Source organism: Clinocottus analis, unplaced genomic scaffold, assembly GCF_023055335.1.
Source record: "Clinocottus analis isolate CAN_PGR_092001 unplaced genomic scaffold, fCliAna1.0.p SCAF_2, whole genome shotgun sequence".
In the NCBI taxonomy this organism is placed as follows: Eukaryota; Metazoa; Chordata; class Actinopteri; order Perciformes; family Cottidae; genus Clinocottus; species Clinocottus analis.
Window position 1 is genome coordinate 4,816,686 of NW_027175931.1, and position 71,200 is coordinate 4,887,885.

At 41.7% G+C, this 71,200-nt stretch overlaps 4 protein-coding genes across 6 annotated transcripts; 2 read left to right on the forward strand and 2 right to left on the reverse strand.

Annotated features, from left to right (window-relative positions):
- Positions 1-1,727: 1,727 nt before the first annotated feature.
- On the reverse strand, positions 1,728-5,505 carry mmp13b (matrix metallopeptidase 13b). Its single transcript, XM_068584857.1, has 11 exons — positions 5,134-5,505; positions 4,900-5,010; positions 4,528-4,655; positions 4,282-4,430; positions 4,018-4,143; positions 3,782-3,937; positions 3,553-3,673; positions 2,757-2,890; positions 2,515-2,674; positions 2,318-2,421; positions 1,728-2,219 (listed from the first exon to the last, which is right to left on the reverse strand). The coding sequence occupies exons 1-11, from the start codon at positions 5,254-5,256 to the stop codon at positions 2,119-2,121; spliced, it is 1,413 nt and encodes a 470-aa protein (XP_068440958.1). The 5' UTR covers positions 5,257-5,505; the 3' UTR covers positions 1,728-2,118.
- Positions 5,506-12,606: 7,101 nt separating this feature from the next.
- On the forward strand, positions 12,607-17,056 carry LOC137790411 (matrix metalloproteinase-20-like). The gene is made up of 10 exons (XM_068584632.1): positions 12,607-12,741; positions 13,419-13,657; positions 14,205-14,353; positions 14,578-14,703; positions 14,799-14,957; positions 15,037-15,208; positions 15,283-15,416; positions 15,509-15,665; positions 16,291-16,394; positions 16,929-17,056. Exons 1-10 carry the CDS (start codon positions 12,607-12,609, stop codon positions 17,027-17,029), a joined length of 1,476 nt encoding a protein of 491 aa, XP_068440733.1. The 3' UTR covers positions 17,030-17,056.
- A 567-nt stretch (positions 17,057-17,623) lies between these two features.
- Positions 17,624-35,629, forward strand: tbrg1 (transforming growth factor beta regulator 1). Of its 3 annotated transcripts, XM_068584629.1 has the most exons (33): positions 17,624-17,743; positions 18,663-18,913; positions 19,055-19,203; positions 19,309-19,434; positions 19,911-20,072; positions 20,166-20,277; positions 20,363-20,505; positions 20,749-20,905; positions 21,127-21,230; positions 23,366-23,415; positions 23,626-23,742; positions 24,318-24,445; positions 24,527-24,675; positions 24,775-24,900; positions 25,115-25,276; positions 25,730-25,928; positions 26,008-26,138; positions 26,253-26,418; positions 26,532-26,644; positions 27,419-27,440; positions 29,960-30,102; positions 30,618-30,667; positions 30,759-30,841; positions 30,997-31,033; positions 32,209-32,445; positions 32,596-32,666; positions 32,890-33,131; positions 33,231-33,367; positions 33,623-33,769; positions 33,959-34,056; positions 34,183-34,293; positions 34,784-34,929; positions 35,160-35,629. In XM_068584629.1, exons 1-33 carry the CDS (start codon positions 17,624-17,626, stop codon positions 35,246-35,248), a joined length of 4,278 nt encoding a protein of 1,425 aa, XP_068440730.1. In that variant the 3' UTR covers positions 35,249-35,629. The 3 variants fall into 3 exon arrangements, with proteins under 3 accessions (XP_068440730.1, XP_068440731.1, XP_068440732.1); XM_068584630.1 differs by lacking the exons at positions 17,624-17,743; positions 18,663-18,913; positions 19,055-19,203; ... (15 more) ...; positions 26,532-26,644; positions 27,419-27,440 and adding exons at positions 29,608-29,711; positions 31,421-31,483 and having other exon boundaries at positions 29,960-30,091; positions 30,610-30,667; XM_068584631.1 differs by lacking the exons at positions 17,624-17,743; positions 18,663-18,913; positions 19,055-19,203; ... (15 more) ...; positions 26,532-26,644; positions 27,419-27,440 and adding exons at positions 29,643-29,678; positions 31,421-31,483 and having other exon boundaries at positions 29,960-30,091; positions 30,610-30,667.
- A 305-nt stretch (positions 35,630-35,934) lies between these two features.
- On the reverse strand, positions 35,935-40,489 carry siae (sialic acid acetylesterase). The gene is made up of 10 exons (XM_068584633.1): positions 40,308-40,489; positions 39,954-40,115; positions 39,304-39,458; positions 38,889-39,027; positions 38,486-38,651; positions 38,329-38,411; positions 38,048-38,181; positions 37,196-37,350; positions 36,577-36,763; positions 35,935-36,444 (listed from the first exon to the last, which is right to left on the reverse strand). Exons 1-10 carry the CDS (start codon positions 40,360-40,362, stop codon positions 36,184-36,186), a joined length of 1,497 nt encoding a protein of 498 aa, XP_068440734.1. The 5' UTR covers positions 40,363-40,489; the 3' UTR covers positions 35,935-36,183.
- Between the last annotated feature and the right edge of the window lie 30,711 nt (positions 40,490-71,200).

Consider the following 71,200-nt stretch of genomic DNA (forward strand, 5'->3'; position numbering starts at 1 on the left):
CAAGGGGCTAAAAGGGGCTCGCTTCTTGACGCCTCTCTGTTGCACTGCTTTAAAAAAAGCCCCACATTTAAGTCGATACCAAGAGTCGCTCAATTCCTGCCAACCGCCAAGGAGCGAGAGCTTGTCACTAGCAAATATTTAGAGACAAGAGTGTCTTGTTCCCTTTCCACGAAGATTGAAAACGCCTCCAAGTACAGGTGAAAAAGTGATCCTCTCACTGGAGTAAACATACACTGAGAGAAAGCTTTAAATGTAAGCTCCGCTGTGTCTTAATGTGCATGGGCGCTTCTCCCAGCTCGGCAAAACTGGATCGTCTTTCTCTCTAAACATTACAAACATGGAGGTGAAGTTACAGGAAGAGGGAGGTTGTTAGTCCAATTTCAGCACGGGCCTGAAGACAGCTGCATCTTGCTGAGCCTCCCTCAGCTTCTGCTGTTTTCCCAACACAATAGAAGCTCTTGTTTGAATGTTTCCTTTGTCACGGCCCTCCCCTTGTTTTAAAATGCCCACTGAGAAAATCACTGAATCTCTATATTCAAAAAAAAACGCGTGAACTTTTTGGTGGCATTCGGGAGGGAAAAGTATCATTTCTGACACGTGCAAATGACATGCTAATCTTCCCTTTTGATTGAAAAGGAGCTTATGTAAAACAACTTTTGAGATAAACCATCTTAGAACGCTCAGAGCCGACGTCGGTGACAAACACGCAGGATTTGTTGAAGCCGCGACGCGGCCTGCGTCGCGCAATACCTCGGAAATGAGCAAATGAGGTGGCTGCTTCGCTGCACTGTAATTACATCCACATGATTGGGCCTGTGGATTACGCTGCTTGGCTCAGGCGTCACTCTTTCCTTCACTTTAACTAAAGACACTGACCTTGCCACACAAGTTCTTCGCTTCCATAAAACCTTCTCACATGTCCCTCAAATGGTCTGTTCGGATCATTTGGAGAATCGTTATAGTATCCTGGAGGATGGAGATACGGCGTGTAACGGCCCTTTGCTAAAACTGTTAGTCTGAATCTAGGCGTTTGGATCTAATGAGGCCGGAGCCGAAGATTTTCCCGAGCATTTGTTGTGCTAATGAAGCAGAAAGACATTGTTTTCTTTAGGAACGGGTTGAGGCGCTCGGTGGTGAAGAGACCTGTCGCCTCAGCAGTGGAATATTGTGTTGATGTTGCACATATCTTGTGTATTATTACATTTTCCTCTATCTCACTTAAGCTGTCCCAGAACTGTCAGGTTAAAGCGGGACCTTCACACACTCAAACTGTTGATAGGAGCGCCCTCTAGTGGAGGAGGTGGAGACCTACATGCACATGACCCAGTTTCTTGGCAGTGTCCCATGCTGGTACCACTGTGTCTGACTGAGATGAGGTGTACGTGGTATTATTTTAAATACCTTTTGAAAAGCTATTTATGAGCTCGAGTGGCAGCTGCTTGAAGATTATTGGTCAAATCTGACTTCACACACAAACATAACTTAGAGATGAGGAGTTCAAATATGTTGTAACAAACACAGACAGCTTTGTCCTGCTGTTGCTTTAGTTTCCTTAAATTTTTATTTCACACATTTCAACCATTTGTAAAAATATTTTGAAAATACTTGTCCCTCAAAATGTCACCAAATGTTACATCATCACTTAAGATTATCAACTCAAGTTAATTTCACTGCTTTTGTTGTAATTCACAAAACTTACAAAAAAAACTTACAAAAAAAGCCCAAAGAATATATTAAACCGCTAAACTCTTTGTTGAAATCTTAAAGTTAGTGAAACATGAACACTCGTCAAATACAGAGCTCAAAGCGACACTGACAAGAAACTTAACCTGCTAAGAATCATGCTGTTTGTAGTACAAATATAGAGATGCGAAATAAATATAAATAAAATAATTGAAAACCTTTCTGAGGAATTTTCCAACATTCTGTGTCTGACAAATTATTCTGTTTGACCTTCAGGTGTCCAGCACTAGTAAAAATAAACTTTAACGGGTCAACCCTGCACGGCTCCACTTCCTCGCTCATTCAATGAACTCAATGTCAAATTTTAAACATGCACGTTTGTTTGCATTTCGGTCATTGTTCATATTATATCGCTGAGGCTTGCAGACCGTGTCCTCAGCAGTTGAGAACAGAGTTGGTCCTCATGATGCGAATCACCTTCCTTGAGTTGTAACTGTACTCGTACTGGATGTGTTCGTGGTAGAAATTCAAGAACCCTGAAAAACAACAGAGTGAAATACCAGTTAGGAAAAAAAAAAACCAGTTACTTTTGCACGCTTTAACTAAACTGAAAAAGAGACGGATGAGGCTTCACCATAGTGATACGCAGCCGCGTCGACCTCGTCGTCCATCCCGGGAAAATCCACCTCAATGGACCGCGGGTAGCCGCTGTCCATCGTGCCTGTTGCTTCATCGAAGCTGCGGGCAAGACGATGTTGATGAAATGCAGATTGCATGATAGAAGATCGTGCGCTTGCTTGAAGACTTTAAACTTTACTCTCACTGACATACCTCCAATACTCCTCTTCGGTGAACAGCAGAGTTTTCCCGGTGTCTCCGATGTGCACAGCCGCGTCTATTTCCCTTACTGTCTTGGGAAGACCCAGTTTGTGTATGTACTTTGGGTATCCGGACACGAGGTTGTATCCATTCAAAGCCCACATTCGGATCCCTGTTGAAACACAGAGCTTTTGGTTCATATCTGGTATCTAATGACACAATGTGATGGCAATCAGTAAGTATGCACAACCCACCACTGAATATGATGACTTGGTCCTTCTCCGGGTACTCGTATGCTGCGTCCACCTTGTTGGGGAGGGTGGGCCACGTGGACTTGATCAGTGTCTGCTCAGGCTCCGGCATCTGAGGATGGAGGCGCCAGTAGAATCTGCAACAGAGGTGACAAAACATTGCATACAATACTGATCCACACGATGCGAATCTGCATCTGTAATCAACCCATCCTAACCTTTTTAACCTTCAAGCCGCAGACATTTTTTCTCAAAAACTTTGAATGGTTTTGCATATTCATACTAAATACGGAATATCTCAATAACCACAAGCTTTTTGACTAATTTCAAAAGGTATAATATACAGAAAACACTTGTGAGACTAGTTAAGAGGTTCATATAGCAATATATCTGTTACTGGTGTTACAGGAAAGAAAAAAGTAAAAGAAAAAGTTTTTTATTATGCATATCATCACTTTTTATACTATAAATAGCACTATGTGATAAGAGTATCTCTAAAAAGTCTTATTTTGTTTAAGTGAAGTTCAATATTTTTGGTAATTAATTTAGAGCACATTTCGTGTACCGTAGGTTTAGGTCCCTGAAAGCCAAAATGCCCTAACCTTCTTCCTGGACCTTGAATGCCTCTGGTTCCACAACAGAGGGGCTCTGGTTAAGCAGATGCACCAATACACACCAACCAAGCACCATTTAATCCATAAGTAAGTCATATTTCAGTTTTGTGGCTGTAATGTGGTCGATATCTTCATTTTTGCATGTGTTCAGGTTTTTGCATGACACATTACGGTTCCTACTGCACCTGTCTTTGAAGATGATGGTTTCCCCTCTGAGCTCTGTGACGGCATCAAAACTTAACATGGGGTCACACTTGTTGGGCGCGTCGGGCTTTGGCTTCACTTTCCTTGAGTTGGGGTTCGGGCCTGCGATTGAACATCTGGCGTTAATGCACAGTTTCACATCGTATATTCCAGTCGCGGGCTACAAAAAGCTGATTGATTTGACTCCTGATCTTGCATTATTTTCCCCACCGTAAAGAGCTTGGATGCCTTCGATGTCATCCTCAGCCAGCGGGAAGCCTGTCGTGTACGAGTAGACGGGGTACATCAGGGCGCCCGGGTCTGTGGAGTGGGCCATGCCGAGGGCGTGGCCCAACTCGTGGGTGGCCACTATGAACAGGTTGTAAGCTGAGGAGAAAAGGTATTCAGTTTAAATCATCAGGATACAGTTCAGGGACCTACGCTGCACATTTGAGCCCAGCTCCTACCGGATGAATCCTTGGTCCACTGCTCATCCTCGTCAAAGTGAGTGTCTCCTCCGAGGCCTTGGCCCGGTGGGTAGGCATGAGCAAGCAACCCATTAGGCCCATCGAAGGGGTTAAAGTCTCCATGCTCTACAGAACAAAGCATAGACAATTATTTACTTTTAAATATTTTCAGCAGTAAACATCACAGCATGTGATTAGCAATGTATACATACCCATGTATGTGTGTGTGTAAGTGGAGGAAATGCTACAGTACGTCACAATTACCTTTACTTCCAAAACTGATCATGATGTCAGCGTTGCCCTCGTGCAGCTTCTTGAAGGTCAGAGGGGTGACATCAGACCAAATGTTCAGGGCTTTGCGGATGGCTCTGTCTACATCAGACTTCTTTAGATCTGGTGTGTAATTCACGATCCTGCAACGTCAGGGGATTTAAGAGAAGGGAAAGAACTGAATAAACGACGTCTGAGCAGCTCAAATACTTCATTCTACTTCATGGTCGTAACGCATACCTGAATGTGATGTTGTTGTTTTGCCACCTGAGGTGTCGAGGGAAGTGGTTGTACTCGCCGACGTCAGGGACGCCGCATCTGGGCTGTTTCATCAGCTCCAAAGTGTTGGCGTCCAGATTCCCCGTCACCTTCAAGAGGCAGAAGAGGTGGAAAGAAAATACGTCACGAGAGTAAGTCAATGTAAACCAAAATCCACATTTACACAAGAGGAGCATGAAATGTTGGGCTCCTCAAGCTAACATCACATTAGAAATATATTTAAGGTGCACCAATAATGTGTTGAAGCTCAAAATATGACATTAAACAATCATAACTATTCACAAAGCAGCTGCTCATTGACTTTTCCCGTATAGGATGAATAATACCGCTCACCTCGATGTTGAAGAAGCTCTGCATCGCCCTGATCCGGGTCTCAAAGGCACCTGAGGACTTCTGTCTGCCTTGGAGACCAGCTGGGAGGTCATAGAACCGACGGAGGTACTTCTGTTTAAGGAAAGAGAACAGCATGTGATTACTTCATAATAACATTGGCAAAGAAGAAGAAAAGACACTTGAAACCAGCTCACGAGATTAAACAATGTCTAGATTAGAGAGCTCAGATCTTACCTCCGCTAAAAGCCAGCTGTCTTTGTCCCCGGACGGCAGAGGCAGAGCAAAGGAGTGGGCGACCAGCGCCAGCAGCAGAAAAGCTCTCATTGTTGTTGCCTTCGTGTCGTCCAAACCATTCATTGGGATGAAGAGGCTGTGAGCTGTATTTATAGTGTTTTGGGTCCACTATTTCAAAGGGTCCTGGTGATTCATGTAAAAGCACCTCGCCACTTCCTCTTTTCTGAAGAATGTGCTTGTATCTGTAAAACCTGAGGTTTGAACGCACTCCTTTGACCCCACCTAAAACGCCTTGATGAAGGGTTTTCACAGTTCTCAAGGGACCTCAAAATGGTCAAATGGAGTTTGCCCATGAATGAGGCAAAATGTTGACCTTTTACACTTTTTTCTTCTTCTTTAAAACAACAAGAATGACATGACCGTCTTTAGATTCAGCAGATACACACTGGGGCGTCTTTAGAATGTCACATTATTAGTTATCTGAACATCCTCTACAGTTGAAATAAAGACATTAAACAATGACCCGCTATCAAAAAGTAAAGGAAACTTTGGGAATTATTTCATGCTGGTCTCATGATAGTCAGCTGTCAGCCTGTATCTTGTTATTTTAAGTGAGGACGTTTTGGGATGCGTGACTAACAAACACACACATCAGAATAAAGAGCGAGAGACGATGAAAGCAGAATGTGTACATGTTCATGTTTCTTTTGGATATCATGGTTTACACGAGGACATTCGACATGATGTGAGCTCTCTCAACGAGACAAACTAATGATCTGCATAAGTTTCTGTCTGGTTTTAATTGAAATCAGATCTTCCCGATTTAGGTGTTTTCCAGTGTTGCTCTTTTACAGTAGTAACTGATTCATAGTCAACAGAATAACACAGAGCTTATGTGACACATTTATTACGTAATTGATCTCATATTTCTCAGTTATCGGTGACCATAGTCTGCAGGAAGCTTTACGGATGACAACCCCAGTCTACGATGAACAACTTATATCTTAACTATTAGACATATTGTCATGCACCTTTGTACAAACATTCATGGTGCCAACTAAGTAAGGTTCAGGGGAACCATCATAGGTGGGCTTAAAATTACGAAAACTCAGTAAAATAGGTGAACATATCCGAAACATAACGTCACGATAACCCAACAACGCTCTGAGACGTGGAAACAGGTCCCCTGGTTTTAAAGCTCAGTGTTTTTCCCTCCCATCGACCACACGTCGTCTTTCTCGCTGTGCACATTCACGTGGATGCATTCAATGTGTGTTTAACACATAGAAAGGATTGACTTTCCACGTAATGCGTTGTGCTAATATCACGTATTTCTGTGACATCAGGCCGGACTATTTAAATTGCATTATCTTCAGGTAAAATTGGTAATTTGTCTAATAAGTTGACTCATAACCAAATACCAGCGAAACTAACGACAATCCCGTCAGCCTCCGCTGTACTTTGCGTCAAGTGCAACGTAGCAATTGTTAGCATGCTAACATGGTGTGGCATGTTGGCGTTGCCATGTGAGCGTGTTAGCATGCAGCGAGCACTTCATACAGCTAGCAGGGCTCTAAACTTTTCTTTTCACTTCAAGTACACACTGCAACTGCCGTCACAAAGTACCTAATGTTGTATGTAGTATGCATAGTATTGAGTACTTTTTCATAACAAAATACCTTGAGTTGCTCGTATATCCGCTGTGCATGCTGGCTTGTGACCGGGGGCAGCAGGACATCCTGGTATTTCTTACCATATTGCAATTGACACAATTATTATTGGGACATACTAAATCTTTTTAAATCAGTAGTTTGGGGATTGGAATGCAAAGACGTCTCATAGGTGAGGCTGAAGGATAGGAAGTGTACACCTGGATGGATTTAGTAGAAGAAAATAACACAATGATTCTCTAAAAGACACATTATAACCATTTCAAGGAAAATATTTGTAAGAGTTTAAATCAGTCTTCTGTTTGCCATCACAGTCGTGATGATGTAAATACAAAAGAGGGCATTTGCCTCTAGAAGACCTTGACAGTATTGTTCCAGACAATAGGTAAACTGCAGTTATCTGCAGGTCTCGTGAGTCAAGGCAGGCAATGACACGCTGCCCATAAGTACGTCTACATCAGTGTCTGTTAAACAACAATGATATACAATTATTTGCTCCTGGCTCAACAATAGCATTCCTCAGCTTCTACATAGTAGATACACGTGAGTAATGGCCACTAGAATTGAACATTTTTCAAATCGTTTCCACTCTCCCAAATCAATCCACTTATTCAATAACATTGTCTGATATGTGAACAACACACGTGGATACTTTTTGTTTGTTTGTCGCAGAGTTCATTTAAATTGCTGCTCTGGCAACAATAAGGAGTTGCTAAACATCCGATAGAAGGATTCATCACCGTCTCAGCGCCAGATACTTTTTGTAAAATGTCTCATAAACCTCACACTGCATTCAAAACGCACACACGCAGCACCAGCGTACGATGCAGCCAACGCTCGTCTGCATCCATTAGTGACAGACAACATGTGTGGAGTGTAACAAACATTGTGTCTCTCTAAACACTAGACAAATATTTTTGGACTGGCATCATTGCTTAGACGGTGGTTAACAGAGGGCCCCTGACTCATGCCAGAGGAAGTGAGCAGCTGAGGGGATTTTTTTTATGTTATTTTGAAATTCATGCAAGAAACACACAAATGCACACACACATTTAAACAAACAACATGGATACACACAAACATCTGACCTGTGTTGTGGCCCACTGGTTGTATTCTAAAGAAACAGAAGTTGTGTTGTACGACTTGTATTGAAGTTTTTTGAGGTTTTTCTTTCAACGTTTTTACACCCGTGAAGCACAAATAACACACCGCATGACGCACTGAATAATATTCATGTTCCAGAAACAAGAAGAATCATCTCAGGTTTTGGAAGTAAACAGCATGTTCAGTCTGTCTGGGTTTTTTTTTTCATCCTCCTAATTATGAGGTCTTAAAAATATGCTGGCGGTCCCATGAGGCTTCAACGCTCGTAAAAGAAGCTGTATTAATTATTCTGAAAATTAATAAAGCAGCAAAAGCGCATGTTCTGAATCAAATGCTTTTGAACATTTCAGACTCGGCTTCACATTATCAGGCTAAACTCAACATCTATCAACCTCGCCAATTCTCAGAATGCATCCAATTACATTTTAATACCTAGAAAGGATGCATCTGATTTCTGCAGTTGTGCTGCCAGCTCCTGATTATTAAATCCATTTAATAACCGCCTACATCTACAAACCCAATGAGATGCTGTAGCTGCAAATAGATAGTGTTATGTTGGATATGCCAGATGAGTTTCTGTCTGTATTTGTAGTTTTACAGCAAGTTGCCGCCATGTCAAGTTGTTTTTTTTTCATGTTTGAGGCTGCTCTGGCAACCAGAAAGTTCAACTCACAGACAAAATGGACTTTGGCAGAAACACAGAAAAGTCCCCACAGGACTGTCAAATGAAGACATTTGCAAACAGAAAACTATTCAGACATAATCGCTGGAACTGCAGAGACAAACTGTCACAGACGAAAGGGAGCGCACAGGCTAAAAACACAAGGGATGATGGGTAATTAGTGACAGGTGGAACTGATTAGTGCGAGGCAAGTGGTCACAATGGCGGGAAACAAACGAGGGCCGGAAGGAGAGTGACAAAATAAAACAGGAAATAAGCCGTCCTCAAAAAACAAACGTAAACTGTATTGACAGCAGCCGTGAGAGAGGAATCCAGATATGAAGATTACAAGCTGCTCTTCCTCCCCAAGAGTTGTCTTACAGTCACCGTCTCTCACAGGCATTGGTGGTTTGTTGCTTTCGTTGCATTTTGAGCTCTTCTTCTGCACTTTGCCTGACGTCCAACCCAACGCATTGCCGTTTGCGTTGTTGTTGTTTGTGTTGTTCTTGACATGTCACTGCTGTTCTACTTGGTCATGATACTTTGGCGTGGAAGATGCAAAAGGCTTGATGACATCAACCTCTTCCCTGGTGCGAAGGAGGAACGCTGATGAACCATCAGTGGTGATTTGCACACTTAAAGTCAAGTGATCGGTTCCACGGTTTCATCGCACTAATCAGCTGATTATTATGACTGAATACTTTTTTTTGACTATTGTTAAAAAAAAACGTTTTGGGGGGAAAATTACAATGTTTTACAGTAAATGAAAAACAATGTCTTTTCAGCAGAAAATCTTTTTTTTTTTCGTCGCAGGAAGTGAATCAGTTGCCTCCACTTTGGTCAGAGAGCGAGTCATGGCGCTGTGTTTACGTTGAGCTGACGCTACATTTCTGTAAATATTAATTTAGTGACTAACTGAATGTTTGCTGTGTGGCTTTCATCCGACAAGCTTCAGATGAACAGCACCACTGCAAATGTACTTTGAAGATCTGTATGGGTATTTATTTATTTAGTCTTTTTCAACAACATTTAGTGATCTATTTCAATTCATTCATTGAAAAAAAAGGAGGGAGGCTTTGAAAGTAATTGTTTTACCTAAAACTGTTTCATGGTCAGAAAGTTTGGACATGAATCCTGTCACAATAAGTGTTGACATTTTAAACCTTTTTTCAAAGTAAAAGTCTCTTTGGACAAAAGCAATAACAAAGAGCATAGTCAGTGAGCCACAATATAAATCACCTGGTTTACAGTAAAGTGACGATTTAGATCACACAGATCCTGTATCGGGAATCATATTGAAACTGTAATTTAATCTCTGCAAGTCCACACATCAAGCCGCGAAAAAGGGCTTGAATCAAAGTGCTGAGCAACTGCAGTTGCTGAACCACCGCAGAGATTCAAACCACGGTGACTGCTGTGGCGTCAGGTCAGGCCCACTCATCTACTAACTGCAAGTGTTGGAGGGAAAGCACAGGAGGGCAGCAGAGGCTGTTCAGGAGCGAGAGCACGCAGACTCTGGTCTCCTGCGCGTCTCCCATCATGCACCAGTACCTCCATCGCAACCCTGAAACAAGCCACATGTATCACTACAAAATGCACCTGTTCTAGTTTTATCTGTTTGTTTTTTTTGTTATGTTTTGTAATGATGGCAAGCAAATATAGTTGTTTGCTCATTGCTTCATCAAACATTGTGCAGTGAGTTGTGCTCTTCGTGCCCGTTCTGGCTCACTCGGCCTGCAGCTGCAGAAAGTGAGAGCTTTTCGAGGAACTAAACTTTAATGTCCAACGAGTGTGTACTGCTCCATCCAACAGGTTGTTTATAGCCACTGGGAAGAGAACATATGTGTGATTATGTATTCTTTAGATTTATTCTTATAGGTTGTTTATTTTTGCCAAAAAACGTTTAGATATTGCTTTTACCCATCTCAATTACAGTTACATATACATAATACATCAGTTACATCTAAATTAATCATTTAATATTACAAAATATTCATTAAACTATATTATTTTTGATTACCATAAATAGTTTTTTTTTAATTTTCTCTGTCTTAATTTTTTAAAACTAAAATAGTTGTTGTATTAATACATCAAGTTTACACACATGGGTCATTTTTGAGCCATGTGTGTAAACCTGATGTAAAAATACAGAAAAAACCCGGAGCGATCTGATCCTTCCTCAACTATAAAGAACAGTGTGTAAAATGTAGGGGGATTTATTTCCACTAGTGTATAATAACCTGAAACTAAGAACTGTTGTTGTTACTTCACGTTCTTACTCTACCTGAAGGCCATTTGTCTCTGACTGGGTGAGCAGAAGGGTTGCAATCTGCAACCTCACCTCTAGATGTCACTAAATCGTACACACTGGTTCTTTAACGCAGACTTAGTTTCAGCAAGCTCAGCCAGAAACTTGTCATCTTTAGGCCCAAGTGGCTTTTTTTGTTATCCTTTGCTTCCTTTATGAAGGAGGCCTCATTTTCCTCTCATCGTGAAGGCACTCGTGAGATTTGTTTCACTAAGAGAGAGAACATGTATTTATCAAATGCTTGGAGTCTCTCAGGCTTCTTCCAGATCAGCTGTAGTCTGGGTAATCAGTTCAGCCTCGCCATTTTAACACAAAACTCTGTTTACATGTTTACAATCGAGATAATGATAATCTTCAGGAGACTATAACAGAAATTTAGAAACAATTTGGAGCGCTTTCAGAACATCTCTGGGGCAAGAAAAGCAGGAAAGAAGTCAAGGAGTTCTCAGGTTGGATGTCGGGAAGTGAAGGAAGGAAGCTTTGGGGTCTCCCAGGATAGGATAGTCACGATGATGACACTGGTTAAGCAAATAATCTTAGGGACTAGTCCTGATGTGGATCAGCTCTGGCCCCGTGCCAGTGTGAAACTGTATGTTTGGGCCAAAACAAAGATGTTTCTGCCGCTTTAATTATCACAGCGGTTTCTCGTGTCCTCTCAGCTCCAGAATCCACCCTCAGTCATCACTCCGGCTCAAAATGACTTCATTGCCTCGTCTGTACTCAGACCATAAAACCCGAGCGACACAAATTCACCAAGTCTTTTCTGTGAACTGGCCCGGCGTAGTCTGGAAAACTTGGCCCGCGTTGCCCCCGCACAGGACAGCTGTTGCACCCATAAAGCTCCACGAGGGCCAGCCGACCGTAATTGTAGCCTGAATGCACCGCGGCACCACCCTTGCCAGTCTTGGCGGCTTGGCTGGCGGCTATTTTTCTTTTTGGTCGGCTTTAAATTCACCCCTGCAATTTTAAGCTGCCGCTCAGCCAAGTCTCTCATTGAAACGTACAATTCTTAGCTGCTGAAGCGGCGACACAATTGGGCTTTGCTTGGGGCTCTCTCGGGAGCCCTTGTAAGATCCGTGGGCAGTACCACCCAGCTCATCGTGTTGCATCAGTCCGGAGATGATTAAGTTGAGGTTCCCCTCCAGGACTGAGGAAACCAATTACTCAATAATCACGCTTGTTTTTTGATGCTGGGAATATCAACATGTTCATGCCGAACATGGTCACAGTTTGAGCAATGAGCACATCGTGCAGAAACAATCTCTTTCTGTGCTGTGTGTTGCCTCACGTTGTAGGTTCACCACATGTTTGGGATTATCTGTCAGTCAACACGAAGCAATCTCAAACTCTGAGTCTAAATGTTGTGCCTTTTTAAAAAAAAAAAAATCAATTTAACCAGTATTGAAACAATGTCCGTCCTTAAATGTGCAATGAATATGAATGCGATGGTGAGATTGAAACCAATACGTTCTCCATTGACATCATCATTGGAGAAAACAAATCACGTGACCGAAAACTGTCCAAGTGTCACTTCTTTCCTCTCTCGTTTTGCTGCCCTTGACTCTCTGCAAACCCCTCCCTAATTCCATGGCACGGTCTGAGGCTTTCCTTGGTTTTGCAAGTGGTGTGAGTCACAATGCCCGTTTAAAAGGCTTTCTCATTAACCAGAACTTCCATCTCCATGTGTTTAAACTAGGCCACGACAATTCAAGTCTTACTAAGTCTGTGAAATGCCCGTCATGCTGCTTTCTTGCTGTTTCTTTGTCTTGCTTATGCCCGGTCGGTGTTTTACGGCGCCCACATTTATGCCGGCGGGACACATCTCTCCTTCCATTGAACCACAGGTTGACTTGAAGCTGGCCACAGTAAGTGCATAATTGCATGAGCTGTGTTACAAATGTTTGAGATTGGACTGCATGTGACTTAATGTCTTGTACGATGCCAAAAGCGTCCCAATTTGGAGGTATTTCTATCGGAGGAAGGACATAGCAAGGACCCGTTCTGGTGTGTGTGTGTGGGGACGTGGAGATACAACATTTTATTCTTTTGTTTTTGTGTGGGTGGAGGGCGGAGGTAAGCAACTGCACTGCCCTTGGAGTCTTTATAGTTTGTTGAATTGCATGCTTAAACAGATTTGTCTTTCGCTTCCTTATTTCCTTTCATATGTGTATCTTTGTTTCTCTCTGGGAGGAATTGTTGGGAAAGACAATCTGCATGGGGGTTGATTACCAATGTTTGCAAAGTCTTTATTCAGTTTATTGTTGTGAAGGATTATATTTGTAATTCGAGACGGGTAATTGACATTCAGTGCTCTAAATCTGATCACCGAAAGGTGCAAATTCATAGCAGATGTGATGAATATGCGTAATATGCAACGTGATGGATGCTACAAATTACGACAATAATGATTAGTCTACTCTACTTTAATACATGCTGCGAAAAAAAGGGTCCGCAAAGGGAATACAACCTTCTCCCTTTGGCATTAACTGAGTTGTGCAAGACCAGTTAATTAACCTGGCATCATGATATCTGATTTATATAGGGATACCTCCAACGGTACTACAACCTGCACGAAGAGCCTGCGGGGCGCATGAAGCGGAGCGGGGCCTCCTTCACCTCCAAGGTGAAAGACATGCAGATATTCTTTGGTCTCAATGTGTCAGGCGCGCTGGACTCAAACACACTGGAGGTGATGAGTAGCCCTCGATGTGGCAATCCAGATGTGGAGGAGTACAGCCACGTCCAGGGGACACGGTGGAACAAGAACGTCATCACCTACAGGTATCTATGTGGCCTTCAGGGGTTTCAGTGATGAAAATGTTGAATCAAAACCTGAAACATAGGTCTGTAAATTAATAATGTAGGCGTGTCCGACCCAGGCTGAACTTGCCAAAAGTACAACGGTCTCGCTGTCCCTAAAATGCGAACCTCGCCAACATTTTGAGGCAGCAGGCAATAAATCCGTTGGCAGAAATAGGGACTAGCAGCTGTCACAAACCATTGTGGTTAACACGTTTCTTTGGAGGGGTTTGGGATTCCTGCCTCTCAGGGTTATTATGGGCCCGTTATAGTGCTGAGTTCACCATACACGCTTGAACTTTACACTGTCTGGATCCATGTCTTTGTTAGTCCTGTCGGAGGCACGCCTGCTGGATCACAAACACAATAGATGCATAATTGCAGAGAGACTACGACAGGCAGCTTTCGTCGAAGTCTGTATAACTATTTAAATCACATAGTCCTATCGTCTATGTACTTTAGTTAGCGATTATGCTTTTATTGTATTGAGGGCACACTTTGTCTTGACATGTACTCTTTGCTGTTGCAGCATTGGCCGCTACACCAGAGACTTGCCTCGCAACACCGTGGACTCTCTGGTTGAGTCAGCTTTCAGCGTCTGGGCCCGGGCCAGCAGTCTGACGTTTGTCAGGTTGCGCGCCCGCAACGCTGATATCATGGTGGAGTTCGTGACCAACGGTGGGTTTGTCCTGGCTGCTGCACGCGCAGACGGCTTTTAGAAGTGCGTTGAGCTGCTTTGAGTCACAGAACGCAACCTGCACTTTTCCAGTGATATAACAAGCATCGTGTAAATCACGTTTTCAGACGAACAGAGACCCGTAATTTTCTTTTTGGCATGAAAGAAAAATTGTGTTCTCTGTGGGTTTCTATTCCATGTTTGGCCCGGATTATATGTGGTGAAGCGCACGGTGACTTGTATCCGTTCGACGGCCCCAGAGGGACACTGGCTCACGCTTTCGGGCCAGGGCTGGGCGTCGGAGGGGACACGCACTTTGACGACGATGAGCACTGGACAGCCGGAGAAACAGGTGCTGAACTCAGCAACAGTCGCTCCACCGTGACACTGAAAACTGTCACTCATTTGGATGCGTTTTTTTTTCTTCTTTTCTTTGCGCGATTGCAGGTTTTAATCTGTTTGTCGTGGCTGCACATGAATTTGGCCACGCTTTGGGCCTGAAGCACTCCAGAAACCCAGAGTCACTGATGTACCCGACCTACAAACCCTCCCGTTCAGCCAACCTATTATCCATAGAAGACGTCGTAAATATCAACGCACTTTACAGTAAATACGCTCTAAAACTATACATTTATTGTACTTGAATTACAGTGATATCTGGTGTTAATTCAAGTGCGTCTTTTAGGTCCAGGAAGAGGTCGTCCAAATTACTTTTCGAGGTTCGGCTGGAGCTCTCAGCCGAACCTCGGGCGGTCAGGATCTCTGTTTCCTCAACTCATGCAGAACAAATGTGCCTCGGACCTGACCTTCGACGCGGTGTCTACTCTTGGCGATGCCACCTTCTTTTTCAGAGAAAGGTGTGTTGGTGATTCTTCTTCCTTTCTATAATTCACAACAAAACAATCGAAAAATGTTGTTTTTTCCCCACAAGATACCTCTGGATTAAACATAATAAGCAATACGGCATCAAAGAAGGTCCCATCATCAACTTCATGCCCAAGATTGAAACCAGCATCGATGCGGCCTTCTGGGTGCCCCGCAGATCCACCGCTTACCTCATTCACGGTAACTGTTTTTTATCAACTCAGCACCTGAAAGTAAATCATTTCACCTCTCATTTATGAAAAGAAAAAAATGGTGCTTCTCCGTTCCAACAGAATCCATGTTCTGGACAGTGAAAGGCTCCCTTGTGAAGGGAAAGCCTCGCGCACTCAGCCACTTCGGTTTCCCAGCCTGGATCCAGGAAGTTGACGCGGCGGTGCACATCGTGAAAACAGGACGGACCCTTTTCTTCATGCATGATATTTACTGGAGGTAAGGCTTGTTATGCATCAGTTCTGGTGACGTTCCAGTCTTCTAAACGTGTGACCAGTGGCGGCCTCAGCGCACCAGATGCATGCAGCTGCAGCACCAGCACTTGGACCACTTTTCTTTGCATGCACTTACCTACAGAACATTTCATTTTTTTGATCGTTTGAGGTTATTTAATCAAACAGTATAAGCCGTGCACTGCAGGTCTGAGAATACTTAGCATTGTGAGATCTTCTTATTTCTGAAATAGTTTCCAACATGGTGCATTAGCGAAAGCCACATAACCAAGTCATGGATGCGTGCACTGCAGACTGGTAAAATAAACCTAATTATACAGTTGACCTACTTTTTTTTTTTTGCCTAAATTAAACTACTTCTTTGATATCATGTGATATTAAATAGAAGAGTTGTGGCAGAACTGAGACAAATGACAAAGCACTGGTAGGTATAGGGACTCACTGGAAAGATCTGTTCGTCATTTGGACCTCACACAGAGAGCAAAGGACTCAAATTGGGTTTTCATGAAGTGACCAAATAAACAAATGTTTTGTTGCCAGCTTTGGAAGAAGAACAGAGGATCACGAGACGTGACTTCTGATCAACGTTGTTTGTCTCGTGTCTTTTCCAGCTACAATGAAAACCGAAGGGTTATGGACTTTGGCTACCCGAAGTACATCAGCGAGCACTTTCCTGGAGTCAACACAACAATAAACGCCGCTGTTTATAAAGAGGGTGAGCCGGTGTAATTCTTATCACCCACTTTAAGGTATGTTTGAAATGTAAGTCAAGCTGTTTGTCCGCTTGAACGTTACGCAAATGTGCCAAACAAGTACAGTTGGTGATGTTCTTATTTGAAAGAGCGGTGACCTCGTCTCGGGTTAGGAGGTAGCACACTGCTGTCTGTCGCCCGAGGGGGCTTCAGCAAGTTGTATTGTTATTAGCAGCACGGGAATGCGTATTTACATTCAACATCAGCTGAGTGTAGAGGAGTTTTTACAGAGCGTGTGGTTCCCCTCTAAGATTTAATCTATATAATTTACCCACTTTATCACTCAGAGGCCTCCATTTGATATACTGTCATTCCAGCCGTGAGCAAAAGTGGATACTTAAGTTCAGAAAGACGCTCATCATCGTCATCCTCGTGATCACCAACAACAAACAGCGAAAAAACATTCCAGACAACACAACATGATGAAGGTTAACTGTGTGAGTCGGCTTGTTTGTTTTCTTGAACATTGGATTTTGTTTTACCCCCCCTGTCTGAAGGTTTCATCTACTTCTTTGTCGGGCCACAAGTCTACCAGTACGACTACGCCCAGAAACACGTCGTCGGGGTTGAGAACGCCAACTCCTGGCTGGGATGCTGAAATATTGTGAATCCGTGAACACGCAGAGAGGAAATGTCCTGGAAACCTTGATTTAAATTAAAGAATGAGAAGGAAGATAAAACACTGTGCTGCTTCACTTCCGAGTGGAGTTTTATTTATCGGTCAATGTGTGTCAAAATAAAAGAGTTACTATTCAAACCTGACAACACACGTGTGTGGTTTTTATATGCATCCCTCAGTAAAACGCTCCCGGCATCAGCTTGACACCTTTTTTTTTTTTAATGCTGAAGACATAAAGATATGATGAGGGTTTTTCTCTCACCTTTGCCTGCAGGTTTTGACTTGTGAGTAGAGCGTTGCAGAATTCACAAATAACACTTTCGGCATCGGGATTCTGCACAATAAAACACACTGTACGCCTTTGTCTTTCCCCGAAAGAGACAGAAAGCCTAGACGTTTTTATGGGGAGGTTTCATTGGAAGATTTTAACCGCAAAACTTCCAGAAAATTGGGGAAGGTACCGTCTGTAACGACTAGCATTCAGTGCTTTTGTGCCATTTAATTGCCCAACGACCCCCCAAGAATACTCCCATATATAAAAATGTGAAACCTGGTGGAATGTGCATTCAAATCATGGAGTTGCTCTGGCTGTGGATACCTGTTTTGGGCTCTCTGCTGTCAGCAGAAGTCTTGTGGACTCTACCCATCGATCGGGATCGCTGGACGAGGCCTGAGGATGTGGAGCTGGCTGAGGTTTGTAGGTGGAAATGTTGGCTCTTATCCATATTCACTTTTATTGAGGATTATGAATGTGACTTTAGTTGTACAGAACATTTTGCAAACTGCAACCAAGCAATGCTTTGTTGCTTTATTTTCTCATTACAATGCATGCATCTATTGGCATTTTCTTACTGTGCCACCATTCAAGTAAATGCACCAAAAACGCTTATTTTTAACTGTAAAGTTATACAGAATATATGTTTTTAAACTGCTTTGTGGAAGCCAGAGAGTTAATTGATCAACTGTGCAATGAATTATGTTTGGTTTCACCCACATGGAACCACAATATATACTTATATGTATCCTAATAATATGGCTTTATCTCAATGTGACCAGGTTGGACAGAGAAAAAACTAAATACGGGATATTCCTTTAGTTCTTGATTGCAAATCCACTTCTTAATCATGTCAAAACCCCTCATCTCCCTCTTTCAATTGATATTCTAAAAAAATAGCTTTAGCCTCACCCTAAATATAGACTACAACAGAGTTTTTCAGCCTTTTTTGAGCCGCTATACAATAAAAAAAATCCTGCAGCACACCAACAACCAAAGAAAAGTGACAAAATGTCCCATTGTAGCATAATAAAAAAGCTTTAATAGTAGTATTAGTGCCTGTTTGTTGGGACAATGGCGCTGTTTTCTGTAATTATTGCACGATACCTACTGCCACCCACTGACATGGAAGTATTTAATTACTGGGCCGGCCACTAAATTGTAGGCCCAGACGCTCAACGGCAAACTATTCACGGCAACAACATTTATTTTTGGGGGGGAAAAATTGGACATTTTCCCACGGCACACCTGCCGATCTCTCACGGCACAGTGCTGAAAATCACCGGACTACATCATATCCCGATGCTGTAACCTGGTGTGAACTCCTCTCAACCACAGGACTACCTCACAAGGTTTTACAACCTGAGTCCCAGTGGCAGAGCGTCGGGGAGGAGGATCAGGTCCACGTCGTCACCGCTGGAGCAGAAGATCAGAGAGATGCAAACCTTCTTTGGTCTGCGAGAGACCGGCGGTCTGGACCCCACCACCCTGGCTGTGATGAAGGAGCCCAGGTGTGGCGTCCCGGATGTGGAGAACTTCAGCTTTTACCCCGGAAAGCCTAAATGGAAGAACCACACCATCACGTACATGTGAGATGTTTTGGGTTTGACTGATCACACGTCATCGTGCCTTTCATTCAGCCACTTCAACGGATGATATGTTATGGTTGTGGAACCCCGTTGTTCCTGCTGTCTCACGTTTTTTTGTGCGTGCGTCTTTGGCCGCCGCAGGATTGCCAAATACACGGCGGACATGAAGAGAGAGGACGTGGAACAGGCCTTTCGTTCCGCCCTGAAGCTGTGGAGCGACGCCGCACCGCTGAGGTTCATCCAAGTCAAGCGCGGCAAAGCTGATATCGTCTTCTCCTTCGCCCGGAGAAGTAAATCTGAAAATCACTGCTGAAGATTAAGATTAAAGAAAACCTGAATATTGTTAGAGGCTCCTCTCTGGTTCATAGGGTGAAGAAGGGTCTTTTCTGTTGCAGCTCATGGGGATTTCTTCCCCTTTGATGGACCCCGGGGAGTGCTGGCGCACGCCTTTCAGCCCGGACCGGGGACAGGAGGAGACGTGCACTTTGATGAGGATGAGACGTGGACGGCGGGGAGGCAAGGTTGGTCAGAATGAAACGCGAAATCCTTGTCACTCATACGTAACATTCTCTGCACTCACACGTTGTGGCGTCATTTCCGCTGCTGGAAACGTAACACAAGCGGATGACAACGAGGCCGTTTTTGAGCCACACTGCGAAACCAAACTTACCAAATTCGGCTGGAGATTGAAGTGTAAGATCGGCAAATTTTCTCTTGAAGTAAAGAATCTGAGTACTTCTTTTCACGATTGTAATTCTCGATCCACGATTGGCTGCGTTTCCTTTTGTGAGTTGAAACTTTAAACACCACCTTCACAGCAGCGGTCGCTCGGCGTCAGCTGACAGAAAACACCTGACGTGACGTCATCGCTCGGGCGTGGTCAAAAGTGAAGCACGCGCGAACGTTTTCAACCCTCAGGCAGACGTTTTCTGCATAATTCTGTGTGTACTTGATCAGCTTAATGTACTAACAGGACCCGTCTGTTGCTGTATTTCAGGTTACAGCTTGTTCGCTGTGGCGGCTCACGAGCTCGGCCACTCACTGGGTTTGACCCACTCAAAAGACGCCTCAGCTATCATGTACCCCAACTACAGGTATCAAAGCACTGGACAGTACGCTCTAGCCCAAGATGACGTGCTTGGGATCCAAACACTGTATGGTGAGGACCAAATATAACACATGTGCAGCGACTGAGGAGTGGACCATTGTGTTCAATGTCGCATCTAATGCATTGTGTTCCAACGTTTCTTAGGGAAAGAAACAAGAAAAGTTGAAACACAACCGGCTCCCAAAAAGTGTGACCCCAACTTTTCTTTTGACGCAGCAGTTATGATTAATCATGAGATTGTTTTCTTCAAGAACAGGTACAACACATGCCTTTTTTGTGTATATAATGATTGCAAAAGACCTTTAAAGATGCAACTGAGTCAGTTTATTGTCTAAACCCAGGTACATGTGGATGAGAACAACGCGGACAACTTATTGGAATCGCCTGCGAGAGAGCCACAGCAGCACATATTTACCCAGCATCAGCTCCCACGTGGATGCCGCTTATGACATCCCTGCCAAAGGCGCGGCGTACATATTCACTGGTAAGAGTAATGGACACTCTGCAAAGCATCACTTTGTCAGCATGACATTGCTGGATTCACAGTTGGGAAGGAGAGGAGGGAGGAGTGGAGAGGGGACACACAAAATGCGGCCAAATTACAGCCTTGTGCAACTTAAGTGTTGCAGTCCATGCAAGAGGCTAATTGAGTTTGGCAGCGCTTGTGGTATGTTTCTGTTTTTCACGGTGTCCCAAAAAACGCGGTGACACGGCTGTGTTTTTCCAGGTCATAAGTACTGGGTGGTTCGAGAGCTTAAGACGAAAAGTCACGCTGGCTCCATCTACGAGTACGGCTTCCCCTCCCAAGTCCGGCGGGTCGACGCCGCCGTGCACATCAGTGAATCTGGGAAGACGGTCTTCTTCACAGGAGAGGTTTATTACAGGTAACGTGACCTAATGCTAAACACGAACAGGACAATTTACGTGTCGGCACCTACATCACCCATTCAAAGGCGGCAAATAACTTGCCATTTGATGAGAAGGATAAGAAATTGTAATCAACAAACAAGATTTCGCTGGATGAATGACCTTCATGCGTGACCGTACTAACATTCACACACTGAAAAAGACTCATATTCAATGTCGTCGAATAATCCAATCTCAGGTATGATGAGCGCAGGAGAAGGATGGACGCCGGCTTCCCCAGACTCATCCAAACAGACTGGCCTGGAGTCCCGAGACGGGTGGACGCTGCCTTTAAGTTAGACGGTAAAGAAAAAAAAGAGGAAAACTGTCACAGATTTCGTGCATGAACTTTGCGTCGCATGTAGACCCGAGCAGCTGCTGCGGGATACAAATAGAGCACAACAGAAATAGAAGTTATAATTTCTTGTTTTTACCGTGTTTAGGTGGTAGACGGGTGAGGTTTACCGCACTGGACACACTTTTATCCTGAAAAAACGCCATTCGACCCAGTTTTGGAACAATGTGTTCGTCAAGTAGAAATCCTGTGTTTACAGCTGAAGTTTTATTGTTCGTGTTTCAGCTCATTTGCTTTGAAACAACACCAGGAGATAACACGCTTTTTGATGATGTTCTGTTGACAGGGAGCATCTTCCTCTTCAGTGGGACAAAATCCTACCAGTATGACTTCAGACAAAACCGGGTGGTGAAAATGATTTCTGCAAATTCTTGGCTGGGATGTTGATCCAGTCCAAACTGAGCTGAGCAAGTTTCTGAGAATACATCTGTGAACTGCTATAGTTGTAAAAGTTAGATAATAAGTACGTATCATCATGTATTTGGCTGAATTGTCACGGTTTAGATTTTGGGTACAATGACGTGTACATGTTTTTATATTAAAGGGTTTAAAGTACTGAGAACTTATCATGTGAATATCAAATACAAAGTGTATAATTTCTTTTTCAAGTATAGTGTACTTTCTTTCCTGGATGTTTGTCCTTATGTAGATTAAATCAGTGCCATTTCATAACCTCATCATGTCGACGATGTTGTAAATTCAAATATGTATGAAGAGGATGAACCTTAGCGGACATTAAGATATCCTTTTGCCCATAAATATAAGATGCTTTTGTACAACACAGTTGTTTTATCTTTCATCTTTGATGAAGTCGTGGAAAACACAGATTCTTTAACAATGTAAAAAGACTCCATTAAGAGTTAAAGTCTTGCATTCCTAATTTAAGTAAAAAAAGTACATTATTAATAACAAAGTTTACTCTCGGAATAAAAGTGTTCAGTATGCAGAATGCAAAATGGCCTCTGTGCGTGTTGCATTATTATTTTATATAACATAACTATTTTCTAAGAAGCATTAGCATATGAGCATATATTTTGAACATTTGAATCTGCAAAGTAAACCACCAGCTGATGAATACATGTGGTGTAAAACGTGCAATATTTCACTCTGAAATGTAACAAAAGTATAAATCCACATAGAAAGGAAATACCAAAGTAGCTCAGAATGGTATTTCAGTATAAAGACAAAGGTAAAGCACCCATCGTCCATCACTGCACCAGCTACAAATGTTTTCTCTTTGCAAGCAATAATTGATTTGTTACTTCACATCATCGAAGTCGTCAGGAAGGTGCAAATGAGCCGTTTCTGTGCACGCAAACAGTCGCATCGTGAGCTTAAGTGTCCCTGTGACGTTGGAGTACGGGCACAGCAACTTTAGCAACATCGGCGTCCTGTGTGAATGTCCTGTGATGTGATTTGCACGCACTCGCTCACGTTGACCCACCACACTGGACTATGGTCACTGTAGATCAAAGGTTATCAAAAAGTACACAAGAACACTGAAAACAACAAAAGGGTTGCAAGTTTGTGTTCCTGTTTTGCCAGTGAACAACGATTAAAGATGGACGAACGAGCCAAATCAGTGTCATTTCATTGAGACGCTTGTTTGCAGCTCGGTGTTGGACTTTGCTCTTGTATTACTGTGTGTATACTGTATATTTATACTGCATATTACGCTTGACTGGTTGAGTGCACTGTGCGCGTGTGACAGAATAAACAAACGCATCAGAAGGTGAATCATAAAGAAGGGATGAAAAGAGGCGCATGGAGGCATCTCATTAGCAGAAAAGATGACAATAGAAGGAAACAATTAAACTGCTTCACAGATGTTTCATGAGTGAAGTTAAAGTGATTATTGTCTCCTCCTTCGTGTTATCAGAGGGGCCACTATTTACTCCCCCCCTTCTGGCACAGGGGCTTGTGTTAACACAGATTCAGCTCATATCAGAACAATATGCACCTCAGCCTGTCAAGGCTGCCTTCATGAGCGCAGAGCGGACGAAGAGAAGAAAACATTTCAATACTATGTCTCTTGCGGATCTTTGGATTGTGCTGCTGGCTTGTTTAGCCCTCAGTCATGCAGCACCTACCGTCGCTCCGACAGTTTCACCAGAGGACGAAAACCTGGCGGAGGTAAATGCAATAAATACCCTGCATAAATATTAGGAATGAGAAGTGTCTGGACTGAAGAGGCGATTGTAACGTCTTGCTGGTGAGGAGAGACACGAGACAGGTTGCAAGAAGTCTTTAGATTTGTGTGTTGACATGAAATGAGCTCTGCCGTCGTCGGATGAAATGAAACTATGAATTGCTTGCAACAAAATCCTCTCCTTCTGTTATCAGGGATACCTCTCTCAGTTCTACGCTGATGTCGGGGTGACAAACTCCACACTGAGAAGAATAGTGAAGAGCTCCCTCAGCCAGGATCTACAGACCATGCAGGCTTTCTTTGGCCTCGAGGTAGTTACAATAATACAAGTGTGGAAGTCTCGGTCTGCACTTTGTAATTAAATAAATTGTGTCAGTTTATGACAAATAATTTAGTAACCCTGTATATTAACTATATGTTATTTAGCGTTAGTAAAGCATGAGCAAACACTTAATTCATCCTTTATAAAGCATTGTTCTAACATTCATTACACTCATTAATAACTCATTGGTATGCAATTCATAAACACAGTTATAAATGTTTTATTCTTAATTAAATCAGTATTAAATTTACAAATGGGGAATGAATCATTTATAAAATATGAAAACCCAATTATGAAACGCTTAATAGGCAAGCTTATTAATTAAGAATAAAACATTTAACTTTGTATGAATTGCGTACTAATGAGTGTTCATGTTCAACAATGCTTTATTAATGATGAGTTAAGTGTTTACTCATACTTTACTAACACTAAATAGTGTGTAATTATTATAAAGTGCTACCCAGGATTGATTGTGTGGCAAACAACCAAATATTCCCTGTTTTTCAAACCTCACTTTCAAAATCTCTACGATTTTGCCCCCTCTTGTCATCTTCTGACTATCAGGTGACTGGTGTGTTGGATAATGAGACCGTGGAGGTGATGAAGGCCCCCAGGTGCGGCGTGTCAGACATCAGTCGATATGGACACTTCTACGGGAAACCCAGATGGGAGAAAAGGCTGATTACGTACAGGTAGCTGGTAGAGGGGCACGCTGTTATTGACTGCATATGATAACGATGAAAACAACATGCTGTATGATGTGATTTCACCAGGATCACTCAGTACACCCAAGATCTGACCCAGAGTCAGGTGGATGCCATCATTGCTCAGGCCTTCCAGCTCTACAGCGACGTCATCCCTCTGGACTTCAAACAGATCAACAGCGGCACTGCAGACATCATGATCCTCTTCAAGGGTGGATGTGAGTCGAGATCGAACGAGAGATTCTCACACAGCCGGCTGAAACCTTTTCTCCGAATGCGATACTCGAATTTCATGGTTCCTCTTTGTGCTGTTGCAGATCACGGGGACTTTTACCCTTTTGACGGGGCGGGGGGAGTCTTGGCTCATGCTAACTCTCCTGGGCAGGGTCAGGGAGGGGACACACACTTTGACGATGATGAAAGGTGGACTTTCAGCCAAAGAGGTAAAGTGTATGACCTTTGACGTTCTCATCTCTCTCTTTATAAATCACCACAAACTAGTTTAGATCTCTATAAACTGCTTGGTGTGCGAGAAATAACCTACATACTTAACATGATTTCATTAAAACTGGATTTTTACTTCCTTATAGAACAGAGATTAATAAGTAAATGTATACAAAATAAAACCTGTCTGACATTTGAGTCTGCTGTCTTGAGGTGTGAATCTTCTGCTGGTGGCGGCCCATGAGTTTGGCCACGCTTTGGGCCTGGATCACTCCAGGGACAGAAGTGCACTAATGTATCCCACTTATCGATATGTCAACACAAACGGATACAGGCTGCCAGACGATGATAAGCGTGGGGTTCAAGTCCTTTATGGTGAGCAAAAACATCATGTACCGCACAGTCTTTGACATTCGGATTACATTAAGATGAGGCAATCTGCCATTTACATATTTTTAGTCGGGATATTGCAAAATTAAGGTCAAGCTAAATGGCTTTTTTACTTTGGCTTTATCTAAACAACATTGCAAAATGTTCTATCCAACCAGTAAACAACAATGTCTTGTGCTTGAGTTTTGCAATTTAGCAATTTTCAACTTCCATTTCAAAGGAATGAACTGCATGAAAATGAAACTGGATCTATTTTCTATTCATTGTGGTTTATGTGCACGATTAGAGTCGGACGAGCTTTGAACATGAGTTTAAGGCCCAAGCATCTATACATGTTACTAAAAGTGCATCTTTTTGTTATTCACGTTGATAGTTGTGCTTTATGATGACTGAAGATTATAGATTAGACACTTCTGATGTTGCTAATCCATCTCTCAGGCAGCCGTACAACAGTGCCCACGACAGCACCAAAACCTAAACCACCTCCTGGTCCGGACCCTGAACCAGAACCAGAGGAGCCAACAGAGGATCCAAACCCAGACCCTCTGCCGAACCCACGAAATGAGCAGTGCAGCCGCGATCTGGTGTTTGACGCCGCTACCTCCATCAGGGGAGACCTGTTCTTCTTCAAAAACGGGTACATTTTGATTTTCATTATCTTGTTTGAGTGGGAAATATACATAATTACATATTTTCCCATTTAAAATCCTTACTAGATACTATTGGAGGAAGAGTACAATGGTCAGAGGAATCCGTTTCACAAAAGTCAACACAAAATGGTCACAAATCAACTATGTCGATGCCGCCTTTGAAGTCCCATCCAATGATGTGGTGTATCTTTTTGAAGGTAATCTTCTTAATTGTTTTGTTAAGTTTTAATATTGAATATACTCAATTTAATTTGGACTGTTAAGGTTGAGGTAACCACAGAATATAATAACCTCCAAATGTTTCTCTACAGGCGGTCAATACTGGGGCATAAGGGCTTATGCAAAAACAGTCATTTCAGGTTTTCCAAAGTCTCTCACCAACCTCGGCCTCCCCTCGTCCGTCAGTAAGGTGGATGCAGCCGTCTTTGTGCCAACTACCAGAAAAGCACTCATTTTTGTGAACAACCAGTATTATAGGTGAGTGTCACGATCAAGTCTTTCTTTTGTCGTTAACGTGGCATGTGCCCCATCGTGGAGATATTTATTGGGTACATACCTTCAAAGCGTTGTCTAATTTTTCTCTCTCGCAGCTACGATGTGGGCAGAAACCAAATGGACTTTGGATATCCACGATACATTACTCAGGATTTCCGTGGGATCGGCTCCAAAGTAGATGCAGCCTTTGAGAATCACGGTGAGAAATGTCATGAACGTACCTCATTCACCCCATTTCAGGATACATTAAACCATTATTATCATGTTCAGTATTGCTTTATAAGAAGAATAGTTTGACTGTGAGTTAGACATGAAAATTGTTACCACTCTCATGTGTCACGCATGATGTTTGTCCATTAGCTATGAAGCTACAGCCAGGAGGTTAGCTTAGCCTAGCGTAAAGACTCGAAGCAGGGGGAAGCAGCTATCCTGGTTCTGTATAAGTCATAAGGGAGTTTGAACTAGTCCTTTGCCGGATATCAAATTATTCCTTTAGCAATTTATCAAATAAAAAATGTGTCTGTAAACAGTCTTGCACATGACATTTGCACCACAGAGTATTTCCAAAGAGTTGATGGAGACCAAAACAGAGCTTATAGTTAAAAAGGGGTGAATTAAGGACTTGAATGAATGCTGATGTGACTCTGTATGTACTGAATGTGTTAATAAGTAGCTGTTTGCAAACTTGTTCACCATAATAACGTCAATACTTGCATATAACTTCAATCTTCCTTCCCACAGGATACCTATATTTCTCAGATGGCCCCAGACAGAGTGAATACTACCTGCCGTACAGGAGAGTACAGCGTGTACTGCTCAACTACGGCTGGCTCAACTGTTACTGAGAACTCACGGACACAACTACTCAACTGTCTCTGTCCTAGATAAAAAAAAAAGAATAAATAACTGTATTATTTATTGTTATGATGTAGGACAACAGTTCTTAGAGACAGCCGGACAAACCAAGGCAAAGGTCAGCCAGCGTTAACCCTTCAATCAATTCTGTAAATAATCCTTGACCTGCTTTAAAATGTTTCTGATTCATATTTTTCCATTGGGAATGCACCGATAATGGTTTATTTGCGTGAAGATGTTTACTCATTTCGGTAATGCTAAATTGCACAACTTTGGATCCAAACCAAATGGATTTAAAGTTACCTTTTGAACACAGCCAAGGGTTACAAATATAGGGCACCCCCTTCGATTCCACTGTACAAATTGCCATAACAGGGCCCAGCTTGCAGAGTTTATACATTTGGATACTACATTAGCAAACAATTTAAGCCATTAGTTGTTCTTGATCATGTCCTAACTGTATGTTGTGAAATACTCCTGCTTTTTGCCTGTCTGGTGCAATTTTAGAATTAGGACCACAAGGCTTTTTTGTGCAATTTTAGCCACATGAGGAGATCCAATTCAAAAGCTGAGTCACTCCTGTTTTCATGAACACGGATACAGTAAGGATTTTATAGTTTTGTATTGGGATCCTAGTTTCGTCACAACACCAACAAAACAATGACGTGATCAAGGGCAGGAGGTATCTTAATAATACAGGAGCTTTATTAAAGGGTTAGCCAAAATAAAAATATATAGGTTGTCTTTATCTCTATTATCCAGGCATAAAGATGTTTTAGGTTTTATTTTCCTAAGATTTGAGATATTTATCAGTGAACTTTCACCCCGATATAATGAACGAGATCCTTATTTGTGTTATCTTCACAGCAATGAACAGCAACATCTATATTATGAGTATCCAGTCGGGAGCAGTTGCAATGAAAACTGTCCACAGTGACAGACAAAGAGAAATGTTGCTGTTGAAGTTTTCTAATTTAATTTTACAACTATGTCACCTCATAGTAAATTACATTAATAATATCTTGTACTGTGGAAGAGGTGTACATCTCACAAGCATGTATAAAATCAGCAGAATGGCCATTTACAATGGGGTAAGTGAGAAAATGCTTTTGCTGTAATTTGGTTGAACCAGAAATTGTGCATTTTGATAGCCTGAAGAAAGGACTGATATGAGATATGTGATTAAAAATGATTCAAGACAAAGCTTACCCTTTTATTGTCTGCTACTATGCTAGAAAATAGGCAATAGTTTATTTTAGATTGGAAATGTTGATTTCTCAGAAGCGAATAAACTCAGTTTGTCCTCATTTAGTGCAGTCACCCGTGGATTTAAAGGACTTTTTTCTTCCTCTTGTTTGTAGGTGTGGTATGTTATGCTCTGCAAGATTTCCCTGTAATTGTGCTTTGTTCTCTGCACATAAAACAACCACACAAACATTTAGGTCTGGGCCATAGGATGAAGGATGAGGACAAATACAATTTTTAGCACTAAAGGTGTCAGAAAGAGGACAAAGTAAAAATTAAAAGAAAGATAATATATTTTGAGAATTATCTTGACCATAATGGGTGTTTTTCAGATCACAAAGATAGCAGATAATGGCTGCTGGAGCAGAAGTCAGTATTTGACTATTGATGTATATGGAGGTCAGATGTGTATGGAGGTCAGTTATGACAAGACCATTCAAAGGAAAAAAACCTGGATGGAGGAACATGATCCTTTAGTACTTCTATATCCTGTGACCTTGATGGAAATTTCAGAGAAAGGACTCTGATGCCAGGTATCTAAAGAAGAGGGACGATGACTGCTAAGCTAATGATGACTGGGTTAAGTTTCCACATGACGTGAGACAGACTGACCTAAAGGCCAAGTAGCATATTATTCAGTATTCAACACCTTTAAACGTGACCTTCTAAGTTGTTTTCACAAGTTTGAAAAAGTATATGCACCCACAAGCTATAAATATATAAATAATTGAATCTGTTAATTTTACTGTCAAAATTGTATTGACCCTCATTTGAGCCATGTTTTAACGTCCAAAGTGCCATTTACAAGTACTGCACAATTCCCATTTAAAATGTACAGTATAAATATGACTCCGTTCAGACCAAACTAAACCGGATATCCGGTACAAATGTCCCCACGAATACTGTCCGGTGTGAGCCACGCACTATTGTTCCGCTACATACTTTTTAATTTATATTTTAGAACCATATTACTAAGTACTTCTTCTGTATACGTCTAAATTTTGTAGTAGATTTATTATAACCACAGAAGCTGCTACTAAGTGGCGGAAGTTAGCTTTTAGCCTCCCTAAACACATGTAAACAATGCGAGGAAGGTTCCGGTTTACACGGAAACAAACAAACGGGAGCACGAACAGACAGAAGTGGGTTTGCTGGTTTGTTACAGTTTCACTGAGGTGTGTGCTCACTTCTCGCTCACGTTGACTCTTTTATTTAACGTTATTTTTTAATATTATATGAGCAACCGTTAGCTGTGAGCTAATCTTCGCTACACACGTCATATAGCTTGTTCTCTGTGTTTGTGTCCCCTTGCTTACAGTTGCTGTGTTGATGACGTCTATGTTATCCTCGCTGAATCAATGAGGTCTAGACAGAAAGAGATAACAAACGCATTGCTTGATGTTTCTCATCTGTAACGTGACAGGTCCCCGTCTCCTATGGATTCACTCAACACTTTTGAATCTGAGATGGAGGCTGACGGTCAGGGGAGCTACTCTCTGTTTCCTGCTCTGGACAGCATCGCAAGTCTATCTGGGACCGCTGAGGCTCTGGAGAGGTTGTTGAAAAATACTGTGATTTAAAACATGTCATTTCGGCGTGAGTTGTAGACTCATTGCTGCTTCTCGATGAAGAGATTACTGTCTGCAAGATTGGACAATCCATTTAGATTGCAGAGAGTGGGATTGCTGCAGAAAAGAGCATTGCTCCTCTGGAAGAGGGTGTTCACAGGGAAACGACTCTTGATACAAATCAGATTTGAGGTCATGATTTCTCTTACACAAAGTGCTTTGCTATTAGTATTTGAGTTCCTTTTCTCACACATCATTTGGTATCAAGTGATCCTGATCACACATGTTGTCCAGTTCAAATTATATATATACAAGCATCCCCCACGGGGTGTTTGCGGTCGCCACATGACCAGTTTAGTGATGCCGTTCTATTATTTCTTGAAATATGGATGTGAATGTGCTCTAAAATGTTGATATTTCACAAGTATTGATTTTCAGTGTGCCACAAAAATCAAATAGACATTTTACACTGGAAGATAGCAACGTTTTTTCTCTCCATTTGCAGCGAACCACCGAGTGAAATAGCAGAGAAGCCAAACCTCACATGGCTCGATGCTGCACAGGTATATTTCCACGTGGCGTCATCAGTAATATTTATCACAATCGAGACTGTGAGATTTTTTTTGTTCAGTGTTTCTCCTTTCTCTCATGTAGATTGTCTTGGAAGAAGCTGGTCGTCCCATGCACATAAAGGAGATTAAACAGAGAATCATCGACAGGGGACTTGTTCAATCAAAGTACAGCAATTCACTCAATTTACTACACATATTGTTGCCCTTGTTCTCTTGTGTTAAGCCACATCATAAGCCATTATTATCATTGAGTAGACCACCAACTTGTTTCTGTGTCTACATTGAGAGTCTGCTTATTTTTATTTTATTCTCGTTGGCAGTGCAAAATCAAGCCTGGAGGCTGTCATGTACCGTGAGGTGAGAAAGATGTTGAACACACAGTCTGACAGCAACCTCTGCTGTCGAGTATAACAACTTGCACCCCCACCTAACATCAGTGTTAGTGCAATTAAAACAGCACATGCATCATATGTATTTCTGTTACATTTGTTTTTCTTTCTCCATGTTTTTCCATCTTGCTTCTTTGACCTTATTTCACGACTTTAAAAAGAGGCAAACTTTTTCTGCGCTGTCATCAGAACAATTTGTGCTCTGTGCTCAGCGGGGGGTGTGGGGGGCAGAAGCCTTGAAAGCTGCTGTATCTCATGGTGGAACTAATCTAAATCTAAAGTGATTCAGCTTTTGGGAATCAAATTTGGCTTTTCCAGCCCCGTGCATTGGCCTCCGTCTCGCATTATGTTTCAGACACAAAAAGGCAGCAGGAGATTCAAGAGGATTGAGAACAGAAACGGAGTCTTTGCCCTGCTGGTGAGTTAAATGGGACACTAATGCCAACTTCACACAAAACCAAAGTACGTTTTTGGGATATTGAACATACAGTTGACCTTTAATGCCAGACTGTTGGTCATGGATAAATACTAAACTGTAGTTTAATGATGTAGAAATGTTTTTATAAAAAATCTGTTGGTGCAGGGTTTTTGCAGCGGAGATAACACTTTACACTTAGATGAACTGGTGTAATGTCAAAAGGGTCCTGTCGAATCTGCTTTTCATTTCCTTACCTTATAATCAGATTAAAAGACACAAAGGATAATGTAGCAGTATAATCCAAAAGTACATAATTTGTACCTAAAATTGCATTACGAACACACTCTTAATAATCCTTTAACTACCAAAGTGTTCGTTCTTACAACAGTGTTGAGAAGCGTTGGTCCAGTGATATATTTTGAGCGAGAGCGAAATCCTCCTGGAAAATATATTCTTGTAAAATATATTCAGAGTAGAAATAATATCTTTATTTAAATTAGTTTAGTTTCAAATATCTGGCACACACTTTTTTTTCTTCAGTGACTGTCATTGTTTGTCATACAGCGGTTTAAAGTTCAAGCCCCATCTGTGTTATTTTATCGTTTACATTTTATTCTGTGTTCATCCATCACGCTGAAGGCCACACGCGCAGTAACGTCAGGTGGTCGTGGTCCACGTGAAGATCAGATCTCTGTCTTGCTCTCTCCCCCTCTGTTCCCTCACAGACGGATGAGGAGAGGCAGCAGGCCCTGCAGACCTTCACCGCCCAGTCTTTCCTCGGCTCTCCGCAGCACAATACCGTCTCCAGTTCGGGCTCAGGTACCTCGGCGCACGCCTTCCCCTCCCCCACCAGTTCCTCGGAGCATAGGACCAAGATCAAGAGAGGCCCACGAAAAAAACAAAACGAAAAGTACCAACTCAAGTACCTCAGATTGAGGAAAGCTGCCCGTGCCATGATATTTGTGAGTAAACTACTGACTCTTGAAAAGCTGAGACTAGTTTTATTTATTGTTTCCGTTCACATCAGGCAACTACAATATGGTATACCTAATTAGAATTTTCTGATTTATCTAAACTTAATTGTTGGTGTTGTTATACGGTTTTACCTGCAGGAGAATGCAGCTCTCTGTGATGAAGTTGCCCACTTAGAAGAGAAGTTTCTGAGAGCAAAGGAGGAGCGGAGGTGAGTGGGCACGTTTCAAATGGTCACATGTTCTTTCACGGTGTTCTTAAACTTGGTGCTTTTAGCAAGAACCTTTAATATTCGTCTCACTTCATCCTGTTTTCCACTCTTGTACATAATTGATGGGCTGTAGTGATTTTAAAAATAGTCACGTGTCATCATTTTTTTGCACCAAAAAAAAAAAAAAAGATTTCTTCACCTTCAGATTATTTCCCTTCTCCAGGTTTTTACTGAAGTCCTTGTTGCAGTACCAGTCGTTTTCAGAGGGGGAGATGCTGCCAAGTGCTAGCTCAAGCTCTCATCCACCTGGACCGCCTGCAGCAATGACCTCAGGTGCTGCAGCGGCCTCAGGCTTGTCCGGGGGGCATAACCTGGCGTCAGTGGTGTCGACAGGGGAAGAGGTACCTCTTAAAAAACCCAAGAAAGAAAGGAAAGAGCGAGGCAGGGAAAATGGAAAGGACGAATGTGAGTGCCGCGGTCAAGTAATAGTGCAGATTTGGTGGATTCACGTTCCTCTTTCCGGACATTTAGCCCATTGTTTTGTTGCCTTAATGTTTCCTCAAGTTCCAAAGAGGATGTCTAAGAAGAGAAAACTAGCAGATGGGTCTCGGAAGCTGGTGCAGCCTATCGCTCTGGACTCGTCTGGTCGCCCCGTCTTTCCCATCGCACTGGGAGGTTTAACGGTCTACAGCCTGGGAGAGGTCAGTGTCCGGATTTAATCACGTCTCAGCTTTATAACCACCACAGTAAGCCTCTGAACCCCCATCCTCACATCTTACATCCTATATATAGTTCAGTAGAATGATAAGTTACACTTTTAATATTGGTACATGCATGCTCTCTTGCTAAGACAAGCTAACTGTCCATCAGACGGTAGTTCAGTAGATAACGTCCATCACAGCCTCTCTATAACCTGAGAAAGCTACACTAGCTCAACGCTTCCGATTGCTCTGCAGATCATCACAGACAGGATGTTGTTCCACGACGAGTGTGCAATCTACCCGGTGGGCTTCTGCAGCACTCGAGTCTTTGCCAGCATGAAGATCCCCGACCAGCATTGCCTCTACACCTGCCAGATCAAGGACATGGGAGCAGGACCGCAGGTACACACGCAGTTGTTATTGAAGTCCGATCATTCTTAGTGGATACATGTATATATATATATTTATATATGTATATATATATTGTACCTACTACTTTGTTGCTTAAATTGTGTTCAGTTCAGAGTTTGAAGCGGTGCGAATGAAATTAAATGGTTTTCTTGACACACGTCATGTAACATGTCCCAACAGTTTGAGATTGTGCCGGAGATAGATCCTCAGAATGCCATCGTGGCCTCGTCGGCCCTGACATGCCACGCCAATCTACTGAAGGCCATCGCGTCCGTCAGGTAACCGAGTTCACCGCGGAGGCTTGGATTGCGTTTTCTGGTTGTGTTGGTATTGAGGCGACATTAAGTCCAAGACAAATTTATTCAGACGTCTGAGTGAACTTTGCTTTGTGTTCTTTTGCTTAGTTCCAAGTCTGTGGCGCCCGTCGTCCCATCGGGTGCGGACTTCTTCGGCTTCTCACACCCCACCATCCAGAATCTCATCCAGAGTTGTCCCGGAGCGCGCAAATGTAGCAAGTAAATTCACCCTCACTCGCTATGGATTAGCAACTACAGGACACGGCATGCACTTCACACCTTTTCCGACTAACCCTAACCCCAGATTATGATTTTTAAGAATGACACAGATTTGATTTCAGATTTGTTACAGATTTGTTTTTTTGTGTGATGTGGAGCAGTTTTCCAGACAAGAACTGCGGGAATTTTACTGATGAGTCATTTTATTACCATGGACTATAGACCAAAATTTTCTAATCTGCTTTAGCTCATGCAAAGCCTTAATATGACGATCCTTCATTACATCGTTTAAAACTATCCTTAAAAGGAAAACATTAACGACTCAGGAATAACATTTGAAACTCATGGAATCATGCAGATTTAGTTATGCTTGGGGAATTATTATTTTTTTGTTGGGACCTGATTCATCCAGCACTACGATTTAAACTTTCTAACTGAAGAAAATCCTGTTTTACGTTACAATCTCTTTTTTTTTTAAACTTTGATTTAGCTACCGGTGGATACGCTTTGAGGTGTGTCGTAGTGGCGATGGCCAGGTTCCTCACAGCTTATCGGAGGACGACGCCTCGGTCAACTTTGAGGCCTACCAGAGACATCGGGGCTTCGATGAGAACATCAAGACGGAGCACATGACAGGTTGCTTGAACATCAGTTTTCTATATAGTTGGGGAAACTATACAATCTATGTGGCTTGGCTAGCTGAAAGATACAAGTGTGTGTGTTTAATTATTAAGAGCAGTAAAAGTATGCCATGTATTTCGATGTTCTTCTAGTTGTGTTATCTCCTGTTTTCTAACGTCGACATGATCGCTCGGCATTGACCGTAATTATTCTTCTATTTATTTTATCCCTTTGTCTCTCCTCAGGCCAGGCTGCGCAGTCCCCGAGCTCCTCTCACCAGCACCACCTGACCTCCCCCACCATGAAGCCCTCAACCTCGTATTTTAACTCCTGAAAGTAAATCTATGTAAATATTCTGGATGTGGCTGCTGAGTTGGCTTTGTGCCAGTAACAGAAACACAACATCTCCGTAGTGATAGTTACATTTATGTGTGGCAAGTTTTGGTACATGGCACACTGTTGCATTGTTTTTTTTAAACTGTTTGTACCAGACTTAAAGTTGCATTATATTTTCCAGTTGAAACCGATTGATTGATCAATAATTTCATTGTATTGCTATCTTGTTTTAGTTAAAGCCTTGACTTAAAATGAAACTCACCCACGCAAACTTAGTTGTATCTTTTATTTGTGCAAATTACGTTCAGTTTTAACGACTCCTTTGTGTTGTAAACTTGACAATCCAGAGATTTGTTTGAATAAAACATGTTTTTCTATACAGTTTGGCAATTATTGGCAGTGGTTGTAACAGCAAAAGTTGTCCACAAGATAAACGATGTCCTCAAAATGATGTTCAAGCACTTTCAAACACTGAAAGTGCTTGTATAATATGTCTAGAAAAAAATCTAGAAAATGACAGACTGACTGGAAAAATTGCCAAACTTTCTAACCAGAGACATTTCATAGCAGCAATACTTTGTTGGTATTATGATGCTGTAGAAAAACTAACCACTCTTGTAAAGAGGTGAAATAAAAGTTAAGGTGAGCTTCGTATCCAGATTCCATGATCTAGAAAATGACTGGCGGTACTTTTTGCTTAACAGTTCGTGGGATCTGGCCCCGCTCTGAGATTACTTACTTATTAAGACCCAAATTGATTGTCGAGTCAAAGCAATACAAACAATGAAAGCAGTAATTATTCTGTGGCGCAGTGGTGAGCAGGAGTCATTTAGTTTGCTAAAATTTAGTTTGTCACTAACAATCCACCGTGTCATCTTCTCATGTCAACATTATCTCATGAAAAAGGCACGTTGTTCCGTCTCAGTCTTCCTCTCAAGTTCCTGGTTTCCTTTGGCTGGAGGAGAGGTCTTTAATAAAAGGAGGCGCAGGTAAAATCCCGCTGGCGCTGTAGATCGGACAGGCTTTAAATTCACAGGGCCAGTCTCTCCACGCATATCGAAGGGCAGCTACTCCACCAGGAAGTGGGCACAGACTGGTCGATAACTGGACGGTGGTCGGACCCCAATGCATGATGGGAGCTGCAACCCAGTGAGACTCCGGCCCACATGGAGTCTGAACCCCTGAGCAACAGATCTTGATAAAAGAAATAAAGAAAAATCAATCAATAATTGACTCTCGCCCTTTATTACTTATAGTTTTGTGTGAGCATTGTTAACAAATCCAGCAGGACATCACTCTAACTGAGTGTACCGCTGCCAACCGTACCTCAAAGATGTCTTTGGATGGCGAGACAGAGACTTTCTGGTCGTAGGTAATGTTGACAGACGTTGGAGACGAACGGATTTCCTTGTGGAAAGGTCCGTGGAAGGACACGTTCTTCTTATTATAAGCCACTGCCAAAGCTCCCAGTGTCAGTCTGGAGGCTACATCCTGCTTGTCCCGAGGATGGATCCTGAAAAGAAAACCAAAAAAACATCATGGATGATGGGCCAGATAGGGGTCACATCATCATTAGCACACCAGGGACTTGCTGTGTCTTGGCAGCAAATCAGAGGCAAGTCCATGAGATGTTTATAACAATCTTAAAAAGACACAAACTGGAAGCCGGAGCAGAAACACGGGAGATTTGAGCTCTTTGCTCCAATAAAAACTCTTTCAGCAGCCTTTTTAATATTTTTTATGAACTCAAACAAGGTCAACTCTGAAATAAAATACCAACCCTCAGCACCATATCAGTAAGTAAAAATCGTCGATCCAATCTCTGAAGGATTTGCAGAGCTCCAGATGTGTTATCATTAGTTAAATAAACAACTATTAACAAAACGTAATGATCCTCTGTGCTGCTCAGATTTTGCTGAGAGTGCATATAAAACACAATCCTTACGTGCCAAAGGGTGATGTTGCATCTGGTAAATCCAAAGCCACGGCCATGAAGGTTTTCTTCATCCGGGAATTGGGGACAAAGCCTTTGTCTGCCGTCTGATGCCAGCGGATGTTTGGAAAAGCGTCGCTCTCTGAGCCTTGTTCGTAGGTGGAAAGCTGAGAGTACAAGGACAACCTGGATGAGATGTACAATACTGCAGATATTTACAAAAGCTTTTTGTGGGTTATTTGACCTACACATTGGCCAAACAGCAGCACACATTGCTGTCTGCGACTTGTCTTTGATGCCACAAGGGGGCGCTAAAGTCCAAAGGTTTCTAATTCTACAGAGAAGCTTTTAAAAGACCTCCACTATTTTAAATGTTACCTTTTTAAATGTCTTGCTATCTATACTTGTTTCTATTGCAAATTTGTTTTTACTTAAATGCCAATAGTAATTTAAACAGTGATTTTGTCATGTTTTTTTTGCAACCAATTAATGGAATTTACCATATTTGGAATGAGGAAGAGGGATGTAAGGACATGGTAAATTTAACATACTCCGCTTTATAGTTAATTTTACTCTAAATGGGACTATATTTGAACAAATAAACATCATGCTGTATTAAAGAAAACTTAAAACTAGCGATTGAAACCATAAACTAATGTTCACAACATTTAACGAGTTAATAAATCAAGTAGGGCGATTTTCATAAAATTGGAATTGTTTTTGCAACCGGAGTCATCGCCCCCTGCTGGCCCGTAGAGAGATTGCTAGTTTTAAGACACTTTTATCTAGAAACCTTTATTATTTATTTAGTATTTAAGACACCTCACTTTGCAGAACCGAGGTTGCCGCCCAATATAAACACACCTGGACGAATCCAAAGGGGAAGTCCAGCGCCGTCTGCCCCCCCGAGCCCTGGTGAAACGCCATCCTCCAGTCATCAATCATCGCAGGGAAGGAACAGTTGTACTTCTCTTGGTTATAGGCTGCATTCGCCTCACCTGAAAGCAACACAATACTTACAGATGCATGTCGCTCGCTCACTCACTCACTCACTCACTCACAACATACATACATACATACATGCATGCATACATACATGCATACATACATGCATACATACATGCATACATATATGCATGTCTTACCTTGGTACCAGATGGCTCCTTTGATGGTCATGTTGAGCAGCGGGTGAATCATTGCATTCCACAAGACCGAATTATCTTTAGGACTGAGAGATTTTAACGTGATTTTCAGTTACCACCAATATCAATTTGCTAAATCGGGTGTGTTTTTAGACTTTACCCGTTGCCAGTTTGATGCAGTCCGCACCGCTGCAGTGCTCTTGGAGAGGACCAGACTTCGACAGGTGTGCCCCCCCAACAGGACTCCACCAGTCCGATGGGGTACTGCAGCGTCTCATACAAGTAGCGGCCAAAGAGCCAGCACACCGCAGAGAACTGGGCCACATCTGGAAATACACCTGCCCGTTAAGTTGTCCGCACTCAAACAATACAGCACCATGGTTGATAGTTGTTCTTTCTTTAATCAAATGTGATGACATTAAACAGAATGATACTGCAAACATAACCCGGATTTAGGAACTCATGCATGTTTCTATTACGTTCAATAAACTCCAACCCAAACCTCTAGCCGCAAACGCGTCTTTAAACAATTCAATGAATACATAAACAAATCCTACACTTACTTGCTGGCGGCACAGACCAGGGAATTTCCACTTCAATCAAATCCGTCTCCTCAGTTTCACTCAGGTTCAAGGCTGCCATAAAAGTCCTCACATGAGGATACTTCGCTGAGAGGTCCAGCTCTTGCGACGCATTGAAAATCTATTGGGAGAATAAATACATAATTCATAGTTCAGTAAACAATAAAATATGAATATATACATACTTATATACATAATAGAAAGTTATTTATGTCTGGAATGCGTCAACCTTTCTGACCATTTCTGCAAATATGTTGCACGAAACATAAAGCTAATTTCCCTTCACTAATGTTTTGTGTGCAGCATTATTGAAAAGGGTTTCCATTCAAGATTCGGCCCCACAGACAGGACTTTACATTTACCACGAGTGTGCCGATCAGAGAGACAGAGGGCCTACCTTGGACGTTTGTAACCACATGTTGCTCTGCCCTCCACACAGCCAAATATCTCCAAACAGCACATCCATCAGAGTGGCTGTGCCGCTCTGAGCGGCTGCTGTCACATTGTAGGGGCCGCCGGCTTCAACCGGGTCAAGTGTGACGCGCCAGATACCTGCAAAAAAAAAAAAAACACTGAACATGCACTGTATACAGAATAAGATGGATGCGAATACGGTCTCACTGTTTTTGGAGAGTCCTGGCTCACAGGGTTTTGCACCTTCAACCCCTCCGCAGCATGCGCCGCACGACTCCACCCTGATTCTTGAGATCGTAAAGCATCTTGATGAACACAAATTACTTTTTACTTAGGCTTGGGGCATACCTGGATTTAAGAGCGGAGACAAGCTAAAGAAACATTCCTACCGTTTAGACACCAGACTGAGATATGTGTTCAAAGTTCAAACATGTGACCAGGGGAAAAAAACAAAACAAAGAAAGAACTGACTCAACCAAATTCTCACTCCCCGAACAGGAACTAGCTTCCATAACAAAACCACCGAGTTGGAAATCACTTCTCTGTCGCATCTAGGTCAGGGCCGCTCAGTCTCACCCGTACACCCGCCTGCGGGTGTCAGCATACGCCTGACAACAAAGTGGGTGCACTCACCTTTTGTCACGGTGACAACTGAGGCGTTCTGTTTCGATGGGCCCGACAAGGTGAGGGTCACCTGAGCCCCCTCGGGGCCGTAGCCCCACAGCACAGCGCGCTCTGGGGACTTCTGCAGCACCATGTGGTCCCCATAGTAGGAGGCAAAGTGCAGGTCCCCCTCTATACACAAACACAAACACACACACACACACACACACACACACACTTTTATTTATTTCAAATGCCATTATATACTGGAGATTGGTATAGTCGTGGCATGCTGGGTAAGTAGATGAGAGAAAATAAATACTGGATTATGGTTTTCGGTTATAAATAAGGATGCTGGCACACTTTTTGACCTTCGGTACTCACCGCACGCGCGAATAGACACGACAAGAAGGAAGACCCCACACAGTTTTGTCGCCATGACGAGAAGACAACCGACGTAGAGAAAATGCTCGGCCGGACAAAGTCATGCGAGTTAGTTCCTCATGCTAAGTGAGCAGCAACGTAGCTAACCTGGTTTATAAACAACCGAATCAAGCCCGCTTCGCTCCTTTGACGTCACCAGCTGACTGCGCATCTTCAAAATAAAAGCACGAAAGCTCAAAAGTAACAACATCTTGCGTGAATAAACATTGATCTAACCACCTTGTGCTGTGTTTAAGTATCTAGTTGAAACAGTGCACTAATCATATTGAGAGAAAATAATAATAATTTTAATTTAAGCAAGTTACAGAAAAGTTGTTGGAAGCCTGTCTGGCAATAGTACAGCCCTTGTGTACATTTCAAGAGTTGGTCGCTGTAATTGTTCCTCTGGTACGAACAAGCAAAGAAGAGAGAGCTCTTAAAAGCACTTCTACAAGTTCATGTTCCTCATTATGTGAAAAAAAAATCTTCACACATGAAACTGAAGGCACTTGCGCATGTCGACCCCACGGTGGCGCTCAAGCACCTGTCATTGTGTCGTCTGACTAAACACATGTCTGGATACTGGATACTTCCTTTTGTTTCACTTTCTTTTTCTTATTTTATTTTATTTTATAGTTTTTCAATTAAAAAAACAGCTCACCATATCTAATACAATATGTATCTATACAACTTTATACATAATGATGACATAAATACAATGGCAACACTTTAGATTACTAACTGCAACGATTGTACACCAATCTAAAGGATCTTCGACAAACGTGCAATGTTTTGTTAAGTTAAAGCATAAAATCTCATATTGCATTTTCAATATCAGACACAATTGTCTTAAATAGTCTTTTAAGGTTCAACCATTAGGTAAAAGCATTTAGGCTTTTTTTTAAAACGATTTTTCTGAATAATATCCCACGTAACATATATTGATGCAGTCAACATTACTGTGACATTTATCTTCCATTATAATAATATGTTAATAATTGATTGTACAAATAGAAAAGAAAATAATAAGTCATCTATCTCTCTCCAAATATATCCAAACTAATCCAAACATCCAAACATGTTATTATTATTATTATTATTATTATTATCAATAATAATAATAATAATACATTCATTTTATACAGCGCTTTTCAAGATGATTAAAGACGCTTTATATAAATAAATATTTTTATTTATTCACTTTTTGTTGTACAATACTTTTAAAAGCTATAATTCAACATGTATCTAGCCAGGTGGGAAAATGTGACTGTACCTATTAACACCACCAGATGGCGGTGTGTCAATTTCGTTTACGCTCACGTGACTGCGGTCAAGCGAGCCCTCATCCGCCGAGTGAGCTGCACGCATGAAAATAAATGACCGTCTATTCCTGGTGTTACGGTAGGTTACAGTATGGTGGTCTACGGTGGCTTACAGCACAAACAGCATTCAAACGTAATTTCCCAATATCCCAATATTCAAACAGCTATAAAAACAGATCCTTAAATTTATAAAGTAAAATTACAACACAGTCTTGTTCAGGGGGACCTCTGCTCTGCACATGTACATGGCCAAGATATTTTACTGTACAGTTTTGGAGAAAATTGACTTCAAAGTCAGCTTCGATGACATAATAATATTCATAATGTCACAATTTCCAATAGTCAAACTGCTATAAAAACAGATCCTTAATGATTTCAAAATCAGCTACAATGTAATAATGACATTCATAATTTCACAATATTCAAACAGCCATAAAAGCAGATCCACTTGTAGTGAAGCAAGTAAAGCCTGAAGAAGACTGCCTTGTAATTTTACATTACAAATTTAAGGATCTGTTTTTATAGCCGTTTGAATATTGGAAATTGTGACATTATGAATATCATTATGTCATTAAAGCTGACTTTATAGTCACTTTTCTCCAAAAGTGTACAGTAAAATCTCAAGGCCATAGACATGTGCAGGGCAGAAGTCAGCATGAACACGAGTGAGCTGTAATTTCACTTTACAAGTTTAAGGATCTGTTTTTGTATCCCTTTGAATATTGGAAATTGTGAAGTTATGAATATCATTATTACATGTAAGCTGACTTTGAAGTCACTTTTCTCCAAATTTGTACAGTAAAATCTCAAGGCCTTGTATATATGCATGGCAGAGGTCTGCCTGAACAAGACTGCATTGTAAGTTTACTTTACAAATGTAAGGATCTGTTTTTATAGCAGTTTGAATATTGTAATTGTGACATTATGAATATCATTATGTCATTGCAGCTGACTTTGAAGTCACCTTTCTCCAAAACCGTACAGTAGAATCTCAAAGCTTTACACATGGACATAGCAGGGATCAGTCTGAACAAGACTGCTTTGTACTTTTAATTTACAAGTTTAAGGATATGCCGTTTGAATATGAATATTTGAGCTTTTGAGCTCGGCTTCTCTGTGCTGCGTACCGCCCCCGTACTGTAACACCTTGAATAGGGGTGATTCAGATTTGCAATTGAGGCTCACTCGGTAGATGTGGCTCACTTGACCGCAGTCTCACGTGGGGTTGAACAGCCGCAACTTTTTTTTTTTTTAACCACAACCCGTTTTCTGGGCATTTTGCATAAAATGAAGAAGAAACACATAACACATGAAGGATAATTCTACACAAATCTGGAGATGCAAACTGTAGCTGTTTTTATTATTGGTTAATAAAAATTGCCCTTCAGGCAATTTCTGCTGAGTTGGAATCAATGAAAAAATGCCTATAGAGATAAATTGCCCACAAACCAAAAGTATAATTAACTCTGGTTGCAACGCTCCGTCCTGTACCAGATTGGTTGCTGTGGCAACAGCTATTCAAGAGTTTACATCCTCTGTTGTTAAACAACGTGGGCTGTTTATTTTTTATTTACGTGCCCATCTCTTCATTATTTCTTTTCGGAGTGAGCCATCTTCTCAAACATGGACAACTTGAGATGTTTACACACTTTCCCCAAATGTTTTCTGAACAAATACAAGTCACAGTAGACACATCTTTTTAAATATGAAAATCGGATCTCTTCTCATGATGTCGGTTACATAATGATTCAAACTTGGGGAACATCAACAACTACACTTTCAACAACTACATTTAGTTCATACAACCCAAAATGACAAGTCACAAATGATCTTTAATAAAGATATGTTCACGTTGTGGTATTCAGCCAATGTTTGTGGGTCTGGAGGACTCACTGCATTTTTGGGTTTTTAATTCAACACAATCCAACAATTTTATGTTAAAACATTCCACAGATGTTTACTTCATCCTAATTACAAGCAATATAAGCAGCATACATGGTTCATATGTGCCCTGTACCTTTGTTGGATCACATTTGATGATGCTCTTTTTTAAAGTTGTTTGAATAAAATGTTGTGAAAAAAGAAAATTAATGATAATCAAGATATGAGTAATGCTCTTGGCCACATATTTTTCTTTTAATAACAAATAAAAAAAGGCCCCACTGACCCGAACACCACACAAGAGTTAAAGAGCTTTACAACCTTTTTACGTCCTCTCCTCTGTCCTCATTGTACCTCAGTTAAAGTGAGTATTTGTTACCTTAAAACTGTCTTTCTCAAAGCGGGCCCTCAGATGCTTAAAACCGCAGGCGCCTGTGAGGTGAATCCTTATGAAGGCCAAAGTAATTAACACCTATAGACTAAAACAACAGCATGACAAATGAGAAGCAGGTGTAACATTCATTATACAACAGTTTACCAGCCAGGTGTGTATTTACCGAAGCGTTTTACGAGTTTGCCTTTCGTAAAGACAAATGCACAGGCCGGGATCTGTTGGCATGCTATTCAACACAAAACTTCAGCACTCACACAGAGATAAGTGATGACAATAGGCAGGAGAACGGGAACGCTGTTGGTTGGAGCATAAAATAATGAGAACATTGTGAACGTGGAACAGAAGTGTATTCATGAAGTGTATTGATAGTGAGCTGTAGGGTAACTACATACATGAGTGTGACATGAAATTATTTCCCTTTACCTTGCAGCTTTCCGTGTGCACCTACCGTGTCAATTACACACCACTTCAAAGGCCGTTGATAACATTGGAAACGACACACGGTCCAGGGTATGCAATGAATGTATTTTCAGCCTCTTTGTGTGCCAGAGAGGAGCAGCCAGGGCCTTCTAAGATATTCTAAAGAATAATATTTGAAAAGGTCATCAGTTCAAATTTTATTTTATAAATTCACATCAGGGGAAATAAAACCTTTAAACTTGCCTATTCGGCTTGTGTTGGAATGGTGAGAATGTTCTGTTGTTGTGAAGAACATGTTCTGCCTTTAGCTCTGTGATTGATGGCTTAGCTCTATATATATATATATATATATATATATATATATATATATATATATATATATATATATATAGACAGAGGTCTGAGATGGATAAGGAGAATTGGATACAGCATTGGAGTGCCAATGCCTTTTATTGTTCACTATAGTGTAACTTTTTTGTCTTATTTTAAGACAACAATTTGGATCTAATGATCAATGTTTTATTATTTTAAGTTACATTTATAAATGTATAAAGACCCCACCCATCGTCACATGTTTAACTTTTAAACTTGAAATTTAACTTCATGTTAATTTTATGAATTTAATGAAATACGAAGGTGCCAAAGTTCTATAGTATTGGAAAATTGTGCAATGACAACTTAAATGTCTTTATTTTGAACAATTGCTGAGTTAATCGTTTCATGGTTTATTTTAAAACATGATTATTTTATGTTTAATCTGCTTCATCTTTTTTTTATTTGTATATCATTTGTTGTAAATGTCTTTAGAATTTAAGAACAACGCAAACCATACACTTCCTGGTTATAAAGTTACCCGGATGTTCGAACTTCCGGTTTTTTTTTCCGCATGGTCGCACCAGTATTACATATGCAGGCTGGCTCTATTAAGCGGCGCGGTTTCAGCAGTAATTCAAAAGAGACACAGGGCTCTCAAGTGTCACGTATTGAGCGTGACTGTCACGCATTTCGGTCTTAAATCACGCCTTCCCGCCACACATCGTATTTCTCACGTTGAAAAAAACCTCCAGGCTATTTAACGTGCCGCAGCGCGCACACATGACCTGTTCACGCGCTGCCCTCACCACGGAGCCCCCCCCTCCCCTCCCGTGAGGAGCCACCCATCAGCGAATCAAAAAAAAAGAAATGGGCTACAGCCAATCAGAACATATCTTTTGCATGCGTCGTATCCGGGTAAGATGTAATGACAGGCGGGGCTGTAGCTGTCCGGCGGCGCGTATTTGTCGTCGTCACCGTCGCCCCCCCCCTCCCACCCCACCCCGCCCGTCGACGGCTCCAGGGGGATATGTCACGCTTGCCTGCCTTCAAAACTTGAGAGCTCTGGAGACACGTTTAAAATAACAGTAAAACTCACGAGGTAAATAATCTTCTCTAAGTGGCGGGCTTTGTTATCGCAAATTATATGACAAGTTCCGCATTTAACTAACGTTAAATGACACAAATCATAAGCTAGCGCTGCAGCTAGCTAGCGGATAGCCACCGTTAGCTTGGTTCACCATGGAAGCCGTAAGGAAAACGTCATTTCGGACTTAGTGAAGACCTACACTAGAGCTGAATTTGGTGCAGAAAACAAAATATTTTTTGGAGGCTTTTCAACTAATTGCTCGCTGTCTGGCGCTGAGAGTGGCTGGGATTTGATGATTTATGAAGTTTTTTTAGTCATGCTATCATCAAAGGGTAAGTACTTTAAAATCTAATTGGCCGCCACTGCCAGTGTTTCTGTGCGTCACTATTTATTTGGGAAGACGCTCACGTATTTTCTTTTCTTTTTTTACAGTGTCAAAACCTTATCATATATTCTATGTTCAAAACATACAGGATTCGACCTTGGAGTCTTTTAAGGAAATAAGTCTTGTTTGAAGTGTCACTTGTTGTTTAGCGTTATGTGTTGAAACAGGAGGGGAGCAAGTTGCCAATCCTTTGAAATACAATTATTAGATACACATGATTGTTTCTGGATCCAGTTTTTGGTAAACACGTGTCATGTAGAATAACTTATAATAAATAATAATGATACAACACGACTAATGATATATACCTATTTATATATTCATTACATATATAATTTAAAATTTTTATTTAGTATAGTTATTCTAAATTAGAGACCTATTTATAATACTTGGATCAACCAAAACACCGGTCAACCTTAAACATTAACACCACTTTATGCACTTTCCTTCTGCACAATGACCGTTTTACCAAATAATCCAAACAGGCCGCTGTGGCAACCTGATAATGAAGCAATGCCATGTGGTGGTTTTGTGTGGTTAGATTAACTGAGTTGTGGGTTTGCTCCCTTTTCTTCATTATTTGTTTCAGAGCTGGAGTTGTAACTTGTCTACTATAAGAGAGGGCTAAGGTTTAAGAGTCACGGTTTTCCAGGGGTGCAAACTGAATCATATTCTACCTCACACAATGGATGTGAATGTCCTTCCCACAGCCCTTTACTATTAAACCGTTTGTTCATTATTTAACAGCATAGTTACAAAGCAAACTTACATTAGAAGTTATAAAAAGGAAATGACAAGACAGAAAAAAGATTTAAAAAATATATTTTTTTCTACACAAAAAAATATCTTGTTACAGTATCTGTGAAACAGCTTGAACATCTCTTTAAGACACACACACACACACACACACACACACACACACACACACACACACATATATATATATATATGAACGGTCAAATATGGAATATAATCCTTTTTTCCATTTTATTTTCCATTTTAGTGTCCGCACACACACACACTTTGTTTGCTACACTCATTGACATTAATATGTTAACAAAGTCTTTATATCACTTCTGAGATTTCTTTGGTTCATTTGGTTTCCGTCTGCATACGAGAAGTAAGAACGTGTTTCTTTGACTAATGCTAATTTCTGTATAAAGTAGTTTGCTTTTGCTCAAAGTGCAGGACAGCTATGACATAAATAATAATATAGTGCAAGTTTTAGACCTTGACTGATTTATTTCCTTCTGAAAGTGAAAGCCGAAGTTCCCAAAAGCATCATTTCCGACCTTTAAAACACAGTTTTAAATATACTTTGAACTTCGCAGGTCGAGAAAACGAGCGTCTCTCAGAGACGATTGTAGAGAATTCCCACTGAACGCTGAGAACATTGCAGACTACGACGCTCCTGTTGGCTCCTCCAGCTTAAGCCGTCATGACCCGAAACCTGTCAGTGTGCAATTTATTTACTCAAAAAAAAACAAGAATATTAACAACATACACGCTGTTCTCCAGCTTGAAACATTTCAGAATCATCTTCCTGAGGAAGCAAAGTGAAAATTTGGAAATAAAAGATGCAAATCAAGCATTGATGACGCAATTTGCAAACGCACAAAGGCATCAAATCTTTCTGGAAATCTTTTTAGGGCAATTATAAAGGGAGACTGTCCCATTCGGTTTCAATAGGCATTTATACAACTTTGTCAGTTCACTGAAATTATTTTTTCCAGTTGTGTGCTGAATAGAATCTCAAATAATACTCAAAAGAAGAAGGCATGCTTGTAAAAGTACATATAATTGAAAAGTAAAATAGAATTTAGTGGACTGTTATAACAATAAATTAAACATTCTGTTTCTTAAATATTTTTTTTTTTCATTTGAGGAGGCTTTTTCTCTAATCTCACTTTTATTAAAGTATCTGAGTAAAAAAATAAAGATGTGTTCTTACCTTGAGGTGTGCATCAGGTTGAAGCTTTTTTGTTATTTTGAGTGACAACATTCCTGTTTAGCACAAAGGGAAAAGCCTCGTTTCGCGTAACTTTTAATATGATTTTATAAGATAAAATAAGATAATCCTTTATTAGTCCCTCAGTGGGGAAATTACAGGATTACAGCAGCGTAGCTCACAAGTAAATACAGATTTTAAAAATCAAGTATTATAAATAAACAGTGGAATGGTAGCAGAACAAAAATTAACAGTAGAAGAATAATAAATATACAAATGGAATAAAAATGTGTATAAAGTACTTAAACATAATGGATATTGCACCAGGAGATGAAATAAAGTGTTCAGAGTGCTCAAGTGATTTGTGTTCACAATATTTGTGTTCATACAGTAAACAGAAACTTAAACTTGTAACATTGTATTTGCGTCCTCAAGTGCGATCATAATTGCAAAGTTAATTTCACGTGAAATGTCAAACACATGGAAAAGCATCATAATTAGGAGAGTAAGAGGAGCACAGATGGAGTTTTGTGTCTATTTTTGCATTTAATCAAACACAAAATCGGAAACAAACAACACACTCTCCCCACAAATAATAAACAACCCGTAACGCCAATACCACAACAATGTGAGTGCCAAGCAATATCGCAGATCAACAAGACAAATGGCTTTAGGGATGCAGAGTGTTTTCTCCATAAAGGCCTTCAGCCTGTATTCACTGACAGGAGAGAACACAACACCAACACAACACAACACCATCACCAAGTGCAGCACACACATGTTCCCCAGGCGGCCAATGAACTCATCTTTACACACACTACACACACACACACACACACATATTTACACGTACACACATGCATATATACGGACGGACGGACAGATACACACACACTACACGCCTAGATACAGACACACACAAACAGACCTACACACACTATACGCACACACACACACTCACTACACACACATATGCACACACTGACAGACACACACAGACACACACTAAACACACAGATACAGACACCCACACACACTACACACAGATACACACATTTCTCACACTTAGTGATTCTCACCTTGAGTTGAATAAAACTGTCATCATCATCGTCATCACCTTCGCGTCTGTAATTTACTTCTCGTGTTTTTTCATACATGCGAAACGAAGACGGCGTCACGCGGAGGCGACGGCGCACCGCCGCGTCCGAGTGACACCTCGACGTTGTGACTGCGCTTCAGCGTCCGAGCCAGCGCTCAAATGAGATTGCAGAGGGAGGGTTGAAAATGGCCAACTCTCCTCTAGTGATCCGTGGAATGGGCTCCGCTCTGCTCCATCACGTTTTACAGCTAATTTCACGTGGGGAAATGAGAGATGCAAATATGTTTGTGGTTTCATGCATGAACCGAGATTTATGGCCGCTGTCTCGGGGGCCCTCATAGGTCTCTTAAGACATCAGCTCCCATCCATCTTGTGATAAATCCCTCGAATTAGCGCCTCCCTTTAAGTCGCTCTGCAGCTATTAGTTGCATGAGAGGACCCCGAGCATCACCCCGCGCGGCCCGCGTCGCGTCCCGCTTTTACACTTTTCATACTCGCCGCCTACATGGATCAGTTTACGCGTGAGACTTCTGTGCTCCATTCATGCAAAAAACAACAACAACAACAACAAGCTGCCGAACAATAGATTTTCCAGGCGATTGTAAAAGTCGAGTCAAGAAAATCTCAACTCATTTCAACTGACGGCGATGGGATTATGGACATTTTGGGATATTCGCTGATTTACTTTCTCAGAGATAAGAAGATTCGTTGTTTATAAATGTAACACCAGCGGTCCGTTAGCTTAGTGCGATGATGAAAAACAGCCAAAAAGTAACAAAATCCACCTGCCAGCACCTCCAAAGGTCAATACTTAACACATTTTATATATACTGTAGATCATTTTGGTTATAGAACCGTTTAAGGGGCTTTCTTTCTTAAGCGGGAGCACTATCTTCATGGACTCATCACAGTGATGCCAGTCAATAAGAGGAGACTACGTAATGTGTATTAACGTATAGATATTTTCATATACAGGACTGCTTACACCAGCAGATATTTAGTTCAGGCAAAGTAAGGGTCCCAATGGAAAGCCGTCTTGACCTCCTGACAGCACTGACTTTTAAGGGAACGAAGAACTTAACAGTAAAACATATAGCTGGCTTCTTGTCCGTGAACCTTTTAAAAAACAACAATATGGCTCATCTTTAGACTCTCAGGTGTTCCAACTCTGCACTGTAATATATCTAGAAAACCAAATGTCTCGTCCAAAGGCCACGGAAGTTTTGCCCGTCATTGCCGTGTGAGTTGTGTGATACAGAAAAAGTAACGGAACAAATATTTTCCCAGTCCCATCCGGCCTCAGATCCTGCTCCAGCACTCAGCCTCCTACTCGAATCTAAATTGGTTCTTCATGACGGGTCCGGGTGTTGCAGCGTTACTTAACAGTGCCGCTGTTGTAGGAGGAAATGTTGCTGCTTTGCCGATCCAGGAGAGTAGTGCGCCCGCGTGCACTGGTGTTGCGTTTCACGCGACGTGAGTTTCAGTCACCGGCGCACACGCGCAGCATAGAAACACGGCTTCGTGAGAAGCAGCTGGAGGTATAAATGATGGAGAAATCCGCAGAGCCAGCGGGGGAAAAAAAACCTCTCTCCCCCCCCTTCGCGCCGTGGTTCCTAATCATATCGCAAACAAGGCATTTCCATTCACCAAAGTGGACTCCTCAGTATCGTAAACAGTGTGAGTAACCAGAGGGGCACTAGGAAAATGACAGCCAAGCAAAATGCAAATAGTGCCACATTATTAATGAGCTTTTTTTCATTTCAGTGACAAGCCATTAGATCATAAAGCCCACGTTGATGCAGGCCTGCAGGAACGATCCTGCTTGAGTGTCACTTTAATAAATGGGTTCATCAGCTATTGTGATTTTTAGCTTTGAAGCAAACAGCACAAGTCAATATGCCATACTCATTTTTCAAGGAGCAGTGCAAGTTGACGCGCGTTGTTCCATCTTCACGTTTATTGCTCTCGTGTCCTTTTAATGCTGATATCAAACAATCAGCGAATACTTTTGCATGAAACGGTGGGAAACGGGACGAATAATCGTTCAGGTTTCTTCACCTGGCGGCACATTTTACGATGCAAAACATTTTTATTGACTTGAACCATGGTTATTTTTATTATTATTGGTTTGTTTTGTTTGATAACTTTCGAAGGCATGCTGTGTTGCCAAGCAACCAGACCTCCTCCTCCTCCTCTCCCGATGAAAACAAAGGACCATAGCTCTTTTATTGTGCCGGCAGAAACATCGCACGCACGGGGCAGTACACACAAAAAAAACAGTTATTTTAATCACACCCCATGCAATTAGCTGCACGTTGACATTCACTGTAAATCATTATTTAATCTTACAAACCCGCTGGTTCGATGCTCCGCGTCGGAGAATATCACGGCGGGTAGTGAGCAATATACATTTAAAGAGCTACATGGTAAAAAAAAAAAAAAACGCACATAAAAAGTGTGCGTGTCGGGGTGTGTTTCTCGAGGAGGAGACAGACGTCGAGGATGTTTTAGTACTTTACGAGCGTCAAGATTAACGAGATTATCAAAGCTTCCCGGGGGTTCGTTTCTTTTACCTGCCTGTGGCGTGAAATATGTCCGGCTTAAACATCGAAAAGAACCAACCAATCTTTTGAAGAAAAAAAAAAACCTTTGTCTCCCCTTAAATTCATAAGTGTGTGTGTGTGAACGAAAGGGTCATTTTGGCTTCATCTTCCAGGTGCGTTTGTTCACGGCTGCGAATAGCTTTCCCTTCATGTCCTCCTTTGTGGAAATGGAACATCTCCTCAGCGCCTTCATCATTAAAAGGCTGCTAAGAAGACACTTTGTGCATTCACGGTTTTCTCTTTCCCCGGAGAGCTTTACGGTGAACAGTCGCCTAATGCCTTAATGTAAAAGCAGCTGAAGCGGCTCTTTATCTAAAAAAAAAAAAGAAGAAGACGAAAAATAGAGAAAAAAACGACAGGCGGGCTGCGTCTCCACTTTGACACACGAGGGCCATCGTAGTGAAGAGGTCAGGCGGATGCTGGATACGCTTCAGATCAGCAGGTGGCACTCTCACGTCAGTGAAACACGCACGGTCGCGAGTCCTTTTGACAGGACGCCGGGGAGCCGCTGTGTGTTTTTTTTTTTTTTCCTTTTAGTTCATCTTAAGCCTTTCAGAGAGAACAACTTCCGCCATCTGGATTATAATAACTGGCTTTTTAAAGATAAGCCACATCAGACCAACGCAGAGAGATTTTTTTTTCTTTTCTCTCTCTTCATTTTATGGACACATTTCACGTGGATATTGTTTCATACTCAAAGAATATGAGTGCATCTAATGCTATATCCCACTTTCATTGCTTGGATAAGCTCCCAGTCCCTAGCAGCGTGAAATCACTTTAACGTGAGCGTTGGATATGGCAGCGGGAGCTGAACTATTGATGCATTGTACAATAAAAACCTTTTATGATGTCTTTCCTTTCTGCTTGTGATCCTATGATTAGGTGTCATCAATAAAATAAATGGAGACGGAAATCTAAATATGTCTTTGTAATAATGTCACATAATGGAGACGTCCGCACTTGTGACACAGACACACATGCGTATCTTCATCTGATTTAATTTTTTGTTCCACAACAACACTCTGTACACTGTTTATTGATTACCAGGATTAAAAACCTGTGTTCTTAATCAACTTTGCATGTAAACACACAGTTCGTTCATCAAATAAAGGAGTCATTCCACATCCCGGTTCATGAGATTGCCTTCGCAATTAACTTCATATTTATTAAGAAAATTAAAGCTGTCGTCTCGACAGTGTATTTTCTCTGATCCTGCTGCGAGCCGGCCGTGGTTTTTGCGATGCGTTCAGGTGTGCCGAAGCTGATTCCGTCATCGGCTTCGGCACACCCCGAACGCATCGCAAAATCACGGCCGGCTCGCAGCAGAACGCCATTTATCAAATCAATTTTTAAAAATTTTTTTATAACAAATTCTCAGTGTCTCCGTGCAGCGCAGGTGAAGTCCGGAAGCAGGTTGCGGCTTCCCGGCAATAATCGCGCGTCCATCCGGGCTTATTAACCTGTCAAGTGAGCCGAGTTTGCAGTTTACAGCGAAAATATAATCATGTCGACAATCCCCAACATGACGCCGTGCACGCCAACGGAGAAGTCGGATCAGCAGGAATTAACGGCCTCCAAATCAAACCCTTGATGAGTTAAAAGGCAATAAAAGTCTCAGAACGGCAGAGGTCGTGCACTGGATGAAATTAGCTGAGTATTTCCAATTTTACCTGGGACCTAAACCCCCCCCTCTCTATTACGAGTCGGGGTCATATATACTCCTGCCCACTCTGCGGTTTCCTTTTGGTTGAACGCTCAAGAGGCTGGTGCAGCAATTTCCTTCATATTTAATCGAACGTGACTGAGGTGTTAACAGAGTAGCAGAAAAAGAAAACACACTCCGACTGTCTCGCCCAGACACCTCTCAAGATTAATAGTCTGTGAACGTGTAGCTCTTTTATGAGCGAAATGCACTTCCTAAAATCTGGTCAAACACTGCCAGCCTCGCACGTCGGTGCAAAAAACCCCCCAAAAAAACATCTAGGAATAAACGCTTTCCGGAGTCATTCAAATGTAACACAAGGCGACGCGGAGGGACGCACATTTGTAAGGCGTCGTCGTGAACGCCTGTCTCACTTCATTTACAAAGTGGAGGAAGATTCGCACACATTTCCTTACTGCAATTACCCTTTTTTTTTTGGGTGAGATGGGAGGACGATGCGGAGCGAGAGGAAGCAGGGGATGCCGATAGCTCCGAACAAACGACTGACTTTCAACTGCATCTCCTGTGAAACGAGCATCTCACCGCTCACACACAGTCAGATTTGAATCCCAGCGAGCTCCAATTCACATGACATTGTCAGAGAGGAGAGGACACTCATTTATTAATAGGACTCGACATTTATGGATGGATGGCCATCATGGCTGTTTACATGTTGGCTCATTATCCGTTTGGCTGATGGAACATGCCGCTTGTGATAATGAGTTGATTGCTGTGTACTTAGCTGCACTGAAGAGCAGCCGCAATACCACACAGGACAACGTCTTCTCGTGTTAACGTGCGTGCAGAACCTTCATCCTCATGTCCTTTTGGTGTGTGGTACATATCAGAAAGAAAAGGATGAAGAGGCGGGACACCTACATTTGAGCTTGATTGCTCATTTTGGCTTCAAAACCGCAGGTAATTCTCGTGACGCGCCGCTCGCTGCGTTTCAACCACATGTGACATTTGCCTTCAAACATCTCTTCCTCTGTGTGACACAGGAATGGTTTCCGGTTCTGGTTTAATTAAGTCTGTTTTTTTTCCTGAAACCCCACCAAGCACCTGCTGAGAGATCTGGATTACTGGTGTTTAACATTTAAATGCTTCATGTGAATTTTGTGAGCTAAAGGGCAGCGTGGTAACATTTTCAGAACTGCCGTAATGCCGTAAAATACACTCCTCCACACCTGCGTTACGCCTGTCTGCTACCTCAAAGTCCATGCATCTATAATTTGATAAATAATTGTTTTTTCTTTTTTGCCCCCCCCAAACGTTGCACAGAAGAGTGTTCAAATTACTACCGTGCCATATTATTAGAAGAAACTATTTGCCCTTTTTAAGGTCAGGGTACTTGGAAATGTACTCCTGATAACACACAAAACTAAGAAGCTCATCACGCACGCACACAGACTCACACAGGCGCGCACACAGACACGCACACTCAGAATCCAAAGTACTGATGTGACACTGCATTAAAGACAACCGCCTGTGACTCTAATGAAAGTGTCACTCTTCTCTGTTTATACCGCTCGGTGCCAGTAAACACACATCCTCCCTTAAGTTGATATAATTCAGTTCCCTCTGGATTACAAACTTTACTCAATATAAAAAACATATATATAAATATAAAACAAATAGTTATCTGAAAAAATGTGGAAAAGAATAAAAACACAAAAATAATCACTCTTGTATTCCACAGATTCATGTTCATACAGGACAATCACGCAGTTTATTAGATATACAATGTGGTGCAGGAAGTGCTGTGATGATGATATCCTGCAGGAGAAAGTCAAGTTGTGGAGGTCAGGGAGGTAAATTGGGATGTAACTTTTTTTTTTTACTTCTGACATTTCAGACTCAGACTTGTGTCCCTTCTCGTGCCAAGACCCAGTCAGAGTCAGCTTTTTTAAAATATTTAAACACGACAACAATCTTGACACTAGTTTTCAATCCCATGCTAATGTGTGAGCCGAGGCTTCATGTTCAACAGGATGAATATTGAAAATGAATGTCAGAGGAGTGCGTTATTCTATTTTAACTTAACGGCAGCTAATTCTTTAGTAGCCTATATTTTCACATGTGACATATGCATTTCAATGTTTTTCCTTCATACTAACTACTTTTAATTGTATAGACCTAAAATATGTATTGTGTTGTGTGTAAGTTCTACACATATGGCAATAATAAAAACACATTTCAAGGTTTTATCTTATGCTTTGCAGAAGTACTGCAGAATGATCAAATATCAGTGCTCTTGTGTTAACCAGGTAGACGTCCAGACACGCAAAGTAAACCTGACGCATACAAACACGCCAAACTCAAATCTGTCAAAACCCCTCATATCTACTGCTGACAGTTGTAAATCGGCCCATCCATGGTCTGCTCTTTGTTGAAGGTGGTAAGTGGGCTTTTACTTGTATCACACTTTTCTCATCTTCCCACCTCTCAAAGTGCTTTAATGCTACATGTCATCATGACATGGCTCTTGTGCAAGATGCCACCCGCCAATCAGGACTATCTAACACTCACACAACACACAAAGTAAGCACAGCTACGGGAGCAACTTGGGTCGAAGTCTTGGGTCAACGCCACAGGCTAGCATATGAAAAAAACATACATCTTCATCAGTAGAAGAACAATTCTACACATTGTGAAACATTACAGTTTCTAAATTAGCAGGCCGGGAAAAATCTAGGATATTTTACTACATTTCTTTTGCTTCAATTTTACATATGAAGCAGTACAGCCCTTCAAAGGTAAGTCAGAAGAGTCGAACTTACCAGTTCCAAGATTTCATCCATCCTGGACAACAACAGTCCTTTTAGTGCCACAGAAGCCACTGACTCGATTTATTTTGTATCGTCCAAAATCACAACTTTGTCTCGGAGGGCTTTACAATCTGTACACATACGACATCGCTGTCCCGGGGACCTTGGATCGGATCAGGAAAAACTTTCCCCCCCAAAAAATAGAAGAAAAAAAAACTTCCATATGGAAAAAAAAGGAATGAAACGGTCACATTTAATGAATACGACAGAAATAAGAAGAAGTAGAAGGCATGGACCACGATCCAGGTAAGGCAAGGCCCAGGGCGGTGGCCATTGTGGCGAAGGTCCCCATAGCTTAACAAATCCAGTCATTTTAACCATAACCAATGCAGCACTTATTTTTTAAATTCTTTTGGGAACTTTTTTTTTTTTTGCATTTTCAACACAGCAGAATAATCCTTGACCTTGAAATCAACATAATAAAATGAATAGTAAATAATCCAGACAGTAATGTTAGTATCAATAGCTTATCGCAAGTATAAATGCTAACATACATGCACATCTACGCCAACAAATGCTTATACATATGCATATACACCTCCATCTACATCTGCATGAATACCCGCACAGCATAGCCATATGTACCATCCCACGTGTATATACTTTTACACATGAACTCCACAAAGAAGATTGAAGGAGGAGGAGGTAACTAACCACTTATGATCTTTCTTTTAACCTAACCAACCCTGAAACTATAGCTTTGTAACATTATATGTATTTATCTTTTAACAATGATTTGTAACGGCTATGAAATGATGAACACAGAATTTTGTAATTGTATTTGTTTCGGGCCCCTGAGCCCCGTTCACACGATAGTAAACTTTATGTGGTTACTTTAACTGAAGAGAAATGCAACGCTCGGGCCATTTAGAGATTACACAATGCTTATAAATGTAAAAGCAATCGATAAAAGGAAAACCGTCACAGAGATCACAGCGGAATTGAAGTCGCCACAGAAGAAAATAAACTATTCATGCGTTTAACCTTTCTCATATCTATCATTAGTTCCTCATGCATTCCACATTATGTTGCGTACCCACAGAGAAGAGATACCGAGGGATAAAATCATCGGCTGGGTAGACGAAGAAACACGATTTAGCCTTAATGATACAGAGTGAATCCCTGCAGGTATGCCCGACACGGCAACAACGTTTTAGCTTGGTGATATCCGACAGCACTATCATACAAACAGAGATAGCCCGTTGTAAATCACATGAAGGGGAATAAGATGGTTGATCCTCATCTAATGACAGAGCCTTTCCCACAGCCGCCACCTCCCTAATGTGACTTTAAGTACTAAGAAAAGCATTATATAAATTAAATGCATTATTATTATTATTATTAGTATGAATCCTATCTATCTTAGGAGCCCGACTCTGAGGCCTGAGGAATTAATATGTACTTTGCTCTCAGAAAAAAGGCCAGCTCCGCATTAGTTACAGCTTTCCATGCACCCACTTCCATCGACTGTATTCAGGCATCGTGGTGACCTTTTGCACCGGGCGCCACATTTTCAATGAACCATTTTTAAAAAATCATACAGAAAAAAAAAAAAAGACGTTGCCTGTGAATTTTAACAGCTTTTATCTGTAAATGGCTTTCTCTAACTCTCTGTGCTTAACAGGAAGTTAGGGTCAAAGGGCTTCAAAAGCTCCAATTAGAAACAGGTGAATGCAAGATAAGTGCCGGTTTTGCTTGCCAGCTGCAAAGTCAAAAGTTATTCATTTTGACTTATGACTATAAATGTTAGTTAGAGCACGTGGGCTACAGTATGTCAAAGGGTGTCACATTATCACACCGACCTTGTAATTATGTGGAGCGCTTCTGTATGTCAGAATTTCCCGATTCTTAACATTCATACACATTCATTTATTTTGGCAGTAATGGAATATGAAATACCAGTTTTATCAGTACGAATGTTTCTTTACTGATTGGATACAATTGGTTTATTTCCATGTGGTGGTGGGTTATCTTAAGAGTGTAAACGCTGTGTTGCACTGCCTTGTTTCTACAGCAGCCCAGAAAAGAATATCCAAACACCGCCCTCCACATATGGTCAGTCAACCTCTTCAGTTGGTTGCAATCTTCAAATTCACCACTAGAGGCCCACAAAACCTTCAGCATCGCCCTTTAATGGATGCGGCTGGACATATGCAATGTTTTGTTACTGTCAACACAAATAAATGGACCACAATCAACCAATATGTAGTTATTACATAGTTTAAAAAAAGCTCTGTAATTTCCTAAAACAGCTGGACACAATAGTTTTAACCCAAACGGGAGCAAACTGTGTATTTTAGGGACTAGCTTCAACATTGGATTTGTGGCGGCAGGGGATTTATTTTTCAAATAAACAACAGCGCTCTTACTCGTCATAATGTATTTATATGTTACCAAGTGCATTAGTGTGTTACATTGTTGTGTTTTAAGGTTTTCGACAACAATGGAGTTCACGGAGGAGTAATATCGGACTTTGAATAGACAGAAAACAGAATCAATTCGGAAGGTTTTGGTCTTTTTTTGGAGATAATAACATTTTGAGTGTAACTGCACGTCTTTGGCATTTACTGTACAGATGATGCTGTCTCTGTGGCATTTCTATTTCAGGACACTTATTAAATCATTGATTAGACAAGACTGTCTGTCTCTGTGGTTTAAACCTAACACTTACTGACTGCCGGCTTGTAGTTGGCTGCTCGGCTGTCATGCGTGCCATATGGTGTACTATGTTGAGATGGAAGCACTGGCATATTTTATTGTTTGCTATAAAAAATGTTTGCCAATCTAGGAAAGCATAAGATCGCAAAAATGTTAACATGTACATATTATTGATATCTAGATTATCAGAACACCCCTTCCTTAACTAGTCTTTCACCCGACACAACAGGGATCGTCAAATCACGACGTTGTCACAGAACAATGCTGTTGCACCACACTGTTGTCATACTACAGTGTGTCTAATTTGATTATTCTTATAATCAGCACAGGGAGCGAGAGGTCTATTTTGGGCTGCGACGTTCAAGTAATATTTCCTGGCTGCCGGTTCAGTATCAGGAAGAAGCACACCGACACAAAAAAAGCCCACATATTGATGTTTTCCATTCTGTGCTTTTGCCTCCCACTGATCAAATAAAATTCACTGTGCGCCACATAAAAGGGCGAGTTTTATTATACTGGCCCAATACTGACAACGCAGACTTTCTTTGCGGGGGAGGGGATGTGGGGTTTATTATCACGTATTAAAACGGAAGGCCCAGCTTATAAATGAAATCAATCAAAAAGATTGAAATTGGAAATCTGACTCCCTAAAGGCAGATGCGTAAACAGCATATGCTTAATTTAGTGCAACGTATTTCTTAATGTTACCGTTAGGAAAAGTCCATTATTCCAGAAGCCGCCATTAGTGGAGCCCATTCAAGCTCACGCTATCAGTGTCTGATAAGCTGCTTAGCGGAGGGGGTGGTGGGAAGTTGTTGAGAGTGGGCACTTGCTTGGATAATGTGCCAGCGTCTCAGCAGTGTGAACCGCCGAGGCCGATAATGACACGCAGCGACGAACCAAAAGGTTCCAAATCCATTTACGGACCTGGACATTTAGGAGAGGGCAGTAAAAAGGCAAATGCAAAGACGACCGTGACTGACTGTCTGAGCGGGTGACAAAGGATCGCTCTCCTGACATTCAGGGGGAAAGAAACCTCTCCATTTAGCTGGCCTTTCACACATATCCCGAAAAGGAAAATGCTTTTTTTTCTTTCTCCACAGGCAGTGTTTTTCTTTTTTTCTTCTTCTTCTTCACATGTTTAAGTAGTGTGTGTTTTATTCAGCTGATCATTACATACCATACAAAAAGTAAAGGCACAATTTAATATACAAAAGAGAAAGAAAGAAAGGTAGAAGCATAATGCTTGTATATTCCTATCCTAAATTATTTTCAATTAAATCAGATAATTAATTCGATATGAAGAAAAAAAATAATATATACTATCCATCCATCCATCTATCAGTCTATAGATTTCATGACATTTTTAACCCTCAAGTCCTTTTGAAAACCAAAAATGAGTTGACCATTCCTACGTGCATGGTAGCGTTGTTCCATTAAACAACAGAGATACATCTTCTTTTAATCCTATTTTTATCTTATTGTGCAGTATTTACACTCATGTATTGAAACGACCTTTGTAAACAGTCTGGCAGTGCACCTTTGTGGATGTTTGACATGTTTCGGGTTTGCTTGACACAACCAGCTTTGCAACATTGCTTGACATTGACGAGCAATCTCACGGAGGGACCGGCTCGCTTGGATAGTCGCCGTGCGCCGCAGTTTTTCTTGACCTGATGTTTACCTGCATAATGCTTCCCGATCAGGCGCCGAGCTGTCCGTCACAAACCGACGGTTAATTAAGAGGCGCAGTCAATCAAACAACCCTCGCGTCCTCCAGTTTTCTCATTCACTGTCACGCGGCTGCTCGTTTCCGTTGGTTGCTGACCGCCACGGATATGCACAACCTCCACGGATACAACAACAATAATCCTCGCCCCCGTTATTACACAATGCAGTGGGGGCAACACAATAACTGCAACTGCTATCGTGATGCGTGGACGCTTTAATTGAGAGACCTGTCGGGCTGGGACATCTCTCTGATGACCAAGTGGAGCAATAACAGACACTTATTGGATATCACAGCAAAACACAGGGAGGAGACAGAAAGAGCGTTTGGTTCTTTTCCAGCCATCTGGACTCATGTTGAACGGTGTGGATGACAACAGCAACACACACACACACACACACACACACACACACACACACAGAGCAAAAGAGAAAGACAGAATATGTCCTCCAAAAATACTCCCACTTGCTTCATGTGTATTTATGATCTGAATGCAAATGTTACCACATGGACAGAACCTCATCTGAATGGCCACAAATCTTTCCTGCCCGTTGCCACCTCCAAATATTTGAGGTTCATTTACTTTAAAATGGACACTTTAAAGACATTTCTGACACTTTCGCAGATATTTAAAAGATTGAACTGTAAAATCACGTTCAACTATTTTGTAAATGATAAAAACAAAATATGAATTGTCTTCATATACATGTCAGACATGATTTATGTCTACTACTGACAGCAATGTGTGAGTCCTAAAGATAATAGTACATATTTTGAACTCTATTACTGATGATGGACAGCATACTTGGAATATGGAAACAAAGAAAGATCCACTTGGCACACACAACAAAGAAATAATAGAAGACATGTAAATACAATAAATATATGTAAATTCATCTTTATGACAAATAGCTGTGCATGCCATCAGGAGACAGATTTTTCCTGCATTTAATCTATTCATTTAATTTATTACCTCTCACATTTTTGGCCTAATTGCTCAAAACCCAAATGGGTGAGACTATAAATCTGCTCAGCCTCCTTTTGTTGCTTCAAAATATTGCCCTGAAAACGTATTATTGCCTTTCACTTGTCGGGTTAGAATTATGAAACGTCTCCTCGACCACGGCGCTTTTCTCAGAAAGTCTACAAAGTCCGACATTTATACGCTATGACACATGAATAAGAAGTATGATAATACAATTAAATACCAATTTGTCACAAGATCTGACAGGGAGAAATCTTCTGGGTGTATTTGCGTTTCCCGCTGTGCCAACTGAAGAAATGCCTCTTCTCAGAGGGCTTAAAACAACAGCACAGACGCGCCCGTGTCAGGCGAGATTAGTTTGCGAGCCGCGGTTTGTCTCGTGGCTTTGTGGACGGGCTCGATTCCACAGAAAGGTGGGAAAAAAAACAATGAATCTTGCACTGAAAGATCTTTCAGACTGTCATGCATTGGCAAAACAATCTGAACGCTTCCTTTTAAAAGACACTTTCCACCTGTAACTTTAAGGCCATTCTATCAATTCAGATGTCAAATGTGAACAACCAATTGCTGTACTACTATTTTTGCAACAACATACCAAAATACATACAATTTGTCACCTGGTCATGTTTTTTATTGTCTTTTGTACGAGACTGAACAAGGCACATCAAAAAGTACATAAAGGCTCTTGGAGGTATTTCAAATAGAGATGTCAGGTGCACAAATCAAAATAACAGGAGAGGGTAACAGATATGTACATGCACAGACAATTACATATTATACCCCACACCAGTGTTTCTGAAACTTTTTCCACCCTCCCCCCACTTTGGAGGCTTTTTTAATTAATAGATTTAAAGAAATTGAAATCCCTTTCAAGTGAACCAGATTGCTCCATCAGACAAAAAATAATAACGTGCAATCACCTTTGTTAAAACAATGCAAATAAAGTTATATATGTGCAAAAAATAACTAATATTTGTCAAAAAGATTACCAAGGAAGCCGGTTGGGTCCCTGTTTTCTCCCCATAGTTTCATGTTGAAGTGTCCTTGAGCAAGACACGGAAACCCTAATGCTTCACAGCAGCACAAAGCTCCTTCATTACTAAGGATGGTCAAATGCAGAGAATAATCTCCCCCCGCGCCCCACTAGAAGGTTGCGCCCCACAGTTTGAGAACCACTGCCCTAATGTGACCAGCGAGAGATGGAAGAGACAAAAAAAAAAAATGGGGCAAACGGTAGACGACAGGGTTACAACAAAATCTTCCCCCTCGAGAAAGTCCATAAATGAGACCCAGATCTTTGCAACGGTGTTATATTTCCCTTCATTATACCCACACATGCACATGTAAGTTTCTCGAGGGCAAGCCACTGGAGCCGTCTTTCTATCCAATTGCGTTTGGTCGGCCTGTGAACGGACCTCTGCTGTATTGTCTGTATCAATTGGCTCTCGCACGCAGAAAATGAAGGTCGCCCGGAGCTCTTTCACCAGATATAAGTTCACCAACCTGAACTAGTTGCTTTTAATGCAGCCTGTGGCAGAAACATTGATTCATCTCCTGTAAAATCCATCCCATTGTTTACCGACGGATGTTTTTAAACCATCACACAGATGAGCTTTTAGCCAGTGATGACACACATTTGGTAATATCACCCCAGCCAGTTCAATTTTGTAAATGAAGTTATACTTCACACATTGACAGGTTTCACGCCAGTGGCTTTGTACGAATGTTGAACATTTAAATTGCACCACGCAGAGGCAACGGCACGGCTCCTTCAATCACTTTGAAAAATAAAAGTCAGAGGATTGATTTGCTTGTCAATCATGTGACGTGTGGTTTGAAATAAGCGTTTCTTCCTCTGAGCGTGTTTGCATGGAAATGGATCACTATGGATTTATAAAAAAAAACAATAAAAACAGGCCAATAGGACACATTTTGATCTGCTGTTAAGATAATAGCCTTAATGATTGCGGAGGTACATTTATAATCATTGACCCTTAATTTCTGGAATCTGGTGATCCTTATTGATTTGCTGAAGGGCAGAACCTCTTGTATTAATTCATCAAAGCGTTCCTTTATTGTTGTGTCGTTACACTTTGGCGGTTTCACGCGCAATCGACGAACAATCGTCTTTGAGATTTGATAAAACTAGACTTTGCTTTCCGTTGACTAATGAAATATCAAAGCGTAAAACTAAAAAAACACACACAAACATATGCGAAAAATGATTAAAACATGCCGGGTTGTGGTTCACACTTGATCGGGCGCTATATGAATTATCCTGACGCTGGAAATCCCATAACACTGAGATTTATTCGACTCATATCCTCAGAATATTGCATTCGCCCTGAGAAAAATGAAGAATGTCAACCGCACAAAATGTCAATGTTTTGTTACAGGGCAAGTCCTGCATGGAAGAAGGCAAAAGAAGAAGGAATTGAAATATGCTCTTTCGCCGTGAAGCCACAGGCTCTGGACCACTGAGGCTTCAGCTGGACTCGGTTGAAGCCTAAAGAGCCGAGCGAGCTCTCCTCCTTTTGCTGAAATAACCAGCTGTTGTTGATTGAACCGCCGCGCCTGCAGGAGTGTGCAGGCAGATGCTCTGGTGGCACGGAGAATGATGAACATCGCCTTCCAGCATCTGTATCGCGGCAAATGTATGCGCCGACACACAGCTTCACACACACACACATGCACACACACGCACACGTACACACACGTGATCTCTCAGCCGGGGACAGTAATTGTCCACCAGATGAAATGAATGTGTACAGTCGCCACAGAGGCTCATCTGGAGAACCTCTGGTGGTTTTCCACGGTGGAGTACAAGGACCCTGGACAACAGTAATGAGTGAGCGGTCTGGAGAGGTTTGTTTTTTGATTGTGAGCTGCTTAACGTGACTGAGTGGAACATCTTCATCTTGGAGCATATGCATACAAGGTTTTTTACGACTGTAAAACGTGACGAACAACAACGTTCGTCTCTCTCTAAAATTCGGTTTTGCAGCGACGGAGCTCGTGTCATAGGATGTTTTACGCATCCTAGTTAAATAAAAAGTGTTGATCTGATGAGGAAGAAGGACACAGAGGTCACACACAGACGGGCATAGATGGATAGATGCTTTGATTCAATGATCAAAATTTTACTATTAGCGAAGTCAAAATGTTCATAAATGTCGTCATCTTTAAGACGTGCCCTTTATTTTCATGGCGTGTTTGTCACCATTTTAAACATTCAAACGGTGCTTTAACATTAGTGACACAATGGACCCTTTATAGTGAACAATAGGAGTTTTTTTTAATTCTATTTATTTCAATATTTGAATTGAATTCTATTGTAAAATCCCATTTTTCTCTAAATGATGGCAGACCCCTGAACTTGTATCAAGGCAGACTTTTTAACAGCAAATATTCTGTGCAATGAATTGTATTGATGAAACTTGTGATTTACACCTTTTTTAAAAAAAAAAAAAGAAATCCTCGACAATGCTTGAACCACAGGTGCTTTTCCATTGTGACAAAATGTGCTTTCTTTGTGTGTCGTCATGATTTCAACGTGCAGGCAGCAGCAGGTAGCCAGCCGGAGTATAAAAATTCAAACAAGTCCAAATGAAGGTTAACATTCACGAAGCTTTGATGATCAGCGACTCACACCGGCCAGCCCATGATCAGATGAAGACTCACAGCACGGGGCGGTTCTCAGCCGGGCCGCGTCGCAAACATCAAGTACGTTTTCTTTTTGACCGAGACCAGCAGCTATTGGGGAGGACTTCGGGTCTGCCAGCCGACTCTGTGGATTGACCCTGGAAATAGTCTCTTTGATAAAGCGGTAATCCTTTTGGCCCGTGAGATCAAAGATCGGTATGCAGATGCTTAATTGCTGCCACACATGTAAATTAAACCAGCGGGTTACTTCAATGTCGGCGAAAATTAGACCGCCGTGCAACAATGATGTAATAGTGTAAGAGTCTCTTTTAGGCATTTAGTCCTCGCTGCGGAGCGGTTAATCACCACTGGATTGTGCACTTGATGCCGCTTTCAGCCACATTGACGAGGAGAAGTGATCGAGACCACACAAAATCAAAGCAACGAGTCAGAATACATATTCCAGATCCTTTTTTTTTTTAACAACGCCCAGCCCCCCTCTCCCACATCCAGGAGACATCGCGAGCTTCCCATGTAAACAAAAACAAAAAATCCACTCATAAAAACTTTGCTCCACAGCACTTTATAAGTGGTCAAAAAACGCCCACGTGGTACCTTTTTTTAATTCTTAATGGTTTCATGCAGAGCAGGATGATCTCATGGACTTGTGGAATTGAACTCGAACAAATGCGTTTGCCGAACGCCGAGATCTGAAAGCTGCTTCCAGCTGCACATTTGTGTTGATTCTCAGTAGGATCGGCATCACTGGACGACTCTTCCACTTTTAGGAGGTTGTTGGATTTAGTGTTAGTGTCAAAAGTATCACTTGGTATAACTTTAAGAGACAGCTTAGTGCACTAGTTTGTAAATGACCTCGACAGAGTTTGGGTTCAAAACCATGAAGGAAACGATGCTAAGATACGGTCAGACTCTAAAAATTTTATTAAATTTCTTTACTGTTATAACGAAAATAACTATCAACGTCCTGGTCGGATAAAACTGTGAAAGATCATTTACTGAGTTGCAGCCACTGTTGAACTTTTTACCTTTTTCAAATGCCAGTACTCTTAATGATAGGTATTAAAGCTGAAAATATGGTGTTTTAAAAATTCTGTCCTGGAATCAGCTCATGTGTTACAATGCGACGCGCAAAAACACAACGGTGTCATCAGACTACAAATAGAAAGTCTGACAGAAAAGAGTAATTTAACTTGAATAAAAGCAGTGACCCATGTCCTGACTGACGGCACAGAGGAGGTAATCAATATGTTGATTAGATGCAGGAAGGTAATTAGATATCAATCCAGTGATCATTGCACAGTCTGATTAATAATGGTTTAGTTATTGGGTTTGAAGGATTGAATGTGACCGTCAGATAAGAAGAGATCTATACTCACTTTGTTTCTTTTAGGGGAGCGATGTTACAAAACACAATTGTTAAACCGCTGATGACCATCATGTCAGCCATGCTTTGATTTGTCTGCCATTGCGAAACACTTCAGATCTCAATGTGGGGAAAAAAAATATGTTGGATGTCTATCCTGATATGGACAGTTTAATGTCTTGGGAACGAGAGGATGCCACATCTTTTGATGGGGGGAAAAAAGTTTCAGCCTTCAGAGGGCTTGATTTCATTTCAGAAAAATCGAAGTGAAAAAATGATGTGGCAGGCGAGTCCATTTTGCCAAAATTCAATTTCTGCAACTCAAAATGCTTCTCAATATCTTGTGTGGCCTCCCCACGTGCTTGTATGATTGCTCGACAACGTTGCGGCACGCTCCTAATGAGACACGCCCCCCCCCTCTTTGAAATCGAGCTAAAGAAGTGATCCAGGTTTTTGATCAAGATTATTTATTAAGTCACTGTGATTGCAATATTCATGAATGTTACAAGTGTTAACTTAATGTACGAACTAATTATGCATCCTGTATTAGTAAAATAAGTGTTAAATCACAATATAAAAACGCTTCCTTACTTCCGCACTTTTAAAAAATAAAAACACTTGACCTCGGTGCACGCACTTTGAATATGTACTCACAAACTTCCGTCGCCGTTATTAAAACATTTTACAGCTCATTAGAGTCGTTGCAGCTTTACTTCTTCACCATTAACCGATAGTTTGTCGAGGCTTTGTACAAAGCTTTACCTCGAAAGGTTAATTAAAACAAAAAAAAGTGAATTGTTTAGTTTATTATGAAGCCATTACGGTGTCATTGAGTATATTTGAATCGTTTTATCAAAATCCATTCATGTGTTCTACAAGTCAAACCTATTGCTTGGCATTTAATATTTGCCTGCTGTGGTCCTGGATGTGACCAAATGGTCCACAGAAGGCTGAGCCGGCCTTTTTGCCCTTGGTTTGAACCCATTATCCTCTCACTCTGGCAGGTACAGAGTATCAGACGCTGCCATCTAACGGTCTTTAAGTCCTGCCGGGGAACGTCCCACAATTATATTTCCCATTTGATTTATTTATTCAGTCACAGTTGCCGTCCTGGCAGGATCCTGACATCGGCTGGATGAGTATTTTATCTGTCTCTTCTGCTTTTTCATTCAAAATAGTTTCGATTTAAATTACATTATCATTCTGGAAGCCTGTAGCGTATAGCTAGAATCTGTATTTGCAATATGTGCATTACTCCAGTGCATATTTTTGACCCCGTCCCATCAAAGTTATGGAAATATTTTTTAAGCGTGTATGTCTTTGATGAAGCTCAAAGAAACAAAGACTTTTATCGGATCCAATGTCGCAGATGGAGCACAATTGCGCCGTCGGTTTCGGCCGGAGCGGAGATGTTTGTTGCTTTTTTTAATTATTTTTTTTTACCTGCCAGCATCCAGAATGTGCATTTTCCGAGGTTAAGAAGGCCGATTCTATCCATCTATATATATATCTCTCGTGCGGTCCCTCTGGAAAAAACCCTCAGCCAAATCCAGGACGGTTTCACCGAGACGAGCAGTATGTTAAGCCATAGGTGCTTCACCGGCACGGCTGGGAATATGAGGCAGCAGATTCTATTTCCAGCCTTGGCACACGAGCTCCGAGTGCTGGGAGAGGGGGTTGGTGAAGTGTGTGTGTGTGTGTGTGTGTGTGTGAGGGGGGAGGGTGGTGAGAAAACACAGAGCTTGGCTGAAAGGTGGAACAGCTCGGTTACGCACTTGGCCAGCGTCCAATGACTCGGTTAAACTAATCAGTGCGCCGGTTAATAAGGACAGGTGACATTGTGGTCCCCTAACGCAACATTAAGATTTGAATCCTTTTTTCTTCTTCTTTTTTTTTGTTTTGTTGCAATGGCAGAACTGCAACAGACAGCCGGGGGAGGTCGTGCCCGCGACGCCGAGCAAGTGAATAACCGCAAGAACGGGGAGCGCTCTGGGAAGAGGGAGAGGACCGGTCAACGGGGTGACGGAGCGGTCTAAGAATAGGAGACGACAGGACAAGGTGATGAAGGACGCAGGGCGGAGAGGAAGGAGAGGCAGGAGCAGGCGATGAGAGGAGAGAGAAAGAGAGAGGGCAGGACGCAGAGGACGGAGACGGGATCGGACAGGACGGGGTGGTGGAGAACAGGACTGAGTCATCATTATGGTAATGGAGAGCGGTAGCGAGCGCCGGGGCAGCCGAGCCGCGCTGACTCACTCAGATGCACTTTCAGTAAAACATGGAATGTCACGGCGCACCTCGGGGGAGAGGTTCATCCGTCCAAGGTTAGAAAAATGCACAGAGTACTTCATTTGTCTGCTGCGGTTCAGCTTCGGGTCGTCCCCCTTTGTTACGCTCCAGATGGAGATCCGGTCTGCGGCCGCCGTTTCCTTTCCACGGCGTTCAGCTTTCCGATGATTTGCGAAGCGCCTCTTGGCTACTGTTGCTACTCCCGTCAGCTTGTACTGAAAAAAAGGTCAGATTTATCACTTACAATTCAAAGTAGCAGTTTTATTGACTTTTTAAAAAACTTTTATAGAAAGAGCAACACAATAGTGGTCTCATTTCTTGATTCGATCTCCGGAGATGTAAACGGGAAGTAGATTTTCCCCACACTGCCGTTGGTTTAGTTGAAACAAATATATCTACTGTGGAGGAAAAAACGGCGAGGTCGAAAAAAGGGACGAGAGATTTCTTTCAAACCGCTGCTCAGTCATGTGATTGAGGCGTGACGAATCAGGGAAGCACACGTCGTGACCGCTAAGACCGCGTCTACGTTTCCAAACTTCTCCGTTTACATCCGTCCACATCAGGACGTAACCCCGGAGTTTTCCAAACGCATCTGTCCTCGGGAGCGTTTGTAAACTCCTCTGCGTTCGGCACTTTTAAAACTCCGGCCTGGAGCGTAAACGAGGCGAAAGATATGCATTTTTATAATGGAAACGTGAAGACATGGCCTTAGGCCTAGATCACACATACACAAGTATTTATTTTGTGTAGCTTATTCATTGCTTTTTGGTCTTTCGTTTCCTAGAAATGGAAGTCACTTGCAGAACTAACCAGAAACAGGCTAAAAAAATATGTAAAACAGGTGAATTTTCAATGCATCATCGGTGTGCACAGAGGATATTTTCAAATATTTTTGCAAGCTCAGTTGAACCACCCTCCTAATGAGCTGCTAATGAATGTGAAACAGAGTGTAGAGTGCCAGCTGTCGTGCCCCTTGAACCTAATAACTCATAATTGTAGCTCAGACTGTAAATTACTGCGTCACATAAACTGATGGTAAGTATCAAAACAAAGCCTTAAGGACTTTTATACGCACCGCTGTCACTTTACATACCTGATTTCACAACTGGATTCTCTTTCTATCGGGTAAAGTGTGCTGTGTTTCGAGGGAATAAAACAAAAATACAGACTCCTAAGGGTCCGGTATCCGCGCTGCGTCCACAAGCCGTTCAGTAAGACCACTCGCAACATTGGTCGGCTATTTTCGGACACACAACCTATTCAAATCGTAGTTTCAGTTAATCACATGTCAGGAATCTATTAGGCCGTGTTCGGACTGGCAGTAATTGCCTTAAGAAATCGCAGAGGATGTGGGTGCACATATGAGTTCGACCCCATGCGTTAGACACTGTTGCTATAGACACCAATACAGTGGTTTCATTGAAAGAATTGTGAGAGAAAACGCTGCAGCTTTTGTCTCTCTGCCTGCCACATTACCATAACATCACATTAAAGCCCTCCTTATATTGCTTTCACAGGCTCTTCCATTTTTTTTGGGGTGGGACACTAATGTATTTTAAATTAACTCGACTGTGGACTTGTGCTCTGCTGCACCTGTCTTTAAACGTTTCTGACAGCATCCAATTAGAGCTGTCAAAAGTGGCGATTTTTAGAAGAAGAAGAAAAAAACCCCGCACATTTAGCACTGTTTATTCAAATATCTTTTTTTTTTTTGTCTCTGCCATCGTGTACTAACTGGCCGCGAGCGATGTTTAACTCCGCAGTGTGCCGCTTTGAGCCGAACTGATCATCTTATTTTTAAAGTACACACACGAGACGTACACACAATACCATGACGGCAGGGGATGGATACTCGTCAAGAGCAAACGCAAAGCTGCCAAACGACAGCTATATGGGCGTTTTGAGCTAAACTTTGGTCGGACATCGGATGACACTCGACCCCGACCCCGCGTTAGCTGGCGGGTACGCGGTGTGTCTACATGACGTAGCGCTTGCTGTCGGGGTTTCTCTCTCCACGGCCAAGTTCTCTGCTCGTCGTTGTTTGTTGAATTCAGTAAATCAAAAGGGGCGTTGGTTGGAATCGGGGCTGCACGGTGGTGTGGTGGTTCAGATTGATTGGTCTCTAAATTGCCCCGTATAGGTGCAGAAGTATACGATGGACTCAAAGGTTGTCCGTCTCTACACGT

Excerpts from the sequence above, each read along its gene's own strand:
- mmp13b (XM_068584857.1), bottom strand. The coding sequence starts at position 5,256 with ATGAATGGTTTGGACGACACGAAGGCAACAACAATGAGAGCTTTTCTG. Across the intron at positions 3,674-3,781 it reads AGGCATCCAAGCTCTTTACG|GCCCGAACCCCAACTCAAGG; the intron begins GTGGGGAAAATA and ends GTTCAATCGCAG. Across the intron at positions 2,422-2,514 it reads ACCGAAGAGGAGTATTGGAG|CTTCGATGAAGCAACAGGCA; the intron begins GTATGTCAGTGA and ends TCTTGCCCGCAG.
- LOC137790411 (XM_068584632.1), top strand. The coding sequence starts at position 12,607 with ATGCCCGTCATGCTGCTTTCTTGCTGTTTCTTTGTCTTGCTTATGCCC. Across the intron at positions 12,742-13,418 it reads TTGACTTGAAGCTGGCCACA|GGATACCTCCAACGGTACTA; the intron begins GTAAGTGCATAA and ends TGATTTATATAG. Across the intron at positions 15,209-15,282 it reads ACCTTCTTTTTCAGAGAAAG|ATACCTCTGGATTAAACATA; the intron begins GTGTGTTGGTGA and ends TTTCCCCACAAG.
- tbrg1 (XM_068584629.1), top strand. The coding sequence starts at position 17,624 with ATGGAGTTGCTCTGGCTGTGGATACCTGTTTTGGGCTCTCTGCTGTCA. Across the intron at positions 24,901-25,114 it reads GTGGACTTTCAGCCAAAGAG|GTGTGAATCTTCTGCTGGTG; the intron begins GTAAAGTGTATG and ends TGCTGTCTTGAG. Across the intron at positions 34,294-34,783 it reads GGAGCGCGCAAATGTAGCAA|CTACCGGTGGATACGCTTTG; the intron begins GTAAATTCACCC and ends ACTTTGATTTAG.
- siae (XM_068584633.1), bottom strand. The coding sequence starts at position 40,362 with ATGGCGACAAAACTGTGTGGGGTCTTCCTTCTTGTCGTGTCTATTCGC. Across the intron at positions 39,459-39,953 it reads AGTTGTCACCGTGACAAAAG|GTATCTGGCGCGTCACACTT; the intron begins GTGAGTGCACCC and ends TTTTTTTTGCAG. Across the intron at positions 38,652-38,888 it reads CTGGTCTGTGCCGCCAGCAA|ATGTGGCCCAGTTCTCTGCG; the intron begins GTAAGTGTAGGA and ends GTGTATTTCCAG.